The 59,549-nt window shown below is 46.1% G+C and overlaps 1 protein-coding gene across 2 annotated transcripts; it reads left to right on the top strand.

Moving 5' to 3' along the window:
• The first annotated feature begins 8,890 nt into the window (after window positions 1–8,890).
• Window positions 8,891–48,205, top strand: ccm2 (CCM2 scaffold protein). Of its 2 annotated transcripts, none has more exons than XM_041865201.2 (10): window positions 8,891–9,265; window positions 25,394–25,564; window positions 25,677–25,760; window positions 26,045–26,228; window positions 28,167–28,276; window positions 44,895–45,030; window positions 45,485–45,542; window positions 46,315–46,453; window positions 47,112–47,250; window positions 47,773–48,205. In XM_041865201.2, the coding sequence occupies exons 1-10, from the start codon at window positions 9,236–9,238 to the stop codon at window positions 48,069–48,071; spliced, it is 1,350 nt and encodes a 449-aa protein (XP_041721135.2). In that variant the 5' UTR covers window positions 8,891–9,235; the 3' UTR covers window positions 48,072–48,205. The 2 variants fall into 2 exon arrangements, with proteins under 2 accessions (XP_041721135.2, XP_041721136.2); XM_041865202.2 differs by lacking the exon at window positions 8,891–9,265 and adding an exon at window positions 24,277–24,451.
• The last annotated feature ends 11,344 nt before the right edge of the window (window positions 48,206–59,549 follow it).

Below are 59,549 nucleotides of genomic sequence, written 5' to 3' on the forward strand. Positions count from 1 at the left end.
ATGACTGGAACAAATTGCAAAAATCTCTGAAGCTGGAGACTCTTATCTCCCTCACTAACTTTAAGCATCAGTTGTCAGAGCAGCTTACCGATCACTGCACCTGTACACAGCCCATCTGTAATTAGTCCACCCAACTACCTCATCCCCATATTGTATTTACATTGTTATTTATTTTGCTCATTTGCACCCCAGTATCTCTATTTGCACATCATCTTCTGCACATCTATCACTCCAGTGTTAATACTGAATTGTAATTATTTTTCACTATGGCCTATTTATTGCCTGACCTCCATAACTTACTACATTTACAAATACTGTATATATATTTTCTATTGTGTTATTGACTGTACGTTTTGTTTATTCCATATGTAACTCTGTGTTGTTGTTGTTTTTATCGCACTGCTTTGCTTTATCTTGGCCAGGTCGCAGTTGTAAATGTAAATGAGAACTTGTTCTCAACTGGCTTACCTGGTTAAATAAAGGTGAAAAAAATAAAAAATCTTTGCAGCACTCCACCAATATGGCCTTTATGAGTGGTCAGACGGAAGCCTCTCCTCAGTAAAAGGCACCTAAAGGACTTTCACAACATGAGAAACAAGATTCTTTGGTCTGATGAAACCAAGATTGGCCTGGTGGTGGCAGCATCATGCTCTGTGGCTGTTTTTCAGCGGCAGGGACTTGGAGACTAGTCAGGATCGAGGGAAAGATGAACGGGGAAAAGTACAGAGAGATCTTTGATGTAAACCTGCTCCAGAATGCTCAGGACCTCAGACTGGGACGAAGGTTCACCTTCCAACAGGGCGATGACACTAAGCACACAGCCAAGACCATGCAGGAGTGGCATCGGGAGAAGTCTCTGAATGTCCTTGAGTGGCCCAGCCAGAGTCCGGACTTGAACCCGATCTAACATCTCCGGAGAGACCTGAAAATAGCTGTGCAGCGACGCTCCCCATCCATCCTGAGCTTGAGAGGATCTGCAGAGAAGAATGGGAGAAACTCCCCAAATACAGGTGTGCCAAGCTTGTAGCGTCATACCCAAGAAGACTCGAGGCTGTAATCGCTGCCAATATATATACACAGTGCCAGTCAAAAATACGTTGACTCATGTTCCCTTTTTGGCTTTGTAAAGACTACAGCCTGACTGATTAATAAAAGTCACCTTGTCCTAGAGAGATTTACATGGTTATCAATACATCATGCCAGGGTAAGCCTACACGAAACACAGCCCTTATTTTAAGTGTTTCTAAAATCCCCTATGGGAAAAATGAATGGTGGAAAAACGATTGTCTGTCTGTCTCTCTCTCTCTGTCTGTATATCTGTCTGTCTGACTGTCTGAGCAGCCTGTTGAATAAAACATGTCTTCCACCACCATGATGTGAAGTTTTGCTTTGGAGGCTCTTTTCCCTCACATCGTCCCACTTTACCAGGAAAACTACCAGGCAAGCAGCTTTTCCTCCGCTGAAGGAGTTATTTGGTTTGTAAAGCAGTGCTGGGTTTCATATTCAATTGAGCACTGCCATCTCGCAATGGCACCGGGCCCAAAGGAGACAGACACAGGAGACACCCGCCCGTCCCTCGCTTTGTTTTTCTTTATTTCCCCCTCCCTCCCCCCCTCCCTCCCTCCCTCCCTCCCTCCCTCCCTCCCTCCATCCCTCTCTCTCTATACCTCCCTCCCTCCCTCTCTCTCTATCCCACCCTCCCTCCTTCTCTCTCTATCCCTCCCTCCATCCCTCTCTCTCTATACCTCCCTCCCTCCATCCCTCTCTCTCTATACCTCCCTCCCTCCATCCCTCTCTCTCTATACCTCCCTCCATCCCTCTCTCTCTATACCTCCCTCCATCCCTCTCTCTCTATCCCTCACTCCATCCCTCTCTCTCTATACCTCCCTCCCTCCATCCCTCTCTCTCTATACCTCCCTCCCTCCTTCTCTCTCTATCCCTCCCTCCATCCCTCTCTCTCTATCCCTCCCTCCATCCCTCTCTCTCTATACCTCCCTCCCTCCATCCCTCTCTCTCTATACCTCCCTCCATCCCTCTCTCTCTATACCTCCCTCCCTCCCTCTCTCTCTATCCCACCCTCCCTCCTTCTCTCTCTATCCCTCCCTCCATCCCTCTCTCTCTATCCCACCCTCCCTCCTTCTCTCTCTATCCCTCCCTCCATCCATCTCTCTCTATACCTCCCTCCATCCCTCTCTCTCTATACCTCCCTCCCTCCCTCTCTCTCTATCCCACCCTCCCTCCTTCTCTCTCTATCCCTCCCTCCCTCCCTCTCTCTATCCCTCCCTCCATCCATCTCTCTCTATCCCACCCTCCCTCCTTCTCTCTCCCTCCCTCCCTCCCTCCTTCTCCCTCCTTCCCACCCTCCCTCCCTCTGTATCAATCCCACCTTCCCCCTCCCTCCCTCCCTCCCTCCCTCTCTCTATCCCTCCCTCCCTTTCTCTCTCTATCCCTCCCTCCCTCCCTCCCTCCCTCCCTCTGTATCAATCCCACCTTCCCCCTCTCTCTCTCTCGATCCTTCCCTCCTTCCCTCTCTCTCTATCCCTCCCTCCCTCCTCTCTCTCAATCCCACCCTCCCTCCCTCTCTCTCTATTCCTCATCCCTCTCTATCCAACCCTCCCTCCCATTCTTTCTTTCCCACCCTCCCTCTCTCTATCCCTCCCTCCCTCTGTATCAATCCCACCTTCCCCCTCCCTCTCTCTCTCTCTCTCTCTATCCCTCCCTTCCACCCTCTCTCTATCCCTCCCTCTCTCTCTATCCTCCCTCCCTCCCTCCCTCTCTCTCCCTCCCTCCCTCCCTCCCTCCCTTCCTCCCTCCCTCCCTCTCTCTCCATCCATCCCTCCCTCCCTCCCTCCCTCTCTCTCTCTATCCTCCCTCCCTCCCTCCCTCCCTCCCTCTTTCTCCATCCCTCCCTCCCTCCCTCCCTTCCTCCCTCCCTCCCTCTCTCTCCATCCCTCCCTCCCTCCCTTCCTCCCTCCTCCCTCTCTCTCTATCCCTCCCTTCCTCCCTCTCACTCTATCCCTCCCTCCCTCCCTCCATCCCTCTCTCTTTAGGAGACACCAATGCATCCCTCACTTTGTTTTTCTTTCTTTCCTCCTCCCTCTCTCTCTCTCTCTCTCTATTCCACCCACCCTCCCTCCTTCTCTCTCTATCCCTCCCTCCCTCTCTATCCCACCCTCCCTCCCTCTCTCTCTCTTATCCTCCCTCCCTCCCTCCCTCTCTCTCTATTTCTCCTTTCCTCTCTCTCTATCCCTCCCTCTCTCTCTCTATCCCTCCCTCTCTCCCTTTCCCTCTATCCCACCCTCCCTCTCTCTCTCTATCCCTCCCTCCCTCTCTCTATCCCTCCCTCCTTCCCACCCTTCCTTTCACTCTATCCCTCCCTCCCTCTCTCCTTCTCTCTCTATTCCTCCCTCCCTCCCTCTCTCTGTATCCTTCCCTCCATCTCTCTCTATCCCTCCCTCCCTCTCTCTCCCTCCCTCCCTCTCTCTCTCTATCCATCTCTCTCTCTATCCCTCCCTCCCTCCCTCTCTCTCTATCCCACCCTCCCTCCCTCTCTCTATGCCACCCTCCCTCCCTCTCTCTCTATCCCACCCTCCTACCCTCCCTCCGTCCCGCCCTCCCTCCCTCTCTCTCTATCCCTCCCTCATCTTCCTCCCTCCCTCTCTCTCTATCCCTCCCTCTCTCTCTATCCCACCCTCCCTCCCTCCGTCCCGCCCTCCCTCCCTCTCTCTCTATCCCTCCCTCTCCCTCTCTCTATCCCTCCCTCTCCCTCTCTCTCTCTCTCTCTATCCCTCCCTCCCTTCCTCCCTCCCTCTCTATCCCTCCCTCCCTCCCTCTCTCTCTATCCCTCCCTCTCCCTCTCTCTATCCCTCCCTCCCTCCCTCTCTATCCCTCCCTCCCTCCCTCTCTCTCTATCCCTCCCTTCCTCCCTCCCTCTCTCTCTATCCCTCCCTTCCTCCCTCCCTCTCTCTCTATCCCTCCATCAAGCCTTACTATAGGCTACCCTCTGTGTTGTCATAGACAACCATAAGTATTTATTTATATTTAAGAAATAAGTGGTAGCCCTACCTGTTTGACAGATGGAATTAGGCTTTTGGCTGATATATCCATAGATTTGTTGGTCAATTCCTCCACCCACCATGCACTCTTTGAATAGTCTACCTCCGTGTCAGTGAAGGGCTGTTAAGTTAAAACCAAGACTCAAATTGAGGGGGTATGAGAGTATGCCATAGGCCTACCTTTTATTAAAGAAAATGGCACAAAGCACAGGCTTAAGATTTTGAAGGAAATAAAACGGATCCGATTATATAAAGTGATCTACACTGAGTGTACAAAACATTATGAACACCTGCTCTTTCCATGACATAGACTGACCAGGTGAATCCAGGTGAAGGCTACAGTTGAAGTCTGATGTTTACATACACTTAGGTTGGAGTCATTAAAACTCGTTTTTCAACCACTCCACACATTTTTTGTTAAGAAACTATAGTTTTGGCAAGTCGGCTAGGACATCTACTTTGTGCATGACACAAGTAATTTTTCCAACAATTGTTTACAGACAGATTATTTCACTTATAATTCACTGTATCGCAATTCAAGTGGGTCAGAAGTTTACATACACTAAGTTGACTGTGCCTTTAAACAGCTTGGAAAATTCCAGAAAATGATGTCATGGCTTTAGAAGATTCTGATAGGCTAATTGACATCATTTGAGTCAATTGGAGGTGTACCTGTGGATGTATTTCAAGGTCTACCTTCAAACTCAGTGCCTCTTTGCTTGACATCATGGGAAAATCAAAAGAAATCAGCCAAGACCTCAGAAAAAAAATGGTAGACCTCCACAAGTCTGGTTCATCCTTGGGAGCAATTTCCAAACGCCTGAAGGTACCACATTCATCTGTACAAACAATAGTACGCAAGTATAAACACCATGGGACCACGCAGCCGTCATACCACTAAGGAAGGAGACGCGTTCTGTCTTCTAGAGATGAACGTACTTTGGTGTGAAAAGTGCAAATCAATCCCAGAACAACAGTAAAGGACCTTGTGAAGATGCTGGAGGAAACCGGTACAAAAGTATCTATATCCACAGTAAAACGAGTCCTATATCGACATAACCTGAAAGGCCACTCAGCAAGGAAGATGCCACTGCTCCAAAACCGCCATAAAAAAGCCAGACTACGGTTTGCAACTGCACATGGGGACAAAGATCGTACTTTTTGGAGAAATGTCCTATGGTCTGATGAAACAAAAATAGAACTGTTTGGCCATAATGACCATCGTTATGTTTGGAGGAAAAAGGGGGTCACTTGACACTTAACTCCTGAGTGGCGCAGTGCTCTAAGGCACTGCATCGCAGTGCTAACTGTGCCACTAGAGATCCTGGTTCGAATCCAGGCTCTGTCGCAGCCGGCCGCGACCGGGAGACTCATGGGCAGTGCACAATTGGCCCAGGGTAGGGGAGGGAATGGCCGGCAGGGATGTAGCTCGGTTGGTAGAGCATGGCGTTTGCAACGCCAGGGTTGTGGGTTTGTTTCCCACGGGGGGCCAGTATAAAAAATATATATACAGTGGGGAGAACAAGTATTTGATACACTGCTGATTTTGCAGGTATTCCTACTTACAAAGCATGTAGAGGTCTGTGATTTTTATCATAGGTACACTTCAACTGTGAGAGACGGAATCTAAAACAAAAATCCAGAAAATCACATTGTATGATTTTTAAGTAATTCATTTGCATTTTATTGCATGACATAAGTATTTGATCACCTACCAACCAGTAAGAATTCCGGCTCTCACAGACCTGTTAGTTTTTCTTTAAGAAGCCCTCCTGTTCTCCACTCATTACCTGTATTAACTGCACCTGTTTGAACTCGTTACCTGTATAAAAGACACCTGTCCACACACTCAATCAAACAGACTCCAACCTCTCCACAACGGCCAAGACCAGAGAGCTGTGTAAGGACATCAGGGATAAAATTGTAGACCTGCACAAGGCTGGGATGGGCTATAGGACAATAGGCAAGCAGCTTGGTGAGAAGGCAAACACTGTTGGCGGAATTATTAGAAAATGGAAGAAGTTCAAGATGACGGTCAATCACCCTCGGTCTGGGGCTCCATGCAAGATCTCACCTCGTGGGGCATCAATGATCATGAGGAAGGTGAGGGATCAGCCCAGAACTACATGGCAGGACCTGGTCAATGACCTGAAGAGAGCTGGGACCACAGTCTCAAAGAAAAACATTAGTAACACACTATGCCGTCATGGATTAAAATCCTGCAGCGCACGCAAGGTCCCCCTGCTCAAGCCAGCGCATGTCCAGGCCCGTCTGAAGTTTGCCAATGACCATCTGGATGATCCCGAGGAGGAATGGGAGAAGGTCATGTGGTCTGATGAGACAAAAATAGAGCTTTTTGGTCTAAACTCCACTCGCCGTGTTTGGAGGAAGAAGAAGGATGAGTACAACCCCAAGAACACCATCCCAACCGTGAAGCATGGAGGTGGAAACATCATTCTTTGGGGATGCTTTTCTGCAAAGGGGACAGGACGACTGCACCTTATTGAGGGGAGGATGGATGGGGCCATGTATCGTGAGATCTTGGCCAACAACCTCCTTCCCTCAGTAAGAGCATTGAAGATGGGTCGTGGCTGGGTCTTCCAGCATGACAACGACCCGAAACACACAGCCAGGGCAACTAAGGAGTGGCTCCGTAAGAAGCATCTCAAGGTCAAGGAGTGGCCTAGCCAGTCTCCAGACCTGAACCCAATAGAAAATCTTTGGAGGGAGCTGAAAGTCTGTATTGCTCAGCGACAGCCCCGAAATCTGAAGGATCTGGAGAAGGTCTGTATGGAGGAGTGGGCCAAAATCCCTGCTGCAGTGTGTGCAAACCTGGTCAAGACCTACAGGAAACGTATGATCTCTGTAATTGCAAACAAAGGTTTCTGTACCAAATATTAAGTTCTGCTTTTGTGACGTATCAAATACTTATGTCATGCAATAAAATGCAAATTAATTACTTAAAAATCATAGAATGTGAATTTCTTGATTTTTGTTTTAGATTCCGTCTCTCACAGTTTAAGTGTACCTATGATAAAAATTACAGACCTCTACATGCTTTGTAAATAGGAAAACCTGCAAAATCGGCAGTGTATCAAATACTTGTTCTCCCCACTGTATATGTATTCACTAACTGTAAGTCGCTCTGGATAAGAGCGTCTGCTAAATGACTAAAAATTTAAATGTAAAAAAAAACTTGCAAGCCGAAGAAAACCATCCCAACCGTGAAGCACGGGGGTGGCAGCATCATGCTGTGGGTGTGCTTTGCTGCAGGAGGGACTGGTGCACTTCACAAAATAGATGGCATCATGAGGAAGGAAAATGATGTGGATATATTGAAGCAACATCTCAAGACATCAGTCAGGAAGTTAAAGCTTGGTCGCAAATGGGTCTTCCAAATGAACAATGACCCCAAGCATACTTCCAAAGTTGTGGCAAAATGGCTTAAGGACAACAAAGGCAAGGTATTGTTGTGGCCATCACAAAGCCCTGACCTTAATCCTATAGAACATTTGTGGGCAGAACATAAAAAGCATGTGCGAGCAAGGAGGCCTACAAACCTTTTTTTTTTATTTGTTTTTTTTTTCACCTTTATTTAACCAGGTAAGCCAGTTGAGAACAGGTTCTCATTTACAACTGCGACCTGGCCAAGATAAAGCAAAGCAGTGCAATAAAAACAACACAGAGTTACATATGGGGTAAAAAACATAAAGTCAAAAATACAACAGAAAATATATATACAGTGTGTGCAAATGTAGCAAGTTATGGAGGTAAGGCAATAAATAGGCTATAGTGCAAAATAATTACAATAGTATTAACACTGGAATGCTAGATGTGCAAGAGATTATGTGCAAATAGAGATACTGGGGTGCAAAAGAGCAAAATAAATAACAATATAGGGATGAGGTAGTTGGGTGGGCTAATTTCAGATGGGCTGTGTACAGGTGCAGTGATCGGTAAGCTGCTCTGACAACTGATGCTTAAAGTTATTGAGGGAGATAAGAGTCTCCAGCTTCAGAGATTTTTGCAATTCGTTCCAGTCATTGGCAGCAGAGAACTGGAAGGAGTGGCGGCCAAAGGAGGTGTTGGCTTTGGGAATGACCAGTGAGATATACCTGCTGGATATACCTGCTGGAGCGCAGACTACGGGTAAACCTGACTCAGTTACACCAGCTCTGTCAGGAGGAATGGGCCAAAATTCACCCAACTTATTGTGGGAAGCTTGTGGAAGGCTACCCGAAACGTTTGACCCAAGTTAAACAATTTAAAGGCAATGCTACCAAATACTAATTGAGTGTATGTCAACTTCTGACCCACTGGGAATGTGATGAAATAAATAAAAGCTGAAAGAAATAATTCTCTCTACTATTATTCTGACATTTCACATTCTTAAAATAAAGTGGTGATCCTAACTGACCTAAAACAGGGAATTTTTTACTAGGATTAAATGTCTGTGATACGAATTTGTGCTTCAGTAAAGTTGGATTCTTAATCTTCATTGCCATGGTTATCAACTCTACTGCAGAAATGGAACGTAAATCACAGAAAATAGATGTCGTGGTGGCAGCTGCAGAGATGTACTTGGTTTTACTGCAGATGAGTTACAAGGTGTATTGAATGAAAGAGTCCCTTCCTCTCAGACTGTGGGCCTTGTGTAGGATCAGTTAGGGTTAATTAAATAGTGGTATATACGTGTAGGGTTAGTTGGTGGTGCACTTTTTCTATTTTCCCCCATGGGTTTTTATTTTTGTATCACAAAATGTAACGTGATTGATCACACACTACCGCCCAGTAGGTGGCGGCATGCACAAACACCATGATACCGAAGAAGAACACCCCAAAATGGCGACACGATTGAAAAGTTGATGGTGTTTTGTCTGTTTGTTTGCCCCTTATCTTTTCAATGTAGTTGTTTTAATAATACCAACTCACTGCCACCCGACATAAGTGCTTTTGACAACGCTAGAATTGAATGTTATCGAAGTTACAAACGGTTGTTATTTCACACCTTTTATGAGGACTGACGGCCACCTTGGCGAATTGGCTAGCTACTATGCTAACTAACTAGCTTTTAATTTGGGTGGAAATGTCAGAGATTGTCGCTGTGGCTCTAGATGCCTAATATAGTTGTTGAAGAAATCCCCTGTTGAAGTGAGCATGAAGAGGATCTGCACATAGAGATGGAGGAGGATGTGAAAAAAGTGAAAAAGGTAAGTGGCTTGAAACTTTGTTAGCTAGCTAGTTAGCCTGTTTCTACCACATTAACTATCTTGGTTTCAGGGCGTCGTTCGTCGTTTTTTAGTGACTGTCTTCATTATGCTTTCTGAACTGACCAAAGCGCATATGTTGCTACAATTCTGGCGAACATATCTCTTCATGCGCCTTGTGTAATTTCTCCAAAATACGAAATAAACGACTTTTGCGCAGTTTATAAACCGCCAGCGCGGTAAGGTTAGATGTCTTTCAGCTAACTAGTTAACTAGCTAAAATCTCAGTGGCCACAAAGTTAGGAAAATCTGAAGAATGTTGGTAACTAACATTTGAAAACAATATTCATACTCAACCAACCTGGACTCGAGGGTAGACGTAACACAGTAAACGTAAATTCGTCGTCTACTATTTAGTATGTATTAATTTGTGGATGACCCTCGTCCATTTCATCATGTTACGAATGACAGTTTGTATGATATGTTATGAATTCCAATTGGTTGTGGCTTCAATTTAAGTAATACCAAAGAGCTGATCGTGGACTACAGGATAAAGAGGGGAGAGCATGCCCCCGTCCACATCAACAGGGCTGTAGTGGAGCGGGTCTAAAGTTTCAAGTTCCTTGGCGTCCACATCACCAAGGACTAAACATGGTCCACACACACCAGCACAGAGTCGTGAAGAGGGCGTGACAGCGCCTCTTCCCCAACAGGAGGATGGAAAGATTTGGCATTGGCCCTCGGATCCTAAAGAGCTTTGCAGTTTAATATTTGTTTTGTGCGTGCAGCAAACTGTAAGTAGCATTTTTTGAATTACTTGTATAGTTTAGGGCAGAGACTATAAATTGTGTGCAGTGCGCTCGTTAGCATTTAGTTAGAATTCTCTATCGGATTTGACATGCACATGTTAGCATTGCTAACCATCGGATTACAGAGCTACAGTGAGGTATGAAAACAGCGGTATTACCGAGTATGGCACAAGGTCATTATGAAGGTATGACAATCTGGATACCGCCCAAGCCTACTGTAATGTGAATCTGGGTCCATGTTTCCTGTGATCTCCATCTTATTGTTATGGGGGAAGATGTGGCTCTTGTTGCCAGCTGTCATTGGGCAGGGTCACAGTGGGGAGGGGCTTTTCTTTTTTTCTCACTCTCTGAAAGGAAGGGATTTGTTTTTGGTGTGAGCTGTCGAAGAGAAGGATTGGCGGTAGGGATGTGTTTTTAGTGTCAGCTGTTGTAGAGAAGGATTGGAGTTAGGTATGTGTTTTTAGTGTCAGCTGTCGTAGAGAAGGATTGGAGTTAGGGATGTGTTTTTAGTGTCAGCTGTCGTAGAGAAGGATTGGCGGTAGTGATGTGCGTCTTTCCCTTTCAAGACAATTGGATACGCATCTGCATGTGCTCCGATACGATAATGGAACGATACGTTTTAGTTTGAAACGATTCGGTGTGATACGGTTTGATTGGAAAACGAATCGATATGATTCCATGCACTAACATTTGTTGCATAAACACATTCATTTTCCATTCTAAAATACCACTATCAGATTAGAGCCACAATGGAGACTAGACATCTACCACCCCACTACCACTATCAGATTAGAGCCATAATGGAGACTAGACATCTACCACCCCACTATCAGATTAGAGCCATAATGGAGACTAGACATCTACCACCCCACTACCACTATCAGATTAGAGCCATAATGGAGACTAGACATCTACCACCCCACTATCAGATTAGAGCCACAATGGAGACTAGACATCTACCACCCCACTATCAGATTAGAGCCACAATGGAGACTAGACATCTACCACCCCACTACCACTATCAGATTAGAGCCATAATGGAGACTAGACATCTACCACCCCACTATCAGATTAGAGCCACAATGGAGACTAGACATCTACCACCCCACTATCAGATTAGAGCCACAATGGAGACTAGACATCTACCACCCCACTACCACTATCAGATTAGAGCCATAATGGAGACTAGACATCTACCACCCCACTACCACTATCAGATTAGAGCCATAATGGAGACTAGACATCTACCACCCCACTATCAGATTAGAGCCATAATGGAGACTAGACATCTACCACCCCACTACCACTATCAGATTAGAGCCATAATGGAGACTAGACATCTACCACCCCACTATTAGAGCCACAATGGAGACTAGACATCTACCACCCCACTATCAGATTAGGGCCATAAAGTGGTAGATGTCTAGTCTCCATTATGGCTCTAATCTGATGGTGGTAGTGGGGTGGTAGATGTCTAGTCTCATTATGGCTCTAGTCTGATGGTGGTGAGTGGGGTGGTAGTGTCTGAGTCTCCATTATGGCTCTAATCTGATAGTGGTAGTGGGGGTGTTAGATGTCTAGTCTCCATGTAGAATCTAATCTGGTAGTGGGGTGGTAGATGTCTAGTCTCCATTATGGCTCTAATCTGGTAGTGGGGTGGTAGATGTCTAGTCTCCATTATGGCTCTAATCTGGTAGTGGGGTGGTAGATGTCTAGTCTCCATTATGGCTCTAATCTGATAGTGGTAGTGGGGTGGTAGATGTCTAGTCTCCATTATGGCTCTAATCTGATGGTGGTAGTGGGGTGGTAGATGTCTAGTCTCCATTATGGCTCTAATCTGGTAGTGGGGTGGTAGATGTCTAGTCTCCCTTATGGCTCTAATCTGATAGTGGTAGTGGGGTGGTAGATGTCTAGTCTCCATTATGGCTCTAATCTGATAGTGGGGTGGTAGATGTCTAGTCTCCTTTATGGCTCTAATCTGATAGTGGGGTGGTAGATGTCTAGTCTCCATTATGGCTCTAATCTGGTAGTGGGGTGGTAGATGTCTAGTCTCCATTATGGCTCTAATCTGATAGTGGTAGTGGGGTGGTAGATGTCTAGTCTCCATTATGGCTCTAATCTGATAGTGGGGTGGTAGATGTCTAGTCTCCATTGTGGCTCTAATCTGATAGTGGTAGTGGGGTGGTAGATGTCTAGTCTCCATTGTGGCTCTAATCTGATAGTGGGGTGGTAGATGTCTAGTCTCCATTGTGGCTCTAATCTGGTAGTGGGGTGGTAGATGTCTAGTCTCCCTTATGGCTCTAATCTGGTAGTGGGGTGGTAGATGTCTAGTCTCCTTTATGGCACTAATCTGATAGTGGTAGTGGGGTGGTAGATGTCTAGTCTCCATTATGGCTCTAATCTGATAGTGGTGGTGGGGTAGATGTCTAGTCTCCATTATGGCTCTAATCTGAGTGGTAGTGGGGTGGTAGATGTATAGTCTCCATTATGGCTCTAATCTGATAGTGGTAGTGGGGTGGTAGATGTCTAGTCTCCTTTATGGCTCTAATCTGATAGTGGGGTGGTAGATGTCTAGTCTCCATTATGGCTCTAATCTGATAGTGGGGTGGTAGATGTCTAGTCTCCTTTATGGCTCTAATCTGATAGTGGGGTGGTAGATGTCTAGTCTCCATTATGGCTCTAATCTGAAGTGGTAGTGGGGTGGTAGATGTCTAGTCTCCATTATGGCTCTAATCTGGTAGTGGGGTGGTAGATGTCTAGTCTCCTTTATGGCTCTAATCTGATAGTGGTAGTGGGGTGGTAGATGTCTAGTCTCCTTTATGGCTCTAATCTGATAGTGGTAGTGGGGTGGTAGATGTCTAGTCTCCATTATGGCTCTAATCTGATAGTGGTAGTGGGGTGGTAGATGTCTAGTCTCCATTATGGCTCTAATCTGATAGTGGTAGTGGGGTGGTAGATGTCTAGTCTCCTTTATGGCTCTAATCTGGTAGTGGGGTGGTAGATGTCTAGTCTCCATTATGGCTCTAATCTGGTAGTGGGGTGGTAGATGTCTAGTCTCCATTATGGCTCTAATCTGATAGTGGTAGTGGGGTGGTAGATGTCTAGTCTCCTTTATGGCTCTAATCTGATAGTGGTAGTGGGGTGGTAGATGTCTAGTCTCCATTATGGCTCTAATCTGATAGTGGTATGGGGTGGTAGATGTCTAGTCTCCTTTATGGCTCTAATCTGATAGTGGGGTGGTAGATGTCTAGTCTCCTTATGGCTCTAATCTGATAGTGGTAGTGGGGTGGTAGATGTCTAGTCTCCATTATGGCTCTAATCTGAGTGTAGTGGGGTGGTAGATGTCTAGTCTCCATTATGGCTCTAATCTGGTAGTGGGGTGGTAGATGTCTAGTCTCCATTGTGGCTCTAATCTGATAGTGGGGTGGTAGATGTCTAGTCTCCTTTATGGCTCTAATCTGATAGTGGGGGTGGTAGATGTCTAGTCTCCATTATGGCTCTAATCTGATAGTGGTAGTGGGGTGGTAGATGTCTAGTCTCCTTTATGGCTCTAATCTGATATTGGGGGGGTAGATGTCTAGTCTCCATTATGGCTCTAATCTGATAGTGGGGTGGTAGATGTCTAGTCTCCATTGTGGCTCTAATCTGATAGTGGTGGGGGGGTAGATGTCTAGTCTCCATTATGGCTCTAATCTGATGGTGGTAGTGGGGGTGGTAGATGTCTAGTCTCCATTATGGCTCTAATCTGATAGTGGGGGGGTGGTAGATGTCTAGTCTCCATTGTGGCTCTAATCTGATAGTGGGGTGGTAGATGTCTAGTCTCCATTATGGCTCTAATCTGATAGTGGTAGTGGGGTGGTAGATGTCTAGTCTCCATTATGGCTCTAATCTGGTAGTGGTAGTGGGGTGGTAGATGTCTAGTCTCCTTTATGGCTCTAATCTGATAGTGGTAGTGGGGTGGTAGATGTCTAGTCTCCATTATGGCTCTAATCTGATAGTGGTAGTGGGGTGGTAGATGTCTAGTCTCCTTTATGGCTCTAATCTGATAGTGGTAGTGGGGTGGTAGATGTCTAGTCTCCATTATGGCTCTAATCTGATAGGTAGTGGGGTGGTAGATGTCTAGTCTCCTTTATGGCTCTAATCTGATAGTGGTAGTGGGGTGGTAGATGGCTAGTCTCCATTATGGCTCTAATCTGATAGTGGGGTGGTAGATGTCTAGTCTCCTTTATGGCTCTAATCTGATAGTGGGGTGGTAGATGTCTAGTCTCCATTATGGCTCTAATCTGATAGTGGTAGTGGGGTGGTAGATGGCTAGTCTCCATTATGGCTCTAATCTGATAGTGGGGTGGTAGATGGCTAGTCTCCATTATGGTTCTAATATGGTGTTTTTACGTGCCCAGTTTGACTAGGCCACTGATATTCTCTGGGGTTGTTCGGCAAAATGACTTGTAGATCAATGACTATCAACACTGGTACATGCAGTTAGACTCTGAATTTGAGGACGCATCAGTTGTCACAAAAGATGAGGTATTTTCATTAAGGTAGAAATAATGTAGTGAGATCAACAACAACAAAAAATGGTGAATTGGCAATTCCTAATATTTAGAATTGATTTTCTGGCGTATGCATGCTACGTTTAGATCGGTTTTGCTGACCGATGCACTCATATCTTAAACATTTGAATCGGGACTGATGCGGATCAGTGAATAATTCCATCCCTGGTCTGCAGTGTCACTCACAGTAGGGGGGCAGAGTTTCTTCCTCTGAATATTTCTCTCTGTCAAACACTGACTGTAACTGTTAAAATGGACGACTCTGGAGTAAGGAAGAAGCTGAGAGGAGAGGAGTCCTTTCATTATTTTGTTTTTTAATCAGTTGGTTTATCCTCAAATGAAATAAGAAAGTGCTGAATGGAATTGAAGGATGGGACTAATAGCAACTAACAATAACAAGATAACTAATAATGTAGGCACGCTGTGTCCATAATAAGTATATAGGTTGTATGTTGGGAGCTTTTGGGAAAGAGCACAGTTAGAAAGATATGGCATATAGAAGCAAACCGGATGGACATCATGAAAATGATCGGAGAGGTTGAGGGTAGAAGAAGTTCAGGAGAAAGAACAAACAAAATGTAATTATTGTGTCCATAAAATGTAGATAGTAAGTATAAGCTGGAGGTAGAGGCCTAAGCATTGTTGTTCACTAGTTTACTCCAAGTAGGGAAAGGGTGGCGGGGTTGGAAAGTAATAAAGGGGAGTATATATATTTTTTTAAAGGATATGTATATGTATGTATGTGGGTATGTGTATGTGTGTGTATATATATAAACATGGGGGATTGGAAGTGATGCAGACAATTACATTGATGGAAGTTACAATCTATCTGCAATATTAAAGCTGATCTACCCCCTAAAAAGAAAAAAAAAGGAAGTGTTTTCATTTCACTTGAAGGAGGAGGGCACATGTTTTCCTCTCTGGTACACACACACACACACACACACACACAGACACACACACACACACACACACACACACAGACACACACACACACACACACACACAAACACACACGGATGTTTCCCCTCTCTGGCTCAGACTGCTGGAGGGTGAAGGGAGGAGGACAGAAAACAGAAAGGAAGTTACACTCCTTTCTCTAGTCTGACCACACTACACTCCTTTCTCTAGTCTGACCACACTACACTCCAACTGGGAACTGGGGACTGGAACTCCAACTGGGAACTTGCCTTCCATCTTTTTATCCTGTCTTGTTCCCTCATTGGAGAAACTAGCTGTAGCCATATCTCTCTCCTCCTTTGTGCATTGAGATTAGCAGGGTGTGGAAGGTTTAAGCCCTACGTTTGGAGGCAAGGAAGGCATTTAGGTGTTGGTCATCTGAGTCCACAGGAGGGGCATTTCCTGTCCTGCCCTTTTGATCCTGCGGAACACCGAGTGTTCTTTCGTTCTCATGTATGCTATCCTCTATATTTAGTTTATGCCAGGCATGAAAGCCAGGAGTCCTCACCAGACCTCACCAACTCTGGTCCTGGAGAACGACTAGGTGGCCTGCAGATCTTGGCTAGGCCTAGTTATGAGCAGTTAGTTAGCAGGAACTAAGGTCTGCATACCCTGTAGTTCTCTAGGACTTGGTCACAAACCCCTGTGCTTGGGGGGGGGGGGATTGTTGACGTGAAGAAACAGACCGTGCTATGTAATCCACTAGACAGAACCAGTACTGTCTGAAACTGTCCTATAGATGGTGGTGTTGCATTGTACAGATTCAGACTACCGGTCCGGTAAACTGTGTTAGCGGCATGTTAATGCTAGTTAGTGTTGATTCCCATTGTAGGTCCACTACCTTTGACCTGGACCAATAGGGCTCTGGTCAAAAGTAGTGCACTATATAGGGAATAGGGTGCCATTATCTGGTCTAAAGTAGTGCACTATGTAGGGAATAGGGTGCCATTTGGGATGTAAACAGTGTAGCCTTCACTGGCCAGTAGCAGGGTGTTTATAAAGACCGGGCCAGTAGCAGGGTGTGTATAAAGACCGGGCCAGTAGCAGGGTGTGTATAAAGACCGGGCCAGTAGCAGGGTGTGTATAAAGACCGGGCCAGTAGCAGGGTGTGTATAAAGACCGGGCCAGTAGCAGGGTGTGTATAAAGACCGGGCCAGTAGCAGGGTGTGTATAAAGACCGGGCCAGTAGCAGGGTGTGTATAAAGACCGGGCCAGTAGCAGGGTGTGTATAAAGACCGGGCCAGTAGCAGGGTGTGTATAAAGACCGGGCCAGTAGCAGGGTGTGTATAAAGACCGGGCCAGTAGCAGGGTGTGTACAGTCGTGGTCAAAAGTTTTGAGAATGACACAAGTATTGGTCTTCACAAAGTTTGCTTCTTCAGTGTTTGTAGATATTTTTCTCAGATGTTACTATGGTATATTGAAGTATAATTACAATCATTCCATAAGTGTCAAAGGCTTTTATTGACAATGACATTAAGTTTATGCAAAGAGTCAATATTTGCAGTGTTGACCCTTCTTTTTCAAGACCTCTGCAATCTGCCCTGGCTTGCTGGTCAATTAACTTCTGGGCCACATCCTGACTGATGGCAGCCCATTCTTGCATAATCAATGCTTGGAGTTTGTCAGAATTTGTGGGTTTTTGTTTGTCCACCCGCCTCTTGAGGATTGACCACAAGTTCTCAATGGGATTAAGGTCTGGGGAGTTTCCTGGCCATGGACCCAAAATGTCGATGTTTTGTTCCCAGAGCCACTTAGCTATCACTTTTGCCTTATGGCAAGCTGCTCCGTCATGCTGGAAAAGGCATTGTTAGTCACCAAACTGTTCTTGGATGGTTGGGAGAAGTTGCTCTCGGAGGATGTGTTGGTACCAAAATTGTGAGTGAGCCCACTCCCTTGGCTGAGAAGCAACCCCACACATGAATGGTCTCAGGATGCTTTACTGTTGGCATGACACAGGACTGATGGTCGCGCTCACCTGGTCTTCTCTGGAGAAGCTGTTTTCCGGATACCCCCTCCTTTTAAAGCTTCCTGTCTGTTATTCTAACTCAATCAGCACAACCAGCCTTGTCCTCGTCAACACACTCACCTGTGTTAACGAGAGAATCACTGACATGATGGCAGCTGGTCCTTTTGTGGCAGGGCTGAAATGCAGTGGAAATGTTTTTTTGGGATTAAGTTCATTTTCATGGCAAAGAGGGACTTTGCAATTAATTTCAATTCATCTGATCACTCTTCATGACATTCTGGAGTATATGCAAATTGCCATCATCAAAACTGAGGCAGCAGACTTTGGGAAAATTAGTATTTGTGTCATTCTCAAAACTTTTGACCACGACTGTATACGGGCCGGGCCAGTAGCGGGGTGTGTCCTCATTTAGCAACTGTGCTTAACTGTCTTACCAAATTCTGGTGTACGTGGAGATTCTAGGATTTGCGCGTTCCACAAATGATTGGGATTTATCAAACTGTCGCACACAACATATACACGTTTTCACTGATATTATATTTGAGCGGTCATGAAACGAGCGTTACAACCCTGCCTGGAAAACACCCTCCATTCACCTTTTATGATAACAAAAAACGCCCTTGTTTGCTGTTTAGATTTGGAGATGATGATTTGTTCCTAAAAGAAAGAGCAATGGCAAATTCTATCACATTTCTGTAGAGCCGTGGGCAGAATGTTGCACTGACCAAACAAAAAAACACATGCTGCCTACCGAGTGCCGAACACTGGCTGCACATTCTGCAAGAGCGATTGTCCTTTCGAACAATTTAAAAGTTTAATGCTGTAGCCCACACTTCTATGCAAAATACAAACTGTTGTTCAGTAACACGATTATTTCTATATCCTGCCTTGCCACTGGCTCTGAGATTAAATAGGCTGTTATATCATGCTCCTAATCCTATCCAACAGCAATACTGTAGGTTACTCATACTGGCTAGCGGTTTAGTCTTCATGCTCCTAATCCTATCCAACAGCAATACTGTAGGTTACTCATACTGGCTAGCGGTTTAGTCTTCATGCTCCTAATCCTATCCAACAGCAATACTGTAGGTTACTCATACTGGCTAGCGGTTTAGTCTTCATGCTCCTAATCCTATCCAACAGCAATACTGTAGGTTACTCATACTGGCTAGCGGTTTAGTCTTCATGCTCCTAATCCTATCCAACAGCAATACTGTAGGTTACTCATACTGGCTAGCGGTTTAGTCTTCATGCTCCTAATCCTATCCAACAGCAATACTGTAGGTTACTCATACTGGCTAGCGGTTTAGTCTTCATGCTCCTAATCCTATCCAACAGCAATACTGTAGGTTACTCATACTGGCTAGCGGTTTAGTCTTCATGCTCCTAATCCTATCCAACAGCAATACTGTAGGTTACTCATACTGGCTAGCGGTTTAGTCTTCATGCTCCTAATCCTATCCAACAGCAATACTGTAGGTTACTCATACTGGCTAGCGGTTTAGTCTTCATGCTCCTAATCCTATCCAACAGCAATACTGTAGGTTACTCATACTGGCTAGCGGTTTAGTCTTCATGCTCCTAATCCTATCCAACAGCAATACTGTAGGTTACTCATACTGGCTAGCGGTTTAGTCTTCATGCTCCTAATCCTATCCAACAGCAATACTGTAGGTTACTCATACTGGCTAGCGGTTTAGTCTTCATGCTCCTAATCCTATCCAACAGCAATACTGTAGGTTACTCATACTGGCTAGCGGTTTAGTCTTTATTGTGATCACACACCTTTTGATAAATGAGGCCCCTGGTCACCCATAGTACAGTCGTATGAAAACGTTTGGGCACCCCTGACAATCTCCATGATTTCCATTTATAAATAATTGGGTGTTTTGGATCAGCAATTTCATTTTGATCTATCAAATAACTGATGGACACAGTAATATTTCAGTAGTGAAATTAGGTTTATTGGATTAACAGAAAATGTGCAATATGCATCAAAACTAAATTAGACAGGTGCATAAATTTGGGCACCCCAATAGAAAAAGCACATCAATATTTAGTAGAGCCTCCTTTTGCTAAAATAACAGCCTCTAGACGCTTCCTGTAGCCTCTAATGAGTGTCTGGATGAAGGTATTTTGGACCATTCCTCCTTACAAAATATCTTCAGTTAGGTTTGATGGTTGCCGGGCATGGACAGCCCGCTTCAAATCATCCCACAGATTCTCAATGAAATTCAGGTCTGGGGACTGGGATGGCCGTTCCAGAACATTGTACTTGTTCCTCTGCATAAATGCCCGGGTAGATTTTGAGCAGTGTTTTGGATCGTTGTCTTGTTGAAATATCCAGCCCCGGCATAACTTCAACTTTGTGACTGATTCTTCAACATTATTCCCAAGAATCTGCTGATATTGAGTGGAATCCATGCGACCCTCAACTTTAACAAGATTCCCAGTACCGGCACTGGCCACACAGCCCCACAGCATGATGGAACCCCCACCAAATTTTATTGTGGGTAGCAAGTGTTTTTCTTGGAATGCTGTGTTCTTTTGCCGCCATGCATAACGCCCCATGTTATGACCAAATAACTCAATCTTTGTTTCATCAGTCCACAGCACCTTATTCCAAAATAAAGCTGGCTTGTCCAAATGTGCATTTGCATACCTCAAGCGAATCTGTTTGTGGCGTGTTTAGCAGAAAAGGCTTCTTCCGCATCACTTTCCTGTACAGCTTCTCCTTGTGCAAAGTGCGCTGAATTGTTGAACGATGCACAGTGACACCATCTGCAGCAAGATTATGTTGTAGGTCTTTGCAGGTGGTCTGTGGGCTGTTTTTGACCGTTCTCACCATCCTTCGCCTTTGCCCCTCCGATATTTTACTTGGCCTGCCACTTCTGGCCTTAACAAGAACTGTGCCTGTGGTCTTCCATTTCCTCACTATGTTCCTCACAGTGGACACTGACAGCTTACATCTCTGCGATAGCTTTTTGTAGCCTTCCCCTAAACCATAATGTTGAACAATCTTTGTTTTCAGGTCATTTGAGAGTTGTTTTGAGGCCCCCATGTTGCCACTCTTCAGAGGAGAGTCAAAGAGAACAACAACTTGCAATTGGCCACCTTAAGTACCTTTTCTCATGATTGGATGCACTTGTCTATGAAGTTCAAGGCTTAATGAGCTCACCAAACCAATCGTGTGTTCCAATTAATCAGTGCTAAGTAGTTACAGGTATTCAAATCAACAGAATGACCAGGGTGCCCAAATTTTTTGCATAGCCTATTTTTCACATCTGATTTAATTTCATACAACTTAATATTGCCACGCTAAAAAATCTTTGTCTGGACAATACCCCAGTACTCAGCTTTTATTAGAAAATGAATGTCATGCCACTGTGATCATTTTCTGTCACGACAGAGTCAATTTATTATGCAGCCTCAGAGGGGGGCCCCCAAACTTTTTCATACGACTGTATCTGTTTGACAGTGTGGTGTTTTGTTACACATGTCTCATGCAGTGTTAATGCACCTATCCTCAAGTCTGGTAGGCCTACTGGTGAGATGAGAGGCCTTTTTTAAATAATGCACTACCATCTAGTCTGGTTAGTGGAGGATCATGTGTCAGATGGGACTGCTCATTGTCATTGCCTCTGTCTTGTTGCTGACTGAAAACGAGTTGTGCGGAGGAGTTCATGCTGACTGAAAACGAGTTGTGCGGAGGAGTTCATGCTGACTGAAAACGAGTTGTGCGGAGGAGTTCATGCTGACTGAAAACGAGTTGTGCGGAGGAGTTCATGCTGACTGAAAACGAGTTGTGCGGAGGAGTTCATGCTGACTGAAAACGAGTTGTGCGGAGGAGTTCATGCTGACTGAAAACGAGTTGTGCGGAGGAGTTCATGCTGACTGAAAACGAGTTGTGCGGAGGAGTTAATGCTGACTGAAAACGAGTTGTGCGGAGGAGTTCATGCTGACTGAAAACGAGTTGTGTGAAGGTGTTCATGCTGACTGAAAACAAGTTGTGCGGAGGAGTTCATGCTGACTGAAAACGAGTTGTGTGAAGGTGTTCATGCTGACTGAAAACGAGTTGTGTGGAGGAGTTCATGCTGACTGAAAACGAGTTGTGTGGAGGAGTTCAGGACTTGTACGTTCACTGCCATTTTAAAGTTACTCGTAACAGTCGGCTTGTGCAGCGCGTCATCACAGGAAGTTGGCGGTTGATATACTTCCTGTTCTTGTGTGTCAGCATAGAAAAGCAGAAACACACTTCCTTTCCTCTGGGGAAAGCCACACATACTGTGTGTCAGTCTTCACCTACCAACTGCTACATGTAAGCAGGCATAATAATAATAATAATAATATGCCATTTAGCAGACGCTTTTATCCAAAGCGACTTACAGTCATGCGTGCATACATTTTTGTGTATGGGTGGTCCCGGGGATCGAACCCACTACCTTGGCGTTACAAGCGCCGTGCTCTACCAGCTGAGCTACAGAGGACCACAGGCATGACGCCCAGTGACCAGGCTATCAGTCAGATACTGCCCAGTGACCAGGCTATCAGTCAGATACTGCCCAGTGACCAGGCTATCAGCCAGACACTGCCCAGTGACCAGGCTATCAGTCAGATACTGCCCAGTGACCAGGCTATCAGCCAGATACTGCCCAGTGACCAGGCTATCAGCCAGACACTGCCCAGTGACCAGGCTATCAGTCAGATACTGCCCAGTGACCAGGCTATCAGTCAGATACTGCCCAGTGACCAGGCTATCAGTCAGATACTGCCCAGTGACCAGGCTATCAGCCAGATACTGCCCAGTGACCAGGCTATCAGCCAGACACTGCCCAGTGACCAGGCTATCAGCCAGATACTGCCCAGTGACCAGGCTATCAGTCAGATACTGCCCAGTGACCAGGCTATCAGCCAGATACTGCCCAGTGACCAGGCTATCAGTCAGATACTGCCCAGTGACCAGGCTATATATCAGTCAGACACTGCCCAGTGACCAGGCTATCAGCCAGACACTGCCCAGTGACCAGGCTATCAGCCAGATACTGCCCAGTGACCAGGCTATCAGCCAGACACTGCCCAGTGACCAGGCTATCAGTCAGATACTGCCCAGTGACCAGGCTATCAGTCAGATACTGCCCAGTGACCAGGCTATCAGCCAGATACTGCCCAGTGACCAGGCTATCAGTCAGATACTGCCCAGTGACCAGGCTATCAGCCAGATACTGCCCAGTGACCAGGCTATCAGTCAGATACTGCCCAGTGACCAGGCTATCAGCCAGACACTGCCCAGTGACCAGGCTATCAGCCAGACACTGCCCAGTGACCAGGCTATCAGCCAGATACTGCCCAGTGACCAGGCTATCAGTCAGACACTGCCCAGTGACCAGGCTATCAGTCAGACACTGCCCAGTGACCAGGCTATCAGTCAGATACTGCCCAGTGACCAGGCTATCAGCCAGATACTGCCCAGTGACCAGGCTATCAGTCAGATACTGCCCAGTGACCAGGCTATCAGTCAGATACTGCCCAGTGACCAGGCTATCAGCCAGATACTGCCCAGTGACCAGGCTATCAGTCAGATACTGCCCAGTGACCAGGCTATCAGTCAGACACTGCCCAGTGACCAGGCTATCAGTCAGATACTGCCCAGTGACCAGGCTATCAGCCAGATACTGCCCAGTGACCAGGCTATCAGTCAGATACTGCCCAGTGACCAGGCTATCAGCCAGACACTGCCCAGTGACCAGGCTATCAGCCAGACACTGCCCAGTGACCAGGCTATCAGTCAGATACTGCCCAGTGATCAGGCTATCAGCCAGATACTGCCCAGTGACCAGGCTATCAGTCAGATACTGCCCAGTGACCAGGCTATCAGCCAGATACTGCCCAGTGACCAGGCTATCAGTCAGATACTGCCCAGTGACCAGGCTATCAGTCAGATACTGCCCAGTGACCAGGCTATCAGCCAGACACTGCCCAGTGACCAGGCTATCAGCCAGATACTGCCCAGTGACCAGGCTATCAGCCAGACACTGCCCAGTGACCAGGCTATCAGTCAGACACTGCCCAGTGACCAGGCTATCAGCCAGATACTGCCCAGTGACCAGGCTATCAGCCAGACACTGCCCAGTGACCAGGCTATCAGTCAGACACTGCCCAGTGACCAGGCTATCAGCCAGATACTGCCCAGTGACCAGGCTATCAGTCAGACACTGCCCAGTGACCAGGCTATCAGCCAGACACTGCCCAGTGACCAGGCTATCAGTCAGACACTGCCCAGTGACCAGGCTATCAGTCAGACACTGCCCAGTGACCAGGCTATCAGTCAGATACTGCCCAGTGACCAGGCTATCAGCCAGATACTGCCCAGTGACCAGGCTATCAGCCAGATACTGCCCAGTGACCAGGCTATCAGCCAGATACTGCCCAGTGACCAGGCTATCAGCCAGACACTGCCCAGTGACCAGGCTATCAGCCAGACACTGCCCAGTGACCAGGCTATCAGCCAGACACTGCCCAGTGACCAGGCTATCAGCCAGACACTGCCCAGTGACCAGGCTATCAGCCAGATACTGCCCAGTTTTTTTTTGTATCATTTTTTATTTTACCAGGTAATTTGTCTTGAGAACACATTCTCATTACAGCCACGACCCTAGGGAATAGTTACAGGGGAGAGGAGGGGATGATTAGGAGGCCATGATGGAAGATGGTCAGATTGGGAATTTAGCAGGGGTAAAAAAAAAAAAAACTGTCAGACACCACCCAGTGACTAGACTATCTCCGTCACACACCACCCAGTGACTAGACTATCTCCGTCACACACCACCCAGTGACTGCCTCAAACCGACAACAGGCAGACACAGACAGGTCCTCCTTCAGTGAGGCTACATGGAGACGGAGGTAGGAATAGATGGTGTTGGTAACGCTCTGCGTCGAGTTTGTTTCCTTTGTTTATTAGTTGTGTGATCTGTCATCATGGGTGACGTGGTCAACGCGCTGATGGAGCTCTTCATTTTGCTGCTACTCTTGCTGCTGTATTTAGTGGTGCTGTAGCAGCGTTCTTCAGCAGCTAGCCTGAACAGGAACAACGTTGCTCGGTCTACATTGTAAGTGGAGCGTAAACGTGTGTTCTACTTTAGTTTAATGCGAACTTTTTTTTACATTTTGGAGAAAGGAAGGAAAGTGTGGATGTTTCTGTTTCTTAGACGGAATCAGTGTCTGTGTGGTTAGTTACTTAAGACCATGGACCGGCCAACTGTGTGTGTGTGTCTGTGTGGTTAGTTACTTAGGACCATGGACTGGCCAACTGTGTGTGTGTGTCTGTGTGGTTAGTTACTTAGGACCATGGACTGGCCAACTGTGTGTGTGTGTGTGTGTGTGTGTGTGTGTGTGTGGTTAGTTACTTAGGACCATGGACTGGCCAACTGTGTGTGTGTGTGTGTGTGTGTGTGTGTGGTTAGTTACATAGGACCATGGACTGGCCAACTGTGTGTGTGTGGTTAGTTACTTAGGACCATGGACTGGCCAACTGTGTGTGTGTGTGTGTGTATACAACATCAGCTTTTTACAGTAAATGTTGATGACGTCATCATTATTCATCTATGTAACGTTCACAGCGTCATATAAAACCACATAGCTAATGTCGTGTTTTGGATTAGTGTTTATTTTTAGCTGTTAAATGCTAATGGTTAATGTTTTCGGAACATGCTGTATTGGGTAACATAGGCTTTGTAGGCTTAGCCTATGCGGATTTGTTGGTTTAGCTTATAGGTCGACTTTGTTATTAATATGTAATGGATACTTTGTTGCTGTGAATGAATTAATACGATACCCCCCCTGCAGCCGGGTATCGTGTCTCCCTTCAAGCGTGTGTTTCTGAAGGGAGAGAAGGGTCGGGATAAGAAGGCTCAGGAGAAGGCTACAGAACGCCGTGCCCTCCACACCTTCTCCCTCCCCGACCACCGCATCGACCCTGACATCCTGCTCAATGACTACGTAGAGAAGGAAGTCAAGGTGAGAGGTCAGAGGTCAAGGCCCTTGACTGACTAGTGTTGGTGACAGCTACGCGTCCCAGGTTTGTCTATGTTTAACCTGTGTTTCCAATGGTTACCGGTGTGTTCTGTAGTACTTGGGCCAGCTGACGTCAGTACCGGGATACCTGAACCCCTCCAGTCGAACGGAGGTCTTACAGCTCATCGACAATGCCAGGGTAAGCTGCTTCGCCGCATCTCAAATGGCTCCCTGTATAGTGCACTAAAGAATTTTAAAAGTCAAGATTTTACTCAGAGGTAAAATAAAAAAGTGTCATCTTTTATTTTTTTGTCATTTTTAATAAAGCCTCTGATATTTTGCTTTGCCATGACTTTACAAAGAAAATACTAAATTTTAGACTTAGAATTATTATAAACGTCATGGTCACGAGTCATGGGATGTATTGTGTTGCCATGGGAACAACATGGGTGAAACTGTCACGTAATTTTTCTGGTTACCTAGAAGTCCCACCAGTTGGCGGGTCAGCTGACTTCGGAGCAGGATGCAGTGGTCAGTCTGTCGGCCTATAACGTGAAGCTGGTGTGGCGGGACGGAGAGGATATCATCCTGCGTGTTCCCATCCACGATATCGCTGCCGTGTCTTACATACGAGACGACTCACTACACCTGGTGGTGCTCAAGACAGGTAAATACCTCACTACACCTGGTGGTGCTCAAGACAGGTAAATACCTCACTACACCTGGTGGTGCTCAAGACGGGTAAATACCTCACTACACCTGGTGGTGCTCAAGACGGGTAAATACCTCACTACACCTGGTGGTGCTCAAGACAGGTAAATACCTCACTACACCTGGTGGTGCTCAAGACAGGTAAATACCTCACTACACCTGGTGGTGCTCAAGACAGGTAAATACCTCACTACACCTGGTGGTGCTCAAGACAGGTAAATACCTCACTACACCTGGTGGTGCTCAAGACGGGTAAATACCTCACTACACCTGGTGGTGCTCAAGACGGGTAAATACCTCACTGCACCTGGTGGTGCTCAAGACGGGTAAATACCTCACTGCACCTGGTGGTGCTCAAGACGGGTAAATACCTCACCGCACCTGGTGGTGCTCAAGACGGGTAAATACCTCACCGCACCTGGTGGTGCTCAAGACGGGTAAATACCTCACCGCACCTGGTGGTGCTCAAGACGGGTAAATACCTCACCGCACCTGGTGGTGCTCAAGACGGGTAAATACCTCACCGCACCTGGTGGTGCTCAAGACGGGTAAATACCTCACCGCACCTGGTGGTGCTCAAGACGGGTAAATACCTCACCGCACCTGGTGGTGCTCAAGACGGGTAAATACCTCACCGCACCTGGTGGTGCTCAAGACGGGTAAATACCTCACCGCACCTGGTGGTGCTCAAGACGGGTAAATACCTCACCGCACCTGGTGGTGCTCAAGACGGGTAAATACCTCACCGCACCTGGTGGTGCTCAAGACGGGTAAATACCTCACTGCACCTGGTGGTGCTCAAGACGGGTAAATACCTCACTACACCTGGTGGTGCTCAAGACGGGTAAATACCTCACTACACTTGGTGGTGCTCAAGACGGGTAAATACCTCACTACACCTGGTGGTGCTCAAGACAGGTAAATACCTCACTACACCTGGTGGTGCTCAAGACGGGTAAATACCGCACTACACCTGGTGGTGCTCAAGACGGGTAAATACCTCACTACACCTGGTGGTGCTCAAGACGGGTAAATACCTCACTACACCTGGTGGTGCTCAAGACGGGTAAATACCTCACTACACCTGGTGGTGCTCAAGACGGGTAAATACCTCACTACACCTGGTGGTGCTCAAGACAGGGTAAATACCTCACTACACCTGGTGGTGCTCAAGACGGGTAAATACCTCACTACACCTGGTGGTGCTCAAGACGGGTAAATACCTCACTACACCTGGTGGTGCTCAAGACGGGTAAATACCTCACTACACCTGGTGGTGCTCAAGACGGGTAAATACCTCACTACACCTGGTGGTGCTCAAGACAGGTAAATACCTCACTACACCTGGTGGTGCTCAAGACGGGTAAATACCTCACTACACCTGGTGGTGCTCAAGACAGGTAAATACCTCACTACACCTGGTGGTGCTCAAGACAGGTAAATACCTCACTACACCTGGTGGTGCTCAAGACAGGTACCTAACCACCTACACTACCGTTCAACAGTTTGGGGTCACTTAGAAATGTCCTTGTTTTCCATGAAAACATACATGAGGAAATATAGCAGACCGATCCAGCTCAGAGAGGCCCAGGTCAGCAGTAGTTTTAATGTAGAATGGAAAATGTAATGTTTTAATGCAACAAATGTTAGTGCATCGAATCGTATCGAACCAAATCGCATCGAACCAAATCGCATCAATTCGTTCCTCTAATCAAACCGAATCGTTTCAAGCTAAAACGAATGGTTCCTGTATCGTATCGGAGCCCGTGTATCTAGATACGATTCGAGTCATCTTGAAAGGGAAATATGCACGTCCCAAATTATTATGAGTGTAATGTTGATGGTGTGCTCTCTCTCTCTCTCTCTCTCTCTCTCTCTCTGTGTTGTTCTCCAGCCCAGGAGGCAGGTGTGTCCCCGTGCCCCAGTACCTGTCCTGACCTGTCTGAGAGTGGAGCTGTACTGGTAGAGGTCTGCTGTCTGCTAGTACTGGCTGTGGATAACAAGGTAACTAACACTCCCTACTGGCTGTAGACAACAAGGTAACTAACACTCCTACTGGCTGTAGACAACAAGGTAACTAACACTCCTACTGACTGTAGACAACAAGGTAACTAACACTCCCTACTGGCTGTAGACAACAAGGTAACTAACACTCCCTACTGGCTGTAGACAACAAGGTAACTAACACTCCCTACTGGCTGTAGACAACAAGGTAACTAACACTCCCTACTGGCTGTAGACAACAAGGTAACTAACACTCCTACTGGCTGTAGACAACAAGGTAACTAACACTCCCTACTGGCTGTAGACAACAAGGTAACTAACACTCCCTACTGGCTGTAGACAACAAGGTAACTAACACTCCCTACTGGCTGTAGACAACAAGGTAACTAACACTCCCTACTGGCTGTAGACAACAAGGTAACTAACACTCCCTACTGGCTGTAGACAACAAGGTAACTAACACTCCCTACTGGCTGTAGACAACAAGGTAACTAACACTCCCCTACTGGCTGTAGACAACAAGGTAACTAACACTCCCTACTGGCTGTAGACAACAAGGTAACTAACACTCCCTACTGACTGTAGACAACAAGGTAACTAACACTCCCTACTGGCTGTAGACAACAAGGTAACTAACACTCCCTACTGGCTGTAGACAACAAGGTAACTAACACTCCCTACTGGCTGTAGACAACAAGGTAACTAACACTCCTACTGGCTGTAGACAACAAGGTAACTAACACTCCTACTGGCTGTAGACAACAAGGTAACTAACACTCCCTACTGGCTGTAGACAACAAGGTAACTAACACTCCCTACTGGCTGTAGACAACAAGGTAACTAACACTCCTACTGGCTGTAGACAACAAGGTAACTAACACTCCCTACTGGCTGTAGACAACAAGGTAACTAACACTCCTACTGGCTGTAGACAACAAGGTAACTAACACTCCCTACTGGCTGTAGACAACAAGGTAACTAACACTCCCCTACTGGCTGTAGACAACAAGGTAACTAACACTCCCCTACTGGCTGTAGACAACAAGGTAACTAACACTCCCTACTGGCTGTAGACAACAAGGTAACTAACACTCCTACTGGCTGTAGACAACAAGGTAACTAACACTCCCTACTGGCTGTAGACAACAAGGTAACTAACACTCCCTACTGGCTGTAGACAACAAGGTAACTAACACTCCCTACTGGCTGTAGACAACAAGGTAACTAACACTCCCTACTGGCTGTAGACAACAAGGTAACTAACACTCCCTACTGGCTGTAGACAACAAGGTAACTAACACTCCCTACTGGCTGTAGACAACAAGGTAACTAACACTCCCTACTGGCTGTAGACAACAAGGTAACTAACACTCCCTACTGGCTGTAGACAACAAGGTAACTAACACTCCCTACTGGCTGTAGACAACAAGGTAACTAACACTCCCTACTGGCTGTAGACAACAAGGTAACTAACACTCCCTACTGGCTGTAGACAACAAGGTAACTAACACTCCCTACTGGCTGTAGACAACAAGGTAACTAACACTCCCTACTGGCTGTAGACAACAAGGTAACTAACACTCCCTACTGGCTGTAGACAACAAGGTAACTAACACTCCCTACTGGCTGTAGACAACAAGGTAACTAACACTCCCTACTGGCTGTAGACAACAAGGTAACTAACACTTACTGGCTGTAGACAACAAGGTAACTAACACTCCCTACTGGCTGTAGACAACAAGGTAACTAACACTCCTACTGGCTGTAGACAACAAGGTAACTAACACTCCTACTGACTGTAGACAACAAGGTAACTAACACTCCCTACTGGCTGTAGACAACAAGGTAACTAACACTCCCTACTGGCTGTAGACAACAAGGTAACTAACACTCCCTACTGGCTGTAGACAACAAGGTAACTAACACTCCCTACTGGCTGTAGACAACAAGGTAACTAACACTCCTACTGGCTGTAGACAACAAGGTAACTAACACTCCCTACTGGCTGTAGACAACAAGGTAACTAACACTCCCTACTGGCTGTAGACAACAAGGTAACTAACACTCCCTACTGGCTGTAGACAACAAGGTAACTAACACTCCCTACTGGCTGTAGACAACAAGGTAACTAACACTCCCTACTGGCTGTAGACAACAAGGTAACTAACACTCCCTACTGGCTGTAGACAACAAGGTAACTAACACTCCCTACTGGCTGTAGACAACAAGGTAACTAACACTCCCTACTGGCTGTAGACAACAAGGTAACTAACACTCCCTACTGGCTGTAGACAACAAGGTAACTAACACTCCTACTGGCTGTAGACAACAAGGTAACTAACACTCCCTACTGGCTGTAGACAACAAGGTAACTAACACTCCCTACTGGCTGTAGACAACAAGGTAACTAACACTCCCTACTGACTGTAGACAACAAGGTAACTAACACTCCCTACTGGCTGTAGACAACAAGGTAACTAACACTCCCTACTGACTGTAGACAACAAGGTAACTAACACTCCCTACTGGCTGTAGACAACAAGGTAACTAACACTCCCTACTGGCTGTAGACAACAAGGTAACTAACACTCCCTACTGGCTGTAGACAACAAGGTAACTAACACTCCCTACTGGCTGTAGACAACAAGGTAACTAACACTCCCTACTGGCTGTAGACAACAAGGTAACTAACACTCCTACTGGCTGTAGACAACAAGGTAACTAACACTCCCTACTGACTGTAGACAACAAGGTAACTAACACTCCCTACTGGCTGTAGACAACAAGGTAACTAACACTCCCTACTGGCTGTAGACAACAAGGTAACTAACACTCCCTACTGGCTGTAGACAACAAGGTAACTAACACTCCCTACTGGCTGTAGACAACAAGGTAACTAACACTCCCTACTGGCTGTAGACAACAAGGTAACTAACACTCCCCTACTGGCTGTAGACAACAAGGTAACTAACACTCCCTACTGGCTGTAGACAACAAGGTAACTAACACTCCCTACTGGCTGTAGACAACAAGGTAACTAACACTCCCTACTGGCTGTAGACAACAAGGTAACTAACACTCCCTACTGGCTGTAGACAACAAGGTAACTAACACTCCCTACTGGCTGTAGACAACAAGGTAACTAACACTCCCTACTGACTGTAGACAACAAGGTAACTAACACTCCCTACTGGCTGTAGACAACAAGGTAACTAACACTCCCTACTGGCTGTAGACAACAAGGTAACTAACACTCCCTACTGGCTGTAGACAACAAGGTAACTAACACTCCCTACTGGCTGTAGACAACAAGGTAACTAACACTCCCTACTGGCTGTAGACAACAAGGTAACTAACACTCCCTACTGGCTGTAGACAACAAGGTAACTAACACTCCCTACTGGCTGTAGACAACAAGGTAACTAACACTCCCTACTGGCTGTAGACAACAAGGTAACTAACACTCCCTACTGGCTGTAGACAACAAGGTAACTAACACTCCCTACTGGCTGTAGACAACAAGGTAACTAACACTCCTACTGGCTGTAGACAACAAGGTAACTAACACTCCCTACTGGCTGTAGACAACAAGGTAACTAACACTCCTACTGGCTGTAGACAACAAGGTAACTAACACTCCCTACTGGCTGTAGACAACAAGGTAACTAACACTCCCTACTGGCTGTAGACAACAAGGTAACTAACACTCCCTACTGGCTGTAGACAACAAGGTAACTAACACTCCTACTGGCTGTAGACAACAAGGTAACTAACACTCCCTACTGGCTGTAGACAACAAGGTAACTAACACTCCCTACTGGCTGTAGACAACAAGGTAACTAACACTCCCTACTGACTGTAGACAACAAGGTAACTAACACTCCCTACTGGCTGTAGACAACAAGGTAACTAACACTCCTACTGGCTGTAGACAACAAGGTAACTAACACTCCCTACTGGCTGTAGACAACAAGGTAACTAACACTCCCTACTGGCTGTAGACAACAAGGTAACTAACACTCCCTACTGGCTGTAGACAACAAGGTAACTAACACTCCCTACTGACTGTAGACAACAAGGTAACTAACACTCCCTACTGGCTGTAGACAACAAGGTAACTAACACTCCCTACTGGCTGTAGACAACAAGGTAACTAACACTCCCTACTGGCTGTAGACAACAAGGTAACTAACACTCCCTACTGGCTGTAGACAACAAGGTAACTAACACTCCCTACTGGCTGTAGACAACAAGGTAACTAACACTCCCCTACTGGCTGTAGACAACAAGGTAACTAACACTCCCTACTGGCTGTAGACAACAAGGTAACTAACACTCCTACTGGCTGTAGACAACAAGGTAACTAACACTCCCTACTGGCTGTAGACAACAAGGTAACTAACACTCCCTACTGGCTGTAGACAACAAGGTAACTAACACTCCCTACTGGCTGTAGACAACAAGGTAACTAACACTCCCTACTGGCTGTAGACAACAAGGTAACTAACACTCCCTACTGGCTGTAGACAACAAGGTAACTAACACTCCCTACTGGCTGTAGACAACAAGGTAACTAACACTCCCTACTGGCTGTAGACAACAAGGTAACTAACACTCCCTACTGGCTGTAGACAACAAGGTAACTAACACTCCTACTGGCTGTAGACAACAAGGTAACTAACACTCCCTACTGGCTGTAGACAACAAGGTAACTAACACTCCTACTGGCTGTAGACAACAAGGTAACTAACCCTACTGGCTGTAGACAACAAGGTAACTAACACTCCCTACTGGCTGTAGACAACAAGGTAACTAACACTCCCTACTGGCTGTAGACAACAAGGTAACTAACACTCCTACTGCTGTAGACAACAAGGTAACTAACACTCCCTACTGGCTGTAGACAACAAGGTAACTAACACTCCCTACTGGCTGTAGACAACAAGGTAACTAACACTCCCTACTGGCTGTAGACAACAAGGTAACTAACACTCCCTACTGGCTGTAGACAACAAGGTAACTAACACTCCACTGGCTGTAGACAACAAGGTAACTAACACTCCTACTGGCTGTAGACAACAAGGTAACTAACACTCCCTACTGGCTGTAGACAACAAGGTAACTAACACTCCTACTGGCTGTAGACAACAAGGTAACTAACACTCCCTACTGGCTGTAGACAACAAGGTAACTAACACTCCCTACTGGCTGTAGACAACAAGGTAACTAACACTCCTACTGGCTGTAGACAACAAGGTAACTAACACTCCCTACTGGCTGTAGACAACAAGGTAACTAACACTCCCTACTGGCTGTAGACAACAAGGTAACTAACACTCCCTACTGGCTGTAGACAACAAGGTAACTAACACTCCCTACTGGCTGTAGACAACAAGGTAACTAACACTCCCTACTGGCTGTAGACAACAAGGTAACTAACACTCCCTACTGACTGTAGACAACAAGGTAACTAACACTCCCTACTGGCTGTAGACAACAAGGTAACTAACACTCCCTACTGGCTGTAGACAACAAGGTAACTAACACTCCCTACTGGCTGTAGACAACAAGGTAACTAACACTCCCTACTGGCTGTAGACAACAAGGTAACTAACACTCCCTACTGGCTGTAGACAACAAGGTAACTAACACTCCTACTGGCTGTAGACAACAAGGTAACTAACACTCCCTACTGGCTGTAGACAACAAGGTAACTAACACTCCCTACTGGCTGTAGACAACAAGGTAACTAACACTCCCTACTGGCTGTAGACAACAAGGTAACTAACACTCCCTACTGGCTGTAGACAACAAGGTAACTAACACTCCCTACTGGCTGTAGACAACAAGGTAACTAACACTCCCTACTGGCTGTAGACAACAAGGTAACTAACACTCCCTACTGGCTGTAGACAACAAGGTAACTAACACTCCCTACTGGCTGTAGACAACAAGGTAACTAACACTCCCTACTGGCTGTAGACAACAAGGTAACTAACACTCCCTACTGGCTGTAGACAACAAGGTAACTAACACTCCTACTGGCTGTAGACAACAAGGTAACTAACACTCCCTACTGGCTGTAGACAACAAGGTAACTAACACTCCCTACTGGCTGTAGACAACAAGGTAACTAACACTCCCTACTGGCTGTAGACAACAAGGTAACTAACACTCCCTACTGGCTGTAGACAACAAGGTAACTAACACTCCCTACTGGCTGTAGACAACAAGGTAACTAACACTCCCCTACTGGCTGTAGACAACAAGGTAACTAACACTCCCTACTGGCTGTAGACAACAAGGTAACTAACACTCCCCTACTGGCTGTAGACAACAAGGTAACTAACACTCCCTACTGGCTGTAGACAACAAGGTAACTAACACTCCCCTACTGGCTGTAGACAACAAGGTAACTAACACTCCCTACTGGCTGTAGACAACAAGGTAACTAACACTCCTACTGGCTGTAGACAACAAGGTAACTAACACTCCCTACTGGCTGTAGACAACAAGGTAACTAACACTCCCTACTGGCTGTAGACAACAAGGTAACTAACACTCCCTACTGCTGTAGACAACAAGGTAACTAACACTCCTACTGGCTGTAGACAACAAGGTAACTAACACTCCCTACTGGCTGTAGACAACAAGGTAACTAACACTCCTACTGGCTGTAGACAACAAGGTAACTAACACTCCCTACTGGCTGTAGACAACAAGGTAACTAACACTCCCTACTGGCTGTAGACAACAAGGTAACTAACACTCCCTACTGGCTGTAGACAACAAGGTAACTAACACTCCCTACTGGCTGTAGACAACAAGGTAACTAACATTCCTACTGGCTGTAGACAACAAGGTAACTAACACTCCCTACTGGCTGTAGACAACAAGGTAACTAACACTCCCTACTGGCTGTAGACAACAAGGTAACTAACACTCCTACTGGCTGTAGACAACAAGGTAACTAACACTCCCCTACTGGCTGTAGACAACAAGGTAACTAACACTCCCTACTGGCTGTAGACAACAAGGTAACTAACACTCCCTACTGGCTGTAGACAACAAGGTAACTAACACTCCCTACTGGCTGTAGACAACAAGGTAACTAACACTCCTACTGGCTGTAGACAACAAGGTAACTAACACTCCCTACTGGCTGTAGACAACAAGGTAACTAACACTCCCTACTGGCTGTAGACAACAAGGTAACTAACACTCCCTACTGGCTGTAGACAACAAGGTAACTAACACTCCCCTACTGGCTGTAGACAACAAGGTAACTAACACTCCCTACTGGCTGTAGACAACAAGGTAACTAACACTCCTACTGGCTGTAGACAACAAGGTAACTAACACTCCCTACTGGCTGTAGACAACAAGGTAACTAACACTCCCTACTGGCTGTAGACAACAAGGTAACTAACACTCCCTACTGGCTGTAGACAACAAGGTAACTAACACTCCCTACTGGCTGTAGACAACAAGGTAACTAACACTCCCTACTGGCTGTAGACAACAAGGTAACTAACACTCCCTACTGGCTGTAGACAACAAGGTAACTAACACTCCCTACTGGCTGTAGACAACAAGGTAACTAACACTCCCTACTGGCTGTAGACAACAAGGTAACTAACACTCCCTACTGGCTGTAGACAACAAGGTAACTAACACTCCCTACTGGCTGTAGACAACAAGGTAACTAACACTCCCTACTGGCTGTAGACAACAAGGTAACTAACACTCCTACTGGCTGTAGACAACAAGGTAACTAACACTCCCCTACTGGCTGTAGACAACAAGGTAACTAACACTCCTACTGGCTGTAGACAACAAGGTAACTAACACTCCCTACTGGCTGTAGACAACAAGGTAACTAACACTCCCTACTGGCTGTAGACAACAAGGTAACTAACACTCCCTACTGGCTGTAGACAACAAGGTAACTAACACTCCCTGACTGGCTAGACAACAAGGTAACTAACACTCCTACTGGCTGTAGACAACAAGGTAACTAACACTCCCTACTGGCTGTAGACAACAAGGTAACTAACACTCCCTACTGGCTGTAGACAACAAGGTAACTAACACTCCCTACTGGCTGTAGACAACAAGGTAACTAACACTCCTACTGGCTGTAGACAACAAGGTAACTAACACTCCCTACTGGCTGTAGACAACAAGGTAACTAACACTCCCTACTGGCTGTAGACAACAAGGTAACTAACACTCCCTACTGGCTGTAGACAACAAGGTAACTAACACTCCCTACTGGCTGTAGACAACAAGGTAACTAACACTCCCCTACTGGCTGTAGACAACAAGGTAACTAACACTCCCTACTGGCTGTAGACAACAAGGTAACTAACACTCCCTACTGGCTGTAGACAACAAGGTAACTAACACTCCCTACTGGCTGTAGACAACAAGGTAACTAACACTCCCTACTGGCTGTAGACAACAAGGTAACTAACACTCCCTACTGGCTGTAGACAACAAGGTAACTAACACTCCCTACTGGCTGTAGACAACAAGGTAACTAACACTCCCTACTGGCTGTAGACAACAAGGTAACTAACACTCCCTACTGGCTGTAGACAACAAGGTAACTAACACTCCCTACTGGCTGTAGACAACAAGGTAACTAACACTCCCTACTGGCTGTAGACAACAAGGTAACTAACACTCCCTACTGACTGTAGACAACAAGGTAACTAACACTCCCTACTGGCTGTAGACAACAAGGTAACTAACACTCCCTACTGACTGTAGACAACAAGGTAACTAACACTCCCTACTGGCTGTAGACAACAAGGTAACTAACACTCCCTACTGGCTGTAGACAACAAGGTAACTAACACTCCCTACTGACTGTAGACAACAAGGTAACTAACACTCCCTACTGGCTGTAGACAACAAGGTAACTAACACTCCCTACTGGCTGTAGACAACAAGGTAACTAACACTCCCTACTGGCTGTAGACAACAAGGTAACTAACACTCCTACTGGCTGTAGACAACAAGGTAACTAACACTCCCTACTGGCTGCAGACAACAAGGTAACTAACACTCCTACTGGCTGTAGACAACAAGGTAACTAACACTCCCTACTGGCTGTAGACAACAAGGTAACTAACACTCCCTACTGGCTGTAGACAACAAGGTAACTAACACTCCCCTACTGGCTGTAGACAACAAGGTAACTAACACTCCTACTGGCTGTAGACAACAAGGTAACTAACACTCCTACTGGCTGTAGACAACAAGGTAACTAACACTCCCTACTGGCTGTAGACAACAAGGTAACTAACACTCCCTACTGGCTGTAGACAACAAGGTAACTAACACTCCCTACTGGCTGTAGACAACAAGGTAACTAACACTCCCTACTGGCTGTAGACAACAAGGTAACTAACACTCCCCTACTGGCTGTAGACAACAAGGTAACTAACACTCCCTACTGGCTGTAGACAACAAGGTAACTAACACTCCCTACTGGCTGTAGACAACAAGGTAACTAACACTCCCTACTGGCTGTAGACAACAAGGTAACTAACACTCCCTACTGGCTGTAGACAACAAGGTAACTAACACTCCCTACTGGCTGTAGACAACAAGGTAACTAACACTCCCTACTGGCTGTAGACAACAAGGTAACTAACACTCCCTACTGGCTGTAGACAACAAGGTAACTAACACCCCTACTGGCTGTAGACAACAAGGTAACTAACACTCCTACTGGCTGTAGACAACAAGGTAACTAACACTCCTACTGGCTGTAGACAACAAGGTAACTAACACTCCTACTGGCTGTAGACAACAAGGTAACTAACACTCCCTACTGGCTGTAGACAACAAGGTAACTAACACTCCCTACTGGCTGTAGACAACAAGGTAACTAACACTCCCTACTGGCTGTAGACAACAAGGTAACTAACACTCCCCTACTGACTGTAGACAACAAGGTAACTAACACTCCCTACTGGCTGTAGACAACAAGGTAACTAACACTCCCTACTGGCTGTAGACAACAAGGTAACTAACACTCCCTACTGGCTGTAGACAACAAGGTAACTAACACTCCCTACTGGCTGTAGACAACAAGGTAACTAACACTCCCTACTGGCTGTAGACAACAAGGTAACTAACACTCCCCTACTGGCTGCAGACAACAAGGTAACTAACACTCCCTACTGGCTGTAGACAACAAGGTAACTAACACTCCCTACTGGCTGTAGACAACAAGGTAACTAACACTCCCTACTGGCTGTAGACAACAAGGTAACTAACACTCCCTACTGGCTGTAGACAACAAGGTAACTAACACTCCCTACTGGCTGTAGACAACAAGGTAACTAACACTCCCTACTGGCTGTAGACAACAAGGTAACTAACACTCCCTACTGGCTGTAGACAACAAGGTAACTAACACTCCCTACTGGCTGTAGACAACAAGGTAACTAACACTCCCTACTGGCTGTAGACAACAAGGTAACTAACACTCCCTACTGGCTGTAGACAACAAGGTAACTAACACTCCTACTGGCTGTAGACAACAAGGTAACTAACACTCCCTACTGGCTGTAGACAACAAGGTAACTAACACTCCCTACTGGCTGTAGACAACAAAGTAACTAACACTCCCTACTGGCTGTAGACAACAAGGTAACTAACACTCCCTACTGGCTGTAGACAACAAGGTAACTAACACTCCCTACTGGCTGTAGACAACAAGGTAACTAAACTACTCTGTAGACAACAAGGTAACTAACACTCCCTACTGGCTGTAGACAACAAGGTAACTAACACTCCTACTGGCTGTAGACAACAAGGTAACTAACACTCCCTACTGGCTGTAGACAACAAGGTAACTAACACTCCCTACTGGCTGTAGACAACAAGGTAACTAACACTCCCTACTGGCTGTAGACAACAAGGTAACTAACACTCCCTACTGGCTGTAGACAACAAGGTAACTAACACTCCTACTGGCTGTAGACAACAAGGTAACTAACACTCCCTACTGGCTGTAGACAACAAGGTAACTAACACTCCCTACTGGCTGTAGACAACAAGGTAACTAACACTCCCTACTGGCTGTAGACAACAAGGTAACTAACACTCCCTACTGGCTGTAGACAACAAGGTAACTAACACTCCCTACTGGCTGTAGACAACAAGGTAACTAACACTCCTACTGGCTGTAGACAACAAGGTAACTAACACTCCCTACTGGCTGTAGACAACAAGGTAACTAACACTCCCTACTGGCTGTAGACAACAAGGTAACTAACACTCCCTACTGGCTGTAGACAACAAGGTAACTAACACTCCCTACTGGCTGTAGACAACAAGGTAACTAACACTCCTACTGGCTGTAGACAACAAGGTAACTAACACTCCCTACTGGCTGTAGACAACAAGGTAACTAACACTCCCTACTGGCTGTAGACAACAAGGTAACTAACACTCCCTACTGGCTGTAGACAACAAGGTAACTAACACTCCTACTGGCTGTAGACAACAAGGTAACTAACATCCCTACTGGCTGTAGACAACAAGGTAACTAACACTCCCTACTGGCTGTAGACAACAAGGTAACTAACACTCCCTACTGGCTGTAGACAACAAGGTAACTAACACTCCCTACTGGCTGTAGACAACAAGGTAACTAACACTCCCTACTGGCTGTAGACAACAAGGTAACTAACACTCCCTACTGGCTGTAGACAACAAGGTAACTAACACTCCCCTACTGGCTGTAGACAACAAGGTAACTAACACTCCCTACTGGCTGTAGACAACAAGGTAACTAACACTCCCTACTGGCTGTAGACAACAAGGTAACTAACACTCCCTACTGGCTGTAGACAACAAGGTAACTAACACTCCCTACTGGCTGTAGACAACAAGGTAACTAACACTCCCTACTGGCTGTAGACAACAAGGTAACTAACACTCCCTACTGGCTGTAGACAACAAGGTAACTAACACTCCCTACTGGCTGTAGACAACAAGGTAACTAACACTCCTACTGGCTGTAGACAACAAGGTAACTAACACTCCCTACTGGCTGTAGACAACAAGGTAACTAACACTCCCTACTGGCTGTAGACAACAAGGTAACTAACACTCCCTACTGGCTGTAGACAACAAGGTAACTAACACTCCCTACTGGCTGTAGACAACAAGGTAACTAACACTCCCCTACTGGCTGTAGACAACAAGGTAACTAACACTCCCTACTGGCTGTAGACAACAAGGTAACTAACACTCCTACTGGCTGTAGACAACAAGGTAACTAACACTCCCTACTGGCTGTAGACAACAAGGTAACTAACACTCCTACTGGCTGTAGACAACAAGGTAACTAACACTCCCTACTGGCTGTAGACAACAAGGTAACTAACACTCCCTACTGGCTGTAGACAACAAGGTAACTAACACTCCCTACTGGCTGTAGACAACAAGGTAACTAACACTCCCTACTGGCTGTAGACAACAAGGTAACTAACACTCCTACTGGCTGTAGACAACAAGGTAACTAACACTCCCTACTGGCTGTAGACAACAAGGTAACTAACACTCCTACTGGCTGTAGACAACAAGGTAACTAACACTCCTACTGACTGTAGACAACAAGGTAACTAACACTCCCCTACTGGCTGTAGACAACAAGGTAACTAACACTCCCTACTGGCTGTAGACAACAAGGTAACTAACACTCCCTACTGGCTGTAGACAACAAGGTAACTAACACTCCCTACTGGCTGTAGACAACAAGGTAACTAACACTCCCTACTGGCTGTAGACAACAAGGTAACTAACACTCCCTACTGGCTGTAGACAACAAGGTAACTAACACTCCCTACTGGCTGTAGACAACAAGGTAACTAACACTCCCTACTGGCTGTAGACAACAAGGTAACTAACACTCCCTACTGGCTGTAGACAACAAGGTAACTAACACTCCCTACTGGCTGTAGACAACAAGGTAACTAACACTCCTACTGGCTGTAGACAACAAGGTAACTAACACTCCCTACTGGCTGTAGACAACAAGGTAACTAACACTCCTACTGGCTGTAGACAACAAGGTAACTAACACTCCCTACTGGCTGTAGACAACAAGGTAACTAACACTCCCTACTGGCTGTAGACAACAAGGTAACTAACACTCCCTACTGGCTGTAGACAACAAGGTAACTAACACTCCCCTACTGGCTGTAGACAACAAGGTAACTAACACTCCCTACTGGCTGTAGACAACAAGGTAACTAACACTCCCTACTGGCTGTAGACAACAAGGTAACTAACACTCCCTACTGGCTGTAGACAACAAGGTAACTAACACTCCCTACTGGCTGTAGACAACAAGGTAACTAACACTCCCTACTGGCTGTAGACAACAAGGTAACTAACACTCCCTACTGGCTGTAGACAACAAGGTAACTAACACTCCTACTGGCTGTAGACAACAAGGTAACTAACACTCCCTACTGGCTGTAGACAACAAGGTAACTAACACTCCCTACTGGCTGTAGACAACAAGGTAACTAACACTCCCTACTGGCTGTAGACAACAAGGTAACTAACACTCCCTACTGGCTGTAGACAACAAGGTAACTAACACTCCCTACTGGCTGTAGACAACAAGGTAACTAACACTCCCTACTGGCTGTAGACAACAAGGTAACTAACACTCCCTACTGGCTGTAGACAACAAGGTAACTAACACTCCCTACTGGCTGTAGACAACAAGGTAACTAACACTCCCTACTGGCTGTAGACAACAAGGTAACTAACACTCCTACTGGCTGTAGACAACAAGGTAACTAACACTCCCTACGGGCTGTAGACAACAAGGTAACTAACACTCCCTACTGGCTGTAGACAACAAGGTAACTAACACTCCCTACTGGCTGTAGACAACAAGGTAACTAACACTCCCTACTGGCTGTAGACAACAAGGTAACTAACACTCCCTACTGGCTGTAGACAACAAGGTAACTAACACTCCTACTGGCTGTAGACAACAAGGTAACTAACACTCCCTACTGGCTGTAGACAACAAGGTAACTAACACTCCCTACTGGCTGTAGACAACAAGGTAACTAACACTCCCTACTGGCTGTAGACAACAAGGTAACTAACACTCCCTACTGGCTGTAGACAACAAGGTAACTAACACTCCCTACTGGCTGTAGACAACAAGGTAACTAACACTCCCTACTGGCTGTAGACAACAAGGTAACTAACACTCCCTACTGGCTGTAGACAACAAGGTAACTAACACTCCCTACTGGCTGTAGACAACAAGGTAACTAACACTCCCTACTGGCTGTAGACAACAAGGTAACTAACACTCCTACTGGCTGTAGACAACAAGGTAACTAACACTCCCTACTGGCTGTAGACAACAAGGTAACTAACACTCCCTACTGGCTGTAGACAACAAGGTAACTAACACTCCCTACTGGCTGTAGACAACAAGGTAACTAACACTCCCTACTGGCTGTAGACAACAAGGTAACTAACACTCCCTACTGGCTGTAGACAACAAGGTAACTAACACTCCCTACTGGCTGTAGACAACAAGGTAACTAACACTCCCTACTGGCTGTAGACAACAAGGTAACTAACACTCCCTACTGGCTGTAGACAACAAGGTAACTAACACTCCCTACTGGCTGTAGACAACAAGGTAACTAACACTCCCTACTGGCTGTAGACAACAAGGTAACTAACACTCCCTACTGGCTGTAGACAACAAGGTAACTAACACTCCCTACTGACTGTAGACAACAAGGTAACTAACACTCCCTACTGGCTGTAGACAACAAGGTAACTAACACTCCTACTGGCTGTAGACAACAAGGTAACTAACACTCCTACTGGCTGTAGACAACAAGGTAACTAACACTCCCTACTGGCTGTAGACAACAAGGTAACTAACACTCCCTACTGGCTGTAGACAACAAGGTAACTAACACTCCCTACTGGCTGTAGACAACAAGGTAACTAACACTCCCTACTGGCTGTAGACAACAAGGTAACTAACACTCCTACTGACTGTAGACAACAAGGTAACTAACACTCCCTACTGGCTGTAGACAACAAGGTAACTAACACTCCTACTGGCTGTAGACAACAAGGTAACTAACACTCCTACTGGCTGTAGACAACAAGGTAACTAACACTCCCTACTGGCTGTAGACAACAAGGTAACTAACACTCCCTACTGGCTGTAGACAACAAGGTAACTAACACTCCCTACTGGCTGTAGACAACAAGGTAACTAACACTCCTACTGGCTGTAGACAACAAGGTAACTAACACTCCCTACTGGCTGTAGACAACAAGGTAACTAACACTCCCTACTGGCTGTAGACAACAAGGTAACTAACACTCCCTACTGGCTGTAGACAACAAGGTAACTAACACTCCCTACTGGCTGTAGACAACAAGGTAACTAACACTCCCTACTGGCTGTAGACAACAAGGTAACTAACACTCCTACTGGCTGTAGACAACAAGGTAACTAACACTCCCTACTGGCTGTAGACAACAAGGTAACTAACACTCCCTACTGGCTGTAGACAACAAGGTAACTAACACTCCCTACTGACTGTAGACAACAAGGTAACTAACACTCCCTACTGGCTGTAGACAACAAGGTAACTAACACTCCCTACTGGCTGTAGACAACAAGGTAACTAACACTCCCTACTGGCTGTAGACAACAAGGTAACTAACACTCCTACTGGCTGTAGACAACAAGGTAACTAACACTCCCTACTGGCTGTAGACAACAAGGTAACTAACACTCCTACTGGCTGTAGACAACAAGGTAACTAACACTCCCTACTGGCTGTAGACAACAAGGTAACTAACACTCCCTACTGACTGTAGACAACAAGGTAACTAACACTCCCTACTGGCTGTAGACAACAAGGTAACTAACACTCCCTACTGGCTGTAGACAAGGTAACTAACACTCCCTACTGGCTGTAGACAACAAGGTAACTAACACTCCCTACTGGCTGTAGACAACAAGGTAACTAACACTCCCTACTGGCTGTAGACAACAAGGTAACTAACACTCCTACTGGCTGTAGACAACAAGGTAACTAACACTCCCTACTGGCTGTAGACAACAAGGTAACTAACACTCCCTACTGGCTGTAGACAACAAGGTAACTAACACCCCTACTGGCTGTAGACAACAAGGTAACTAACACTCCCTACTGGCTGTAGACAACAAGGTAACTAACACTCCCTACTGGCTGTAGACAACAAGGTAACTAACACTCCCCTACTGGCTGTAGACAACAAGGTAACTAACACTCCCTACTGGCTGCAGACAACAAGGTAACTAACACTCCCTACTGGCTGTAGACAACAAGGTAACTAACACTCCTACTGGCTGTAGACAACAAGGTAACGAACACTCCTACTGGCTGTAGACAACAAGGTAACTAACACTCCTACTGGCTGTAGACAACACTCACTACCTTGTCAGACTGTTAGCTAACATCAGCGAATGTTCATGACTAACGCAAAACAAATGGAATATGTTATTTTAACTTCTTCCTCTGTTTCCTGTGGTCTGCAGGCGGCAGCAGAGGAGTTGTGTCTCCTGCTCTCCCAGGTGTTCCAGATCGTTTACACTGAGTCCACTATAGACTTCCTGGACAGGGCCATCTTTGACGGAGCCACCACCCCCACCAGGCACCTCTCTCTCTACAGTGGTGAGGACGTCAATCAGTTAACCAATCAATCAATCAATTATCAATCAATCAGTTAACCAATCAATCAATTATCAATCCCACACAGACGCTGACACCTCTCTCTGCCAGTGGAGGCTGCTGAGGGGGGAACGGCTCATAATAATGGCTGGAACGGAGCAAATGGAATGGCATCAAAGACCTGGAAACCATGGAAACCATGTGTTTGATGTATTTGATACCATTCCACTGATTCCGCTCCAGCCGTTACCACGAGCCCGTCCTCCCCAATTAAGGTGGCACCAACCTCCTGTGCTCTCTACAGTGATGAGGCTCTGCCCAGCTCAAAATGTTTTCCCTTTTTCATACTAAGAGCAGCAATAAATACAAGAAACAAAAGCAGTTGAATATGTTGAACAAAATTTTTTTAATTTATTTATTATTAATATGAATCCATTTATGTTTTCTAATTGTGAAGACGACTCTTCAAGTAAGGTGGACCTTAAGGAAGCCTTCGAAGCAGAGGCCAGCACCTTGTAAGTAGCTGGAATTATGTCTTTGTTATGCATTTACAGTGCATTTGGAAAGTACTCAGACCCCTTGACTTTTTCCACATTTTGTTACGTTACAGCCTTATTCTAAAATTGATTCAATTGTTTTTTCCCCTCATCAATCTACACACACTACCCCATAATGACAAAACAGAAACATGTTTTCAGAATTGTTTCTCACAAAAAAAATAACATCACATTTACATAAGTATTCAGACCCTTTACTCAGTACTTTGTTGAAGCACGTTTGGCAGCGATTACAGCCTCTAGTCTTCTTGGGTATGACGCTACAAGCTTGGCACACCTGTTTTTTATTTTTAATACATTTGCAAACATTTCTAAAAACCTTGTTTTGCTTTGTCATTATGGGGTATTGTGTGTAGATTGATGATGGGGGGGAAAAAACGATTTAATCAATTTTAGAATAAGGCTGTAACATAACAAAATGTGGGAAAAGTCAAGGGGTCTGAATACTTACCGAATGCACTGTAGGTGCGATACGTGCTGCTTTGTTCAGGACCAACTGCTATTTACCTATGTTCCTCTTTGCTGCACATGACCACACAGCTGGGCAGTTGTCCAGGTGGGACAAAACTAGGGCCTGTAGGACCTGTCTGGTCGACTGGGACAACAAGAAGGCAGAGCAATGCCCCATCATGGACTGACCTCTTCCCATTTTAGCATCCATATGTTTTGACCATGACAGCTTTCTGAGGTTCTGTAGGGTTCTATTGATGTGGTTCTGTTTGTCCTATAGTTCTTTCCAGGGTTCTCTGGAGACAGGGGGTGACTCTCCGTCCCCTTCCTCCACCCCAGCCTCCCCTCAGACCAAGACGGCCAGCGAAGGAGAGCTGAGCACCACCGCCACAGAGCTGCTACAAGACTACATGACCACGGTAGGGTGGGTGGGTGGGTGGTGTGCATGCATTTATCTATGAGGTTGGGGCTTTGGCCTAAAAGAGCATGCAACATATTTTATAGAGCCAGGAGAAGACCCTTGAGGTTAGAAACCTCTTTTTGGAGGGGGACCTGTCAGAGGTCAGCAGGAAGTAGCCAGTGTGTACACATAACGCAAGAACACGATGCATTAAAAACATTTACAATCACAATGTTCAACTACATTCTCTTCTATCAGAGCTTTACTGCTATATCCTACAGGTTGTGACATTTCACCTCCATGTTTTCACTCATTTCTCTCTCTGTCTCTCTCTCTGTCTCTCTCTCTGTCTCTCTCTCTGTCTCTCTCTCTGTCTCTCTCTCTGTCTCTGTCTCTCTCTCTGTCTCTCTCTCTCTCTGTCTCTCTCTCTCTCTGTCTCTCTCTCTGTCTCTCTCTCTGTCTCTCTCTCTGTCTCTCTCTCTGTCTCTGTCTCTGTCTCTGTCTCTGTCTCTCTGTCTCTGTCTCTCTCTCTCTGTCTCTCTCTCTGTCTCTCTCTCTCTGTCTCTCTCTCTCTGTCTCTCTCTCTCTGTCTCTCTCTCGCTCTCGCTCTCGCTCTCGCTCTCTCGCTCTCTCTCTCTCTCTCTCTCTCTCTCTCTCTCTCTCCCCTCCTCTATTAGCTGCGTACCAAGTTGTCGTCTCAGGAGATCCAGCAGTTTGCTACTCTTCTTCACGAATACCGTAACGGAGCGTCCGTCCATGAGTTCTGTATCAACCTCCGTCAGCTCTACGGGGACAGCAGGAAGTTCCTCCTACTGGGTGAGAACTACTTCCTGTCTGGGGTCACAGGGTGAAAGGTCAAACATGGGGCTGTGTTCAGAGGTCAAGCCGAGCAGCAGGAAATGGAGTGAAAACGAACGGGAGGTTTTTACCTGAGCTTGACCAATGAGAATGCTTATTTTGTGTTTCCCAATCCCTATTTTTGCTACGTTGTGCCTTATTGATCAGGACCCTGCTGTTTCAGCTTGACTGTCAAATGAGTCTCCGCTATTTCAGTTCACACAAGCATATGCTCTCAGGGTTCTACAGTGCGACCATTTTACTCGCACATGCGCCTAAATATTTGGTGTGTGACTTGGAATATTTATTTGGGCGCACCAGTGAGCCTAGAAAAATTAAGGATTCTAGCTTTATAACTTCATATTTTTCATTGTGCTCCTAAATTTCGTTGTGTGTGCCTACATTTTTCAACTTTAAAAATAGGTCAGCGTAGAGCCCTGGCTCTGTGATTGACTGTCTGTGCATTGTCCTTTTTCCCCGTCCGATCCCATGTCCATCCAGGTCTGAGGCCGTTCATCCCAGAGAAGGACAGCCAACACTTTGAGAACTTCCTGGAGACCATCGGCGTTAAGGACGGCCGTGGCATCATCACCGACAGCTTCGGACGCTACCGCCGCACCGCCAGCTCCGCCTCCGACTCAACCACCAATGGGAACGGGGCGGCGGGAGGGGACGGAGGCGGGTCTGACGAAGGGTTGGCGCCCTCCGAAGGAGACGAGTGGGACCGCATGATCTCTGATATCAGTAATGATATAGAGGCTCTGGGCGTTAGTATGGACCAAGAAGGGGTCACACCCTAGCCTCTACCCCCTAGTCTCTAACCCCTACCCTCGAAGACTGTGCTGCAGTATGGACCAAGACGGGGTCACACCCTAGTCCCTAACTCGTCCCCCCTAGTCCCTAACTCGTCCCCCTAGTCCTAACTGGTCCTAACTGGTCCCCCTGGTCCCTAACTCGTCCCCCTTGTCCTAACTCAGTCCCCCTGGTCCCTAACTCGTCCCCCTTGTCCCTAACTCGTCCCCCTCGTCCCTAACTCGTCCCCCCTAGTCCCTAACTCGTCCCCCTAGTCCTCTCGTGCCCCTGGTCCTAACTGTCCCCCTAGTCCCTAACTGGGCCCCCTGGTCCTAACTCGTGCCCCTGGTCCTAACTCGTCCCCCTGGTCCTAACTCGTCCCCCCTAGTCCCTAACTCGTCCCCCCTAGTCCCTAACTCGTACCCCCTAGTCCCTAACTCGTCCCCCCTAGTCCCTAACTCGTCCCCCCTAGTCCCTAACTCGTCCCCCCTTGTCCCTAACTCGTCCCCCCTAGTCCCTAACTCGTCCCCCCTAGTCCCTAACTCGTCCCCCCTAGTCCCTAACTCGTCCCCCCTTGTCCCTAACTCGTCCCCCCTTGTCCCTAACTCGTCCCCCCTAGTCCTAACTCGTCCCCCTAGTCCCTAACTCGTGCCCCCTGGTCCTAACTCGTCCCCCTAGTCCTACTGTCCCCCTGGTCCTAACTCGTCCCCCTAGTCCTAACTCGGCCCCTGGTCCTAACTCGTCCCCCTGGTCCTAACTCGTCCCCCTGGTCCCCTAACTCGTCCCCCTAGTCCCTAACTCGTCCCCCTAGTCCTAACTCGTCCCCCTGGTCCTAACTAGTCCCCCTGGTCCCTAACTCGTCCCCTGGTCCCTAACTGCGTCCCCCTAGTCCCTAACTGCGTCCCCTGGTCCCTAACTCGTCCCCCTAGTCCCTAACTCGTCCCCCTAGTCCTAACTCGTGCCCCCTGGTCCTAACTCGTCCCCCTAGTCCCTAACTCGTCCCCCTAGTCCCTAACTCGTCCCCCTAGTCCCTAACTCGGTCCTCCCTAGTCCCTAACTCGTCCCCCTAGTCCTAACTCAGTCCCCCTTGTCCCTAACTCGTCCCCCTAGTCCCTAACTCGGGCCCCCTAGTCCCTAACTCGTGCCCCCTGGTCCCTAACTCGTCCCCTAGTCCCTAACTCGTCCCCCTAGTCCCTAACTCGTCCCCCTAGTCCCTAACTCGTCCCCCCTAGTCCCTAACTGTCCCCCTGGTCCTAACTCGTCCCCCTTGTCCTAACTCGTCCCCCTGTCCTAGTCCCCATCTCGTCCCCCTAGTCCCTAACTCGTCCCCCCTAGTCCCTAACTCGTCCCCCTGGTCCCTAACTCGTCCCCCTGGTCCTAACTCGTCCCCCTGGTCCCTAACTCGTGCCCCTGGTCCTAACTGGGTCCCCCTAGTCCTAACTCGTCCCCCTGGTCCCTAACTCGTCCCCCTAGTCCCTAACTCTGCCCCCTGGTCCTAACTCGTCCCCCTAGTCCCTAACTCGTCCCCCCTGGTCCCTAACTGGTCCCCCTAGTCCCTAACTGGTCCCCTGGTCCCTAACTCGGTCCCCCTGGTCCTACCGGTCCCCCTGGTCCCTGGCTTCCCTGGTCCCTAACTGCGTCCCCCTGGTCCTAACTCGGGTCCCCCCTGGTCCCTAACTCGGTCCCCCTGGTCCTAGCTCAGGTCCCCCTGGTCCCTAACTGGTCCCCTGGTCCTGACTCGTCCCCCCTGGTCCTAACTGGTCCCCCTGGTCCCTAGCACGCCCCCTAGTCCTAACTGGGTCCCCTGGTCCCTACTGGTCCCCTGGTCCTAACTCGTCCCCCCTGGTCCTAACTGGGTCCCCCTGGCCCTAACTCGTCCCCCTGGTCCCTAACTGGTCCCCTGGTCCTAGCCGTCCCCCTGTCCCTAACTGGTCCCCCTGGTCCTAACTGGGTCCCCCTAGTCCCTAACTGCCCCCTGGTCCTAACTCAGTCCCCCTGGTCCTAACTCGTCCCCCTAGTCCCTAACTCGTCCCCCTGGTCCCTAACTCGTCCCCCTTGTCCTAACTCGTGCCCCTGTCCCTAACTGAGTCCCCCTAGTCCCTAACTCGTGCCCCTGTCCCTAACTGCAGTCCCCCTAGTCCCTAACTCGGGTCCCCCTTGTCCCTAACTCGTCCCCCTTGTCCCTAACTCGTCCCCCTTGTCCCTAACTCGTCCCCCTGGTCCTAACGTGCCCCTGGTCCTAACTCGTCCCCCTGGTCCCTAACTGCGTCCCCCTGGTCCTAACCTGGGTCCCCCTAGTCCCTAACTCGTCCCCCTGGTCCCTAACTCGTCCCCCTAGTCCCTAACTCGTCCCCCCTAGTCCCTAACTCGTCCCCCCTAGTCCCTAACTCGTCCCCCCTTGTCCCTAACTCGTCCCCCCTTGTCCCAAACTCGTCCTGAACCTACATAGAGGACGATCCATCCAGCCCAGATCCAACCCCCTGATGATGACATGCTGTGCATCATGGCCAATCAGCTTTCAGTGTGAGCCAGCGGGCCAATCAACTCTCAGTATGAGCCAGTGGACCGATTCGCTCTCTGTGAGCCATTTGTTGTTTTCCTCGTCCATTCAAATAACTTTATTGATCCGTTCATAGTGGTTTTTAGGAACTGACTGAATGGCAGCCTTTTCAGTCTCTGGGTTTTGTATCGTTATTGGCAGTATCTGCCATCAGTGACCAGGATGAAGCTGAGTCACCCTCCTGAGGGCAGCCGTCATGAATACCCAAAATGCTCTGTCTCGTGTCTCGTTTCGCAATGGGTGCGTTCCACATTGCAGCCGACTTTAAAGGCGAGTCGAGACTGACTGATCTACAAATCACCTTGGATCATGAATAATTAACGACTCAATATTATATGTAGGTCAGTCAGTCACAATTTTCCCTTCAAACGGCACGCTTTTGATGCTCTCGAACACGGCCAATCAGAGTCTGTGGGTGCACTATATAGGAAATAGGGTGCCATTTGAGACGCAGACAGAATCACCAAAAGATGTGCCTGGACATGGAATATTGAATATTATACAATGACTTAGGTTAACGTATGTAGTTAGCCTGTATTTCTAACTAATATGTATTCTTTAAGGTCATTTAACCTTCTACAGTCTCAGCCCTATCTAAGATGGGGGGGCGATGTGGGGTTCTACTAAGCTGACATATGAAATTGTTTTCAGAAGGTCATACCAAGGACATTTAGCTATTTGATTTTGAATTTTAAGACCCCTTGAAGTATAAAAAATATATATTTTAAATGATTTGATGAAACGGTGAATTTGGCCTTACTTCCATTAGCCCCATACAAAAGCGTTGAATAACAGATAGTAATAAAACGATCTAAAGGAAGTTTGTTCTGAAGTGTCTGTTCTATATCTGAGAGATATAAGAAAGATTTTTTTGTTTTTGTATTATTTGTTTATATATTTGACCCCTTATTTTCGGCACTAAACTATCTCCATATATACTTCCATGCATTTTTCGCAACTGGTACCGGGTTCGATGCTTGTGGGGGTCGTAGAGCAAAACTGAGAACACCATCGTGAGAGTCATCTTTTATCATAATAGTTTGCAGGCCAAACCGTTCGGACGCTACAGACGTTTTCGCGAGAAGACTTGATTTTCAGGATGTCTCATGGTCTGACAAACACCACTCCAGCTATCACCTTTCACCGCAGATCGGCAGATGCGGTGGATTGTGGTTCAATGGAAGAAAACAGATATCTCTAGTTTAAACTGATGGATTTTGATGGGGATTTGTTTTTGTTGTGTTAATTAGACTGCCGCGGAAATCGACTCTGGGAGGGGGGTAACTTAATCCACCAAGTATTTTCTCCTCTGCATATTTACTGCTTTCGTTTGACTGCGTTCCAAATGCACCCTATTCCTTATATAGTGCACTACTTTTTACCAGAGCCCTATGGGCCCTCGTCAAAAGTAGTGCACTAAATAGGGAATAGAGTGCTCTTTGGGGTTCGGAATTTGTGTTTTGTATACTTATTATTTTGTTGTGGTTTTATGTTTTACACTTAGCCTAGCCTTAGCATTTAGCCTTAGCATTTTGCCTAGCATGTGGCCTTAGCCTAGCATTTAGCCTAGCATTTAGCCTAGCATTTAGCCTTAGCCTAACATTCTATTAACGTTTACCTTTGTCTTAATAATAATAAATAATATGCCATTTAGCAGACGCTTTTATCCAAAGCGACTTACAGTCGTGCGTGCATACATTTTTTTACAAGTCTTATCTCAATCAACGAGAGCTGTTGATAAAATGTGACTTTGTATTGTAAAACTGAACACTTCCATTCAGAATATCTGGATGGAGAACATATCTGACAAAGCCAGTTTCTGGCTGATTTAACAATTCCATGCCCAAATTTTTTTTTAAACATTTTTTAGTCATTTAGCAGACGCTCTTATCCAGAGTGACTTACAATCTCTTCTCATAGCGCAGACAGACCAAACCAACCTTACCTTCAGCCATGCATAGTACCGGTAGATCATACTCCTGAGTGGCGCAGTGGTCTAAGGCACTGCATCGCAGTGCTAACTGTGCCACTAGAGATCCTGGTTCGTATCCAGGCTCTGTCGCAGCCGGCCGCGACCGGGAGACTCATGGGCGGCGCACAATTGGCCCAGCGTCGTCCAGGGTAGGGGAGGGAATGGCCGGCAGGGATGTAGCTCAGTTGATAGAGCATGGCGTTTGCAACGCCAGGGGTGTGGGTTCGTTTCCCACGGGGGGCCAGTAAAAAAAAAAAATATATATATATATATATATATGTATTCACTAACTGTAAGTCGCTCTGGATAAGAGCGTCTGCTAAATGACTAAAATGTAATGTAAATGTAATCACCTGCTGGGCGTTGACAAAGGTGACGATTCAACATGTAGAATCGTCTGGAGAAAGAACTGTTAATCATGTATAATCGTCTGGAAAATTTAATGGCGGCCGTCGATCATTGAGATGCGTTTCCTCTCTGACCTTCCCCTTTCACCAGTCATTGGTGTCTTCAGATACATTCTGCCTCCCAAATGGCACCCTATGGGCCCTGGTCAAAAAAATAGTGCACTAAATACAGAATAAGGTGTAATTTTTTTGGGACACAGCCATAAAGTAGCTACTGCTGCCCAGTCTCTGTCCCCTTGTGATGATGTCATTCTGACTTGTACTGTACAGCTCTTGCGTTATTAAATAACAACATATACTTTTAACATACAGGAGTTGGCTTTTCTATTTGGCTATTACTAATGTGATTCTTTCTCCTCTACACTTTGGCAATATTGAGGTTCTAACCAACACTGGCATTGAGTGGCCTGTCCACTAGCTCCCTGATGGCGGTATCGTTCACAGTGAAGGCAGCGTGATACAGTGTAGTACAGGGGTATTTAAATCTTTACCCTACGCCTACGAGATCCGGACTACTGATGTTTTTCCTGTTCCACCTGATGATAAATAATTGTACCCACCTGGTTTCCCAGGTCTTAAGTCAGTCCCTGATTTTTAAAGGGAAGGAATCAAATCAAATAAAAAGCTATTGACCTGGCTTGGGGGGGGGGGGTCCAGATTATAATTTTATGCCAGTAGTGTTTAGCTGACTGATTTCAGAATATGTAGGATTAGAAGCACAGGAGACTGGGATGGTGACACCATGAAGATCTTGGACTAGTTTGGAGTATTTATTAACATAAACAAGACAAGTGAAAGACAAAACAGTGCAGTTAAAAAAAACATTTGGAAACCCAAGAGTATATAAAAAATGTTTACCACACCCCCCCTTTCCAAAAAAGAACTATACAAAACATTAAGAACACAGAGCTCTTTCCATGAAAGACTGACCAGGTGAAAGCTATGATCCCTTATTGATGTCACTTGTTAAATCCACTTCAATCAGTGTAGGTGAAGGGGAGGAGACAGGTTAAAGAAGGATTATGTGTGTGTGCCATTCAGAGGGTGAATGGGCAAGACAAAATATTTAAGTGCCTTTGAACGGGGTATGGTAGTAGGTGCCAGGCGCATCAGTCTGTGTCAAATACTGCAACACTGCTGGGTTTTTCACGCTCAACAGTTTCCCGTGTGTATCAAGAATGGTCCACCACCCAAAGGACATTCAGACAATGTTTTTTTTGTTTTTTTTAATTTGGGGGTAGATCAGCTTTAATATTGCAGATAGATTGTGGCTTCTATCAATGCCATTGATTATCTGCATCATTTCCAATCCCCCATATATTTTTTTGTACACTGAACAAAAATATAAACACATGTAATGTGTTGGTCCCATGTTTTATGAGCTGAAATAAAAGATCCCTGAAATGTTCCATACACACAAAAAGCTTATTTCTCTCAAATGTTGTGCACAAATTTGTTTACATCCCTGTTAGTGAGCATTTCTCCTTCGCCAAGATATTCCATCCACCTGACAGGTGTGGCATATCAAGAAGCTGATTAAACAGCGTGATCATTACACAGGTGCACCTTGTGCTGGGGACAATAAAAGGCCACACTAAAATGTGCAGTTTTGTCACACAACACAATGCCACAGATGTCTCAAGTTTTGAGGGTGCGTGCAATTGACATGCTGACTGCAGGAATGTCCACCAGAGCTGTTGCCAGAGAATTGAATGTTCATTTCTCTACCATAATTTGTCTTACGTCCAACCGGCCTCACAACCGCAGACCAGGTGTATGGCGTTGTGTGGGAGAGCGGTTTACTGATGTCAATGTTGTGAACAAAGTGCCCCATGGTGGCGGTGGGGTTATGGTATGGGCAGGCATAAGCTACGGATAACGAACACAATTGCATTTTATCTATGGCAATTTGATTGCACAAAAATACAGTGACGAGATCCTGAGGCCCATTTTTTTTTTTTTTTTAGGTATCTGTGACCAACAGATGCATATCTGTATTCCCAGTCATGAAATCCATAGATTAGGGCCGAATGAATGTATTTCACTTGACTGATTTCCTCATATGAACTCTAACTCAGTAAAATCAATGAAATTGTTGCATGTTGCGTTTTATTTTTGTTCAGTATATTTTAGTTCAGTATACATATGGGCAGTACCAAAACAAGTGATTTAAATTATTCGGTCTCTTCATAGCAAAATCTTCAGAGCTGGGATGGTTGTATCCATATATATATATATACACATACATACAGTGAGGGGAAAAAAGTATTTGATCCCCTGCTGATTTTGTCCGTTTGCTCACTGACAAAGAAATGATCAGTCTATAATTTTAATGGTAGGTTTATTTGAACAGTGAGAGACAGAATAACAACAACAAAAATCCAGAAAAACACATGTCAAAAATGTTATAAATTGATTTGCATTTTAATGAGGGAAATAAGTATTTGACCCCCTCTCAATCAGAAAGATTTCTGGCTCCCAGGTGTCTTTTATACAGGTAACGAGCTGAGATTAGGAGCACACTCTTAAAGGGAGTGCTCCTAATCTCAGTTTGTTACCTGTATAAAAGACACCTGTCCACAGAAGCAATCAATCAATTTGATTCCAAACTCTCCACCATGGCCAAGACCAAAGAGCTCTCCAAGGATGTCAGGGACAAGATTGTAGACCTACACAAGGCTGGAATGGGCTACAAGACCATCGCCAAGCAGTTTGGTGAGAAGGTGACAACAGTTGGTGCGATTATTCGCAAATGGAAGAAACACAAAATAACTGTCAATCTCCCTCGGCCTGGGGGTCCATGCAAGATCTCACCTCGTGGAGTTGCAATGATCATGAGAACGGTGAGGAATCAGCCCAGAACTACACGGGAGGATCTTGTCAATGATCTCAAGGCAGCTGGGACCATAGTCACCAAGAAAACAATTGGTAACACACTACGCCGTGAAGGACTGAAATCCTGCAGCGCACGCAAGGTCCCCCTGCTCAAGAAAGCACATATACAGGGCCATCTGAAGTTTGCCAATGAACATCTGAATGATTCAGAGGAGAACTGGGTGAAAGTGTTGTGGTCAGATGAGACCAAAATCGAGCTCTTTGGCATCAACTCAACTCGCCGTGTTTGGAGGAGGAGGAATGCTGCCTATGACCCCAAGTTACATGCGTTTTTCTGGATTGTTTTGTTGTTATTCTGTCTCTCACTGTTCAAATAAACCTACCATTAAAATTATAGACTGATCATGTCTTTGTCAGTGGGCAAACGTACAAAATCAGCAGGGGCTCAAATACTTTTTTCCCTCACTGTATGTATATATATATACAATTATTCAATTGGTTGCAATAATGTTGTTTTGTGTATCAGTTCATAAACCATGTGCCATGGAATCAACACATCGAAGGTCTCTTCCCAACTATTTTATCAGTTCATAAACTATGAAATGACACATGGAATCATGTAGTAACCAAAAACGTGTTAATCAAATCAAAATATATTTTATATTTGAGATTCTTCAAAGTAGCCACCCTTTGCCTTGATGACAGCTTTGCACACTCTTGGCATTCTCTCAACCAGCTTTATGAGGTAATCACCTGGAATGCAGGTGTGCCTTGGCAGTAGTGTATTTCTGTGTGACAACCCCACCAGTCCTATTTATGATGTAATTTACAAAGATTATACAGTTTTTGTTTTTTACTCTAAAATATATATATTTGAGTTTAACCATAATATTTGTTGTAATATTTGTTCTGTCTTTTCTGGTGGATTAAACTGAAATTGCAACCAGCTTTCTATGTCTTGTTTTGAAAAAATAGTGATATTTTGTAGATTTATTTTTGAGAGGTTGTAATCTGAATAAAGGGAAAAAGGCCATTCTTGAACATGGGTTGAGACATTCTTACTAATCTGCTAGAGAACCAGTTTGAATTTAAATATAGTAGTTTTTGTTTCACTGAAGCCTTTAGTGATAGATCTAAGGCTTTAAAATTTAATTCTGCCCTCCAAATTCATATTCATTATGTAAATAGGCCTGTTTAAATAGGCTCCAAGGCTCCATTTTCTCCAGGGCTCCAGGGCTTGGTCATGATATACTGTACTTTCTTAAAAATACCTCATGTTGAATGTTGTTGTGATGCATGTGTGATGGATATACAGTACACATGTTTGTGTGTGAGTGCACATAATTTTAACCATATCTGGTTGACCATTTAGAAAAATGCTGGGAAACTGCATCCTATTCCCTATATACATTTGAGTCATTTAGCAGACGCTCTTATCCAGAGCGACTTACAGGAGCAATTAGGGTTAAGTGCCTTGCTTTAAGGGCACATCGACAGATTTTTCCCCTAGTCAGCTCGGGGATTAGAACCAGCGACCTTTCGGTTACTGGCACAACGCTCTTAACCACTAAGCTCCCTTATATTTATATATGTTTATTAGGTCTAAAGTAGTGCACTATGTAAGGAATAGGGTGCCATTTGGGACTCTTCCAGGAAAACTTTGTCTTTGCTCCAATTGGCACTACTCCAATTCTTAATGTAAAAGGTCAGACCAATTAAAAGTAATTGCCTACAAAATGGTAACTGGGTACTCTACCACAGTGCATAGATAGCTAGATATAGTTGTTTGGTACTCGTTAAGGTAAAAATGTGAAATTGGAATTGATTCAGTAAGTTAGTAACAAGCCGACATGGCTCCTCAGAATTGAACTTGTTTCCTTCAAAATGACCAGGTGAAAGCTATGACCCCTTATTGATGTCACTTGTTAAATCCACTTCAATCAGTGTAGATGAAGGGGAGGAGACAGGTTAAAGAAGGATTATGTATGTGTGCCATTCAGAGGGTGAATGGGCAAGACAAAATATTGAAGTGCCTTTGAACGGGGTATGGTAGTAGGTGCCAGGCACACCGGTTTGAGTGTGTCAAGAACTGCAACGCTGCTGGATTTTTGACGCTGAACAGTTTCCTGTGTGTATCAAGAACGGTACACCACCCAAAGGACATCCAGCCAACTTAACAAAACTGTGGGAAGCACTGGAGTCGACATGGGCCAGCATCCCTGTGGAACGCTTTCGACACCTTGTAGAGTCCATGCCCCGACCAATTGAGGCTGTTCTGATGGCAAAAGGTGTTCTTAATGTTTTGTACACTCAGTTTATGTATCTCAATGTTGGAATCTCTATGGTTTTAATATTCAAATGTCTCCTAAGGAAAACAGAATAAAACTATTGTATGTTGTCATGTTTGTTACTCTCCTTCCGGGGGGGTTGAGCCCCTTAACCTGGTAGCCTCCCGAGTGGCGCAGTGGTCTAAGGCACTGCATCGCAGTGCTAGCTGTGCCACTAGAGATCCTGGTTCGAATCCAGGCTCTGTCGAAGCCGTCCGCGACCGGGAGACCCATGGGGCGGCGCACAATTGGCCCTGCGTCGTCCAGGGTAGGGGAGGGAATGGCCGGCAGGGATGTAGCTCAGTTGGTAGAGCATGGCGTTTGCAACGCCAGGGTTGTGGGTTCGTTTCCCCACGGGGGGGGCCAGTATGAAAAATGTATGCACTCACTAAAAGTCGACTCTGGATAAGAGCGTCTGCTAAAATGACTAAAAGATAAAACAATATGGTGTGTGCTGGTATTGATACTGGATCATCAGTTCTGTACAGTCGTGGTCAAAAGTTTTGAGAATGACACAAGTATTGGTCTTCACAAAGTTCGCTGCTTCAGTGTTTTTTTGAGATATTTTTGTCAGATGTTACTATGGTATACTGAAGTATAATTACAAGCATTCCATAAGTGTCAAAGGCTTTTATTGACAATTACATTAAGTTTATGCAAAGAGTCAATATTTGCAGTGTTGACCGTTCTTTTTCAAGACCTCTGCAATCCGCCCTGGCATGCTGTCAATTAACTTCTGGGCCACATCCTGACTGATGGCAGCCCATTCTTGCATAATCAATGCTTGGAGTTTGTCAGAATTTGTGGGTTTTTGTTTGTCCACCCACCTCTTGAGGATTGACCACAAGTTCTCAATGGGATTAAGGTCTGGGGAGTTTCCTGACCATGGACCCAAAATGTCGATGTTTTGTTCCCAGAGCCACTTAGTTATCACGTTTGCCTTATGGCAAGGTGCTCCATCATGCTGGAAAAGGCATTGTTCGTCACCAAACTGTTCTTGGATGGTTAGGAGAAGTTGCTCTCGGAGGATGTGTTGGTACCATTCTTTATTCATGGCTGTGTTCTTAGGCAAAATTGTGAGAAGCAACCCCACACATGAATGGTCTCAGGATGCTTTACTGTTGGCATGACACAGGACTGATGGTAGCGCTCACATTGTGTTGTCCGGACAAGCTTTTTTCCGGATGCCCCAAACAATCGGAAAGGGGATTCATCAGAGAAAATGACTTTACCCCAGTCCTCAGCAGTCCAATCCCTGTACCTTTTGCAGAATATCAGTCTGTCCCTGATGTTTTTCCTGGAGAGAAGTGGCTTCTTTGCTGCCCTTCTTGACACCAGGCCATCCTCCAAAAGTATTTGCCTCACTGTGCGTGCAGATGCACTCA

The sequence above is a fragment of the Coregonus clupeaformis genome, unplaced genomic scaffold, assembly GCF_020615455.1.
Source record: "Coregonus clupeaformis isolate EN_2021a unplaced genomic scaffold, ASM2061545v1 scaf0160, whole genome shotgun sequence".
In the NCBI taxonomy this organism is placed as follows: Eukaryota; Metazoa; Chordata; class Actinopteri; order Salmoniformes; family Salmonidae; genus Coregonus; species Coregonus clupeaformis.

What these genes read in the sequence shown, in the direction of transcription:
- ccm2 (XM_041865201.2), top strand. Translation starts at nt 9,236, where the DNA reads ATGGAGGAGGATGTGAAAAAAGTGAAAAAG. An exon ending in TACTGGCTGTGGATAACAAG is followed by an intron (nt 28,277 to 44,894) that starts GTAACTAACACT and finishes TGTGGTCTGCAG; the next exon opens with GCGGCAGCAGAGGAGTTGTG. An exon ending in CAGGAAGTTCCTCCTACTGG is followed by an intron (nt 47,251 to 47,772) that starts GTGAGAACTACT and finishes ATGTCCATCCAG; the next exon opens with GTCTGAGGCCGTTCATCCCA.